At 40.8% G+C, this 72,089-nt stretch overlaps 2 protein-coding genes and 1 pseudogene across 2 annotated transcripts; 2 read left to right on the top strand and 1 right to left on the bottom strand.

The window, feature by feature from the left end:
• Positions 1 to 3,463: 3,463 nt before the first annotated feature.
• Positions 3,464 to 4,421, top strand: LOC129518592 (PDZ and LIM domain protein 1-like). The gene is made up of 2 exons (XM_055338766.1): positions 3,464 to 4,263; positions 4,322 to 4,421. Exons 1-2 carry the CDS (start codon positions 3,464 to 3,466, stop codon positions 4,419 to 4,421), a joined length of 900 nt encoding a protein of 299 aa, XP_055194741.1.
• A 25,636-nt stretch (positions 4,422 to 30,057) lies between these two features.
• LOC129518871 (cell death activator CIDE-B-like) lies at positions 30,058 to 37,037 on the bottom strand (annotated as a pseudogene).
• Positions 37,038 to 40,266: 3,229 nt separating this feature from the next.
• LOC129517948 (HCLS1-associated protein X-1-like) lies at positions 40,267 to 49,640 on the top strand. Its single transcript, XM_055338039.1, is given in 2 exon segments — positions 40,267 to 40,277; positions 48,877 to 49,640. Coding segments are annotated over 2 exon segments (687 nt in total). The 3' UTR covers positions 49,553 to 49,640.
• The last annotated feature ends 22,449 nt before the right edge of the window (positions 49,641 to 72,089 follow it).

Raw genomic sequence — 72,089 nt, 5'->3', positions numbered from 1 at the left:
GTGGTGTGCTTTCCGCTGGGACGCACTTCCTCTATTAGTGATTCTGGGAAACGAGGCTTCACTGCCACTCCTGTGATTCTGCCGGATTTCCCTGTTAAACACTTTTCCGTCCAGGAAGTATCTGGTGCGGATTTTTAAAGGTCCCGCTTCCCCAGGGCTGGGATTTCCAGTCCCAGGGGCTTTCACCCAGCTTTAGCCGGGCTCCTCGCGGTGCCCCTCCCCCACTTGATTCTTTTTTATTTTTTTCCACCTTCCTACCTTGCTAGAAGTGAAAACCCTTCTCTGTAGCGTAAAGAGGCTGTGGTCTCTAAATCTCAGGTCGAATTAGTAGGTGTTCAGGATGATTTGAAAGTTATCTAGGTAAGCTGATGGGTCCAGGTGAATTGAGGACCCCCACTCTTCCACCATCTTGCCCCGCCCCATTTTTTGTATTATTTTTTAATTATTTATTTAAATTTTACTTAACTACAGTGCATTATTGGTTTCTGGAGTAGAATTCATTGATTCATCACTTACATACAACACCTAGTGTTAATCAAATGGCATATATGTATATATATGTGTATATGTATGCATATACATGTATATATGTATATATATATAATATATATATGATAGAATATTACCAGATGTTAAAAAGAATGCAATATTGCCATTTGTAATGACATGGATGGAGCTGGAGTATATTATGCTATGTGAAATAAGTGAATCAGAGAGAGACAAATACCAAGTGATCTCACATGTGGAAATTAAGGGGGGAAAATGACCATATTGGAAGTTGGGGTGAGGAGAGAGGGAAATAAAGCATAAGAGAAGCTTAATGATAGAGAACACACTGAGGGTTGATGGAGGGAGGTGGTTGAGGAGAAGGACTAAATGGGCGAAGTGTTTTAACGAGGTACTGGTTGTGATTAACACTAGGTGTTGATGAGGATCCTTGCCAAAATCCGTTGTTTCTTTTGTTATTAATTTTATACATTCTGACAGGTGTGAAGTGATATCTCATCATGGTTTTATTTGTATTTCCTTGATGATAAGTGATGTTAAGCATCTTTCCATGTGTCTGTTAGCTATCTGATTGTCTTCTTCAGAAAAGTGTCTATTCAGGACATCTGGGTGGAGTGGTCAGGTGTCTGCCTTCAGCTCAAGTCATGAATCCTGGGACCAAGTCCCACATCAGACACCCAAAAGGGAACTTGCTTCTCCCTCTGCCTATTACTCTGCCTCTCCGTCTGGGTGTCTCTCATGAATAAATAAATAAAACCTTAAAACAAAACAAAACAAAAACAAAAAAGTGTCTATCCATGTATTCTTCCCATTTCTTAACTGGATTATTTGTTTTGGGGTATTGAATTTGATGAGCTATTTATAAAGTTTGGATTCTAACCCTTTATCCAATATGTCACTTGCAAATATCTTCTTCAACTCTGTAGGATGCCTTTTAGTTTTGATTGTTTCCTTCACTGTGCAGATTTTAGTCTTGATGAAATCCCACTAGTTCATTTCTGCTTTTGTTCCCATTGCCTCTGGCAGTGTATCTAGTTAGAAGTTGCTATGGCTGAGGTCAAAGAGACTTCTGTGTTCTCTAGGATTTTGATTGTTTCCTGTCTAATATTTAGGTCTTTCATCCATTTTGACTTTATTTTTGTGTATAGTGTAAGAAAGTACTCTAGTTTCATTCTTCTTCATATTGCTGTCCAGTTTTCCCAATGCCCTTTTTGGAAGAGACTTTTTTCCACTGGATATTCTTCCCTGCTTTGTCAAAGATTGGTTGACCATGGAATCGTGAGTCCTATTCTGGGTTCTCTATTTTGTTCCACTGATCTATGTGTCAATTTTTGTGCCAGTACCATACTATATTGATGACTACAGCTTTGTAATATAACTTGAAAATCAGGATGCATTCAAGTTCGTTTTTCTTCAGGATTCTTTTGGATATTTGGGGTCTCTTGTGGTTTCATTCTAATTTTAAGACTGTTCTAGCTCTGTGAAAAATGCTGTTGTTATTTTTATAGGAGTTGCATTAAATGTGTAAATTTCTTTGTGTACCATAGGCATTTTTAACAATCTTTGTTCTTTCAATCCATGAGCATGGAATGCTTTTTCATTTCTTTCTGTTCTCTTCAATTTTGTTCATAAGTGTTCCACAGTTTTCAGAGTACATATCTTTTAACTATTTAGTTAGATTTATTCCTAGTTATCTCTTTGTTTTTGGTGCAATTGCAAATCGGATCAATTCCTTGATTTCTTTTTCTGCTGCATCGCTACTCGTGTAAAGAAATGTGACAGATTTGTGCACATTTATTTAATATACTGCAACTTTGCTGAATAAATATATTAGTTCTTGCAAATTTTTTGTGAATTCTTTTGGGTTTCTCACAGACAGAATCATGTTGTCTGCAAATAGTGAAAGTTTTACTTCTTCCTTCCCAATTTGGATGCCTTTATTTCTTCTTGTTGTCTGATTACTGAGGCTAAGACTACCAGTACTATGTTGAATAATAATTGTGAGAGTAGCATCCCTGTCCCATTTCTGACCACAAAGAAAAGATTCTCGTTTTTTTGCCATTGGGGAAGATATTACCTATGGGTCTTTTTTATATGGCCTTTGTGATGCTGAGGTATATTCCATTCATACCTAATTTATTAAGAGTTTCCTTTTTGTCAAGAATGGATGTGTATTTTTTAAATGCTTTTTCTGCATATATTGAGAGAATCATATGGTTCTTATCTTTTCTTTTGATAATGTGGTATATCATGTTGATTGATTTGCAAGTTTTGAACTACCCCTGCAGCCCATGAATAAGTCCCAATGGAATGTGGTGAATACTTCTTTCAATGTACTGTTAAATTCAACTTTCTGCTATCTTGTTGAGAATTTTTTCATCAATTTTTCTCATATATATATATATATATATATTATTGGAGTTCGATTTTCCAGCGTATAGTATAACACCCAGTTCTCATCCCGTCAGATGCCCCCCTCAGTGCCTGTACCCCACCACCCCATCCCCCGGCCCACCTCCCCTTCCACTACCCCTTGTTCATTTCCCAAAGTTAGAAGTCTCTCATGTTCTGTCATCCACCTGGATATGTGTCACTCACTTTCTCTCCTTTCCCATTAATCCCTTTCACTATTTTTTATATTCTCCGAATGAGCAAAACCATATAATATTTGTCCTCTGATTAACTAAATTCACTCAGCATAATACCCTTCAGTTCTATCCACGTTGAAACAAATGGTGGGTATTCTTTGTTTCTAATGGCTGAGTAATACTCCATTGTATATATAGACCACATTTTCTTTATCAATTCATCTTTAGATGGACACTGAGGCTCCTTCCACAGTTTGGCTATTGTCGACATTGCTGGTATAAACATTGGGGTGGCTCTTTTACCAACAGCTGCCGGGGAGCCCAGCGCAACGCGTCCTGCCGCGTCGGTTCCCGTGGGTTGCCACACCATGTCCACCCAGCAGATCGTCCTCCAGGGGGGCTTCCGCCTCGTGGGGGGCAAAGACTTCGAACAACCCTTGGCCATTTCCCGGGTCACTCCTGGAAGCAAGGCTGCGGGAGCTAACTTATGCATCGGAGATGTAATCATAGCCATCGATGGGGAAAATAGCAGTGGTATGACACACCTGGAAGCTCAGAACAAAATCAAAGGCTGCATGGACAACATGACCCTCACAGTCACCAGATATGAACAAAAAAACTGGTCTTCCCTGGTGACAGAGGAAGGGAAACGTCATCCGTACAAGATGAATTTGGCCTCGGAACCCCAAGAGGTCCTGAACATAGGAAGCGCCCACAACCGGAGTGCCATGCCCTTTACCGCCTCGCTGGCCTCCAGCTCTGCCCCCAGGGTCATCACAAACCAGTACAACAACTCAGCTGGTCTCTATTCCTCTGAAAACATATCCAACTTCAACAACACCCTGGAGTCAAAGACAGCAGCCAGTGGGCAGGAGACAAATGGCAGAGCCTTAGACCATTCTCAGCCTCTAAGCGGACTTGTCAACGACAAAGAATCTGAAGTTTACAAGATGCTTCATGAGAAACAGGAGTTAAATGAGCCCCCCCCCAAGCAATCCACTTCATTCCTGGTATTGCAGGAAATCTTAGAGTCTGAGGAGAAAGGGGATCCCAACAAGCCATCAGGTTTCAGAAGTGTTAAGGCTCCAGTCACCAAAGTGGCTGCATCTATTGGAAATGCCCAGAAGTTGCCCATGTGTGACAAATGTGGCACCGGCATTGTCAGCGTGTTTGTGAAATGCCCAGAAGTTGCCCATGTGTGACAAATGTGGCACCGGCATTGTCAGCGTGTTTGTGAAGCTCCGGGACCGCCACCGTCACCCTGAGTGTTATGTGTGCACTGAATGTGGCCCCAATCTGAAACAGAAGAGCCATTTCTTCATGTAGGATCAGATCTACTGTGAAAAGTACGCTCAGGAGCGGGTCACACCCCCTGAGGGCTATAACGTGGTCACAGTGTTCCCCAAGTGAACCGGAGGTCCACACCTGTTGCAACTCGATCTCTAAATGCTCTGGCCCTCTCCTCTTTTGAAAGTTCTTGCTGAATCTGGTTTTATCCCTGCTCATTAAACACCACGTCTCCCTGCCTCTGCTAACTGACTCACTGGCTGTGTGACACCTGCTTTTACAATTAACAGAGGATTGTTTTGTTCAGTGGCCCCCTTGCCAGCATCCTTGGGTCTTCTCTTTACCTCAGTTCATTTCTGCTGCAGATGGACATCAGCCACATTTGAACCAAACCGAATTGAACATGTCTGACATTGTTTCGGTTTTACTCAATAAATTTATAGACTCCAGAAAAAAATTGTGGTGCAGGTGTCCTGCCGTTTCACTGCATCTGTTACTTTGGGGTAAATCCCCAGTGGTGCAATTGCTGAGTCATAGGGTAGCTCTATTTTTAACAATTTGAGAAACCTCCACACAATTCTACAGAGTGGCTGTACCAGCTCACATTCCCACCAAGAATGCAAGAGGGATCCCCTATCTCCACATCCTCTCCAATATTTATAGTTTTCTGTCGTGTTAATTTTCACCATTCTCACTGGTGTGACGTGGTATCTGAATGGCAGCCTTGCTGGATGTAGTATTATTGGCTGCATATTTCCCAATCAACATGTTGAATATATCTTGCCACCGTCTTATGGCCTGCTAATTTTCTGTGGCAGATCTGCTGTGGATGAGATCTGTCGTGTGTGTGTGTGTGTGTGTGTGTGTGTGTGTGTGTGTTCTGTCTTCCCTTATAAGTCTGAGACATTTTTTTTCCTTTGCTGCTTTCAGGATTCTCTCCTTGCCTGTGTATTTTGTGAATTTGGGTATGACATGCCTTGACCTCAGTCAACTTTTGTTGAATTTAATGGGAGTTGTCTGTGCTTCTTGGATATTGATGAATGTATCCTTCCCCAGATTAGGACAATTTTTGGCTATAATTTGCTCAAATAAACCTTCTTCCCCCTTTCCCTCTTCATTTTCTGGAACTACTATAATACAAAGGCTATCCATTGTAATACGTCACTGTGTTCCCTCAGTCTACCTTCATGATCCATTACCTTTGTTTCCCTTTTCTTTTCAGGTTCATTATTTCCCATAATTTATCTTTTGTATCATTGATTTTTTTTCCTGTTTCATCCATCCTCATTTTTATAGCCTCTATTTGGTTTGCATATCAGTTATAGCATTTTTTTTGAGGCTGACTAGATTTTAGTTCTTTTATCGCTGCAATAAGGAATTTTCTAGTATCTTCTATGCTTTTTTCAAATCCAGTTAGTATGCTTACAATTGTTTTAAATTCTCATTCAGACATCTTACTTATATCTGCATTGATTATATCTCTATTTATCATTTCTTCTTGTTCTTTCTTTTGGGGTGAGTTCCTTTGCCTTGTCATTTTGGAGTGAAAAAAAGACAAAAAGAACAAAATAAAATTGAATGCTAATTTTGTGAAATGCACAAAGGGTTGTGGAAGGGGAGGTGGGCAGGGGGTTGGGGTAACTGGGTGACAGACACTGAGGAGGGCATTTGGGATGAGCACTGGGTGTTATACTATATGTTGGCAAATCAAACTTCAATAAAAATAAATGAAAAAATAAAAATAAAAAACAAAATAAAATTGAAAATCAAAATTGAAAGAAAACAATAAATAAAGCTAGGTCTTAAGTGTGTTTTGGTGTGCTTGTTAAGAAAAGTTTACACAGGTTATTTTTCTGGTTTGCAGATGTATAGCTTTGTTCTCTAAGACTTCTGATTGATTTATTGGGTGTTCAGAATGATTTTATATTTATCTAGCTGTGTTTGAGTGAGGAAGCCAACATAGGGTCATCCTACTACTCTGCCATCTTACCTCCCTCCTCATTTGTTTTGTTTCTTAAATTCCAGTAAAAAAGGGGCAGAAGACATTAATGGACATTTTTCCAAAGAGATATGCAGATGATCAACAGACATATAAAGATACTCAACATCACTCATCATCATAGAAATACAAATCAAACTACAATGAGATATCACCTCATATCTGGCAGAATGGCTGAAACCAACAATACAATAAACAACAGGTGTTGGCAAGGATGCAGAGAAAAGGAACCCTCTTAGGTTTTTGGTGGGAATGCAAAGTGGTACAGCCACTCTGGGAAACACTATGGATGTTCCTCAAAAAGTTAAAAACAGAACTACCCTACAATCCAGCAGTTGCACCACTACATATTTACCCAAAGGATACAAAAATATCAATTCAAAGAGATGCACCCCAATGTTTACAGCATGATCTACAATAGCCAAATTATGGAGAAACCCTATCATCTAGCAATTGCACTGCTATGTATTTACATAAAGGATACAAAAAATCAATTCAAAGAGATGCACCCTAGTGTTTATAACATGATCTACCATAGCCAAATTATGGAAAAAGCCTAAACATCCTTCAACTGCTGAATGGATAAATATGTTATATATGTGTACAATAGAATATTAGTCCACCATAAATAGAATGAAGTCTTGCCATTTGCAATGATATGGATGGAGCTAGAGAGCATTATGCTTAGTGACATAAGTCAGTCAGTGAAAAACAAATACTTCATGATTTCACTGACATGTGGAATTTAAGAAACAACAAATGATTGTTGTTATGGTGGGCATTTTTATTATATATTAATTATACAAATATTTGACTATTATTTTAGAAGACTTTAAAGTAATTAAGAAGACTATTATTTTAGAAGATCTTATTTAAATATTTTGCTTTAGCAAGCAGCCATCCTGTTTATGTTTAGCATGTAAGTCCTGGCCTACTTTTTGACTGTGGTTTTGATGACAGCTTCATTTTCCAAGTCTTTGTGTTGTTGTTTTTGTGTTGGTCTGTATCTATATGGTCCTTATTGATGATTTCCAAGGTGATGGAATCAGCTTTCCCAGGCAGGGTTATTTGGTATCAATCTTTGGGAAAGGGGAGTCTCAAGATCAGGAAGTTTCAGGAACAAAAAGTTTCTAGCCCCTGAGCCCTTGTTTTATATGAAACTTGTGCCTGTGAGAGATGGATAGTATTTCCCAGGCAAGTTGCTCACTGAGCAAGGATCCTTCTTGCTATTTACCTCTGGCTTCTGTGGTAAAGATTGTGGAAATAAAAGACCTTCTGATCCAGGCTCTGCTTATGGTGGGGATGGGGCGGTAGAGGGCAGTGGTGAAGGGATTGTGTTAGTGCCCACCCCTCATCCCATTTCAGGAGACATTGACATTCAGTCTTGGTTAATAACCCCTGGGCTATGATTCCTGAGTCCCTCTTATCTGTGATTCTGTGAATGTTTGGGAGATGAATCCTGGCGCTCAAAAAGAGGCTCTGAGAAGTAAGAAGATTGATTTTGAAAAGGATTTCCTTTTCTCTCTCACTGTGTTTAGAAGCAAACAGGAGTACACAGGTTCACATGAGATGGAGGTTGTCACTCTGTCATCTGTACTGCAGACTGAGAAGGGACATATAAAAATCATGTGATATATAATGTTTATATTGTTTTGAAGGTTGTCATGAGGTTGAATTGACATCAAAGGATATGAAAGTGTTTTGGGAATGCTCAGAGGGGAAGAAGAAGGTAATTGTAAAACAAAAATATTAAGTTCTATATCAGAATGGTGATGAGGATAAAGTTGTGTCATACAAAATTGCTGCCCAGGAATAAGAAAAATATAGAATGTGAGCACATATCACACAATGGTGAATAATCAGTTTTTTACTAAGGATTTACATATAATGCTTCAAATTTGAGGATTCCTAAATGCCTCTGGGTATATTCTCTCAAAATGACTACACAGATGGTTACTGTGTAGTCATAAATTTGGTCACTGAATATGGAATCAGAACTGAAGAAGTTCTGTGAATTTATGAAACATTTCTGAAATAGTTATGGCACAAATTAAGATAGTTTTGCAAACTAAACCAAAATATGTGAAATTTGGGGGCCTGTGCATCCTTTCTCTATTTGGTTCCCATGCCAGCATTTGTGTCTCTTTGTTGTTATAATAGGCCCTTCCACACTCCAACCTGTATACCACTTTCTAATGGACATATTTTTAAAGGTAAATTTATACATTAAATTGCTCTCTTGTCCTTTAAGGCAGAAGATTTAGCCTGGAGTAAATGGTGAAATACACTTTTTTCCTGTCAATGTCTTTTTAGGGATCAGAAGCCTCAACTCTCAAAGGGTTCTGTAATCCATAAGGTTTAAAAACTACCAGTGTTGGGGCGCCTGGGTGGCTTAGTGGTTGAGCATCTGCCTTTGGCTCAGATCGTGATCCCAGAGTCCTGGGACTGAGTCCCACATCGGGCTCCCCTCAAGGAGGCTGCTTCCCCCTCTGCCTATATCTCTGCCTTTCTCTGTGTGTCTCATGAATAAAACAAAACAAACTAACAACAACAAAAAAAAAACCCACAAAACTACCAGTGTTAAGATGACTTAAAGTTTTTTTTAAGATTTTATTTTTCATTTGTTTGAGAGAAAGAGAGAGATCAAGAGAGCACAAGCAGGGGAAAGGGCAGAGAAACATACAGACTCCCCACAGAGCAAGGAGCCCAACATAGGACTAAATCCCAACCCCAGCATCATGACCTGAGCTGAAGTCAGATGCTTAACTGACTGAGCCTCCAGGTATCCTAAGATGACATCCAAGTTTTAAGGTAACAATTTTACTTGCTCCCATTTAGAGTTCTCAAAGGGCTTCTAACCAATGCCCAGGTCACATAGCTAGGAAATTAAGCTCCTGAGATTTGGATCTAAATTTAATAGTTATTTTTAATGGGTTTAAATAAAGGTCAGATACCATTCTGCGACAAAATTCCAGGTTACTTTCACAAAACACTGTTCTAGAATGATGTGGGGGCATATTGCCAACTACTGGCTCATCCTTGCCCCTCCTCATTTAGAGTTAGGCCTGAGAAGCCCCAGGTTTCCTGAAATTCTTATCAGATTCCTGTCCTCTCAAACTGAAATGTATTTGACAGCTTGAATTATAGATATATCAGCATTTTAAGGACATTATTAGATCTATCCCCCCTGACATCAGGATCATATAAAAGATTCACAGACTTGTTTGAATATCAGATACATTCACAATTTTTCAATGGAAGTGACCAAAAAACATCAGGTATCCTAATTTATATTGGTTTCCTATGAGTTCAGCTGTAATATTCTTAGAATGTCAGAGCCAAAGGTGTCCTAAGCCTAATACCCTTTTACAGGTAAAGATGAAAAAAACAAAGGCTTGTCCAGAATCATAGAATAAGTCAGTGGAATATTGGACTAGAAAACAGGATCCTTGACTCCCAGTCACATGTTCATCCCTAGTCAAAAGCTCATCAACAGATGAGTGGCACAGGTTCTCACAAATGCTCCCTCTTTCTTCTGCCCCATTACCCACCCCACCCCCCAAAACTTGTAACTTATGCCAGTTTCTGGTGAAGGAAGCAGCATGAAAAGGGGTATAGGGAGGAGTAATGAGTACACAAGAATGGGCCAAGGATGGAGTCATGCTCTGGGCAGCAGGCTTTCATGGGATGCTAGGCTCTTTTATGTCTCCCTTAAGCTCCAGGGATACTCTGACCTCACTGTAATCACACTGCCATCTTGTGGGAGTAGGAGAATGCAGTCACTCCACCCAGCTGGTTATGAAACTCATGGAGGCGTGTGAGCAGGGTACTGAAAAAGATTTTATAACAATTAGCATAGATATTCTCATTTATTAAACATCTACTATGTGTCATACCATGTGAGAAGTATTGTATATATATATAATTTATTTTTTCCTACACCCTAGGAAACTAACTACTGTTAATATCTCAATGAGAAAACTGAACTCCCAATTGATGAGCTGACTTGCTCATAGTTACACAGTCAGTAAATGCCAATGCTAAAACTAAAACCCAGAGGACTGACTGCAGTAAACATACACTTTTTTGATAATAATAGATATCATTGATTTAATTTTATACTATATGTCAGGCAGTGTACTAGGTTGTTGGATATAATATTAAAATCTTTACAATAAACATGTGGGTCAGATATTGTTACTCTTATTTTACATAGAAAGAAACAGAAGTTTAGAGAGTAAATGTGACTTGCCTAAGATTTATATAATTAGTCTGATCAGGATTTTAAGCCAGAACTATCTGACTTTAAAACCCATATTCTCCAACATGCTGCCTCTTTCAGAGATTTGAGAGCATGGCATGTAGAAAGCAAATGAAGCTTTCAAAGACAGCCTCCACTTGATGGCTTTGGGGGCAGCTTAAGTATCTTACACACTCAGTCTAAGACATTGTACTTCTGGGAGGCAAGAGAAACTCAAGAAATAAGATTGGATAGCTGTGATGTTTGGATCCCAGAGAACTGACCAGCCCTCAAACTTACACCAAATTCTAGAAACATTTGTATACAATGAAATTGGGACAAATTGGGAAACCGAAGGAATTCCCACTGAGATCAAAATGAGTTGGGACCTCTTAGGAGACTAAAGATTAACTCTTTCCCTGGAGAAATATGCCTCATTGTGCTTCTCAGGGTTACTACCTTAAAGTGACTTGTTACAAATAAGGAAACTTGGTGCTAATTTTCTGCTACTTCTATTCAACTGATTCTTTTCAGTCTGTAAATTGCTATCACTTTACAGCTTGTATACAATCAGTCCAAATAAGCTATATATCGCCTGTGTTCTACCTCTCTAGTACTTAAGTTGAAAAGAGAGAGCTAAAGTATTGGTGCTGGCTCATAGTTTTCCATCTTTCAATTTCTGCAGGAACCAGTATAATCCTCTCTAAAATTATGGGTGATTATTTTATGGTACTCTTTACTGAATTTGCACCTTTGTGCCTCAGTAGCTTAGCATAGCACCTTAACCCAACTAATGCTGATGAGATGTTAAATAAATGAAGAAAATCAACTTCACAAAGTACATCTATGTCTTTCATCCACTGGACAGGGAAGGAAAAACAGAGGCTTAAGACTTGATCAAATTTCCAAAATCAGCTCATCAAATCCCCATCCCGATTCTTTTTAAGCATCTCCACCCAACTGGTCTTTCAAGCCCTGCTTGCACATTTTCAGTTACAGGTACTCATGAGTAGGCCACTTACTTACTGAAGTCTTCCTTGTGTGGAATTAACTCTTACCCTTTGTGGCTTCTACCCATGGATTTTAGCTCCACACAGACTCTGTCCTTTCTGTCTGCCCTATCCAAGACGTGAGCTCCAGTTCATTCAATTATTTTACACAGCACCTGGGCTCTTGCCTCTTCTTTATTCTACTTACTTCTCCTCTGTACCCAATCTACTTTTTCTCTATCATTTTTGAAGAATAAGGACCAGAGCTGGAAACAGAACACCTGCTTGGCAGTATAGAGAGTAATGTCACCTCCTCTGTTCTGAAAAATAATAAAGTGAAATCTGTTTTTTGGAAATCATGTCACCTTACTGGGGGTATGCAAACTATGGCATGTGGGTCAAATATGGCCCACTCTACTTGTTTTTATAAATAAGGTTATGTTGGTACACAGCCATGGCCATTAATTTACATACTACCTTTGGCTGCTTTCATGCTGTAAGGGAAGAACTGAGTAGCTGCTACAAAAACCATATGCTTTGCAATACTTAAACTACTTACTATCTGTTCTTTAAAATTTTGCCACTCCCTATCCTTGATTCATTTTAAGCTCCCTGTTAAAAAACTGTTATCAATAGTAACCTCATGGGTTAAAACAAAAATTAAAATCCAAACTGAGACTCAGAGAACTGAAATGATTTGCCTAAATTCACACAACTTGGGCATGATCAAAGATGGATTTTGAACCCAGGTCTGTTGGTTCACAATCCAGTGTTCCTCATGGTCTCCTCAGTGCTCACTGCAAGCCACTTCAAGCTAGAACATGTTGTGGTAGTGGCTCCATGGTTTATAACAGCCTTAGTTGAGTTCCCACTCTCAGCCAATATTTGCCTCTCAGTTCCTCTTACTCGGGTCAGTTTTTCTCATCTACTCCTTTGTTCCGTTACTGGTCACCTTGCCACTGGAGTCATAGTCTCCTTGGTCAATGATCAGGATAGGCTTTCTAAAGAAAAAGCTATTCAGTAGCCTTTGCTTACAGGAGTAGGAGAACCAGGCTGGCTGAACCTCAAAAAGAAAGTCTCATCATCCCTCATGTCCTTGAATATGGAAACATTTCTAAGAGAAAAAACATGAGGTACTGAGTGATGGAGATTAAGAGAGAGAGAGACAAACAGAGACAGAGAGAATAGGAATGAACATATACTTGATTAACAAGGACAAACTACCTTTGATTTATTCCTTTTCAGATTAATCAATCCTGCTTTTTGTAGCTGGGCATTTACTTAGAACCTGGCTTCTGGATGGGTAAAGTTGCCCAGATATCCCTGCCCATACTTTGAGGGCAGTCCTAATCTAGTACACACAGGCTAGTGGGACAGTGGGTGGGTTGGGGGAGGTCAAAACAAGAAGTTTAGACTGCTATGAGGCTTTTCCTCAGCTCTGAGTCTCTCTCCTTGACCGTACATCCACCTACAAAAGGAAAACAAGGACTCCCAGGAATACTAGGAGCAAAACATTATAGGTACATATCTTTTTTTTTAATAAATTAATTTTTATTGGTGTTCAATTTACCAACATACAGAATAACACCCAGTGCTCATCCCGTCAAGTGTCCCCCTCCGTGCCCGTCACCCATTCACCCCCACCCCCCGCCCTCCTCCCCTTCCACCACCCCTAGTTCATTTCCCAGAGTTAGAAGTCTTTATGTTCTGTGTCCCTTTCTGATATCTCCCACACATTTCTTCTCCCTTCCCTTATATTCCCCTTCACTATTATTCATATTCCCCAAATAAGTGAGAACATACACTGTTTGTCCTTCTCCGATTGACTTACTTCACTCAGCATAATACCCTCCAGTTCCATCCACGTTGAAGCAAATGGTGGGTATTTGTTGTTTCTAATGGCTGAGTGATATTCCATTGTATACATAAACCACATCTTCTTTATCCATTCATCTTTCGATGGGCACCGAGGCTCCTTCCACAGTTTGGCTATTGTGGACATGGCTGCTAGAAACATCGGGGTGCAGGTGCCCCGGCGTTTCATTGCATCTGAATCTTCGGGGTAAATCCCCAACAGTGCAATTGCTGGGTCGTAGGGCAGGTCTATTTTTAATTCTTTGAGGAACCTCCACACAGTTTTCCAGAGTGGCTGCACCAGTTCACATTCCCACCAACAGTGTAAGAGGGTTCCCTTTTCTCCGCATCCTCTCCAACATTTCTTGTTTCCTGCCTTGTTAATTTTCCCCATTCTCACTGGTGTGAGGTGGTATCTCATTGTGGTTTTGATTTGTATTTCCCTGATGGCAAGTGATGCAGAGCATTTTCTCATGTGCATGTTGGCCATGTCTATATCTTCCTCTGTGAGATTTCTCTTCATGTCTTTTGCCCATTTCATGATTGGATTATTTGTTTCTTTGGTGTTGAGTTTAATAAGTTCTTTATAGATTTTGGAAACTAGCCCTTTATCTGATACGTCATTTGCAAATATCTTCTCCAATTCTGTAGGTTGTCTTTGAGTTTTGTTGACTGTATCCTTTGCTGTGCAAAAGCTTCTTATCTTGATGAAGTCCCAATAGTTCATTTTTGCTTTTGTTTCTTTTGTTTTCGTGGATGTATCTTGCAAGAAGTTACTGTGGCCAAGTTCAAAAAGGGTGTTGCCTGTGTTCTCCTCTAGGATTTTGATGGAGTCTTGTCTCACATTTAAATCTTTCATCCATTTTGAGTTTATCTTTGTGTATGGTGCAAGAGAGTGGTCTAGTTTCATTCTTCTGCATGTGGATGACCAATTTTCCCAGCACCATTTATTGAAGAGACTGTCTTTCTTCCAGTGGATCGTCTTTCCTCCTTTGTCGAATATTAGTTGACCATAAAGTTCAGGGTCCATTTCTGGATTCTCTATTCTGTTCCATTGGTCTATGTGTCTGTTTTTGTGCCAGTACCACACTGTCTTGATGACCACAGCTTTGTAGTACAACCTGAAATCTGGCATTGTGATGCCCCCAGCTATGGTTTTCTTTTTTAAAATTCCCCTGGCTATTCGGGGTCTTTTCTGATTCCACACAAATCTTAAAATAATTTGTTCTAAGTCTCTGAAAAAAGTCCATGGTATTTTGATAGGGATTGCATTGAACGTGTAAATTGCCCTGGGTAGCATTGACATTTTCACAATATTAATTCTGCCAATCCATGAGCATGGCATATTTTTCCATCTCTTTGTGTCTTCCTCAATTTCTTTCAGAAGTGTTCTATAGTTTTTAGGGTATAGATCCTTTACCTCTTTGGTTAGGTTTATTCCTAGGTATCTTATGCTTTTGGGTGCAATTGTAAATGGGATTGACTCCTTAATTTCTCTTTCTTCAGTCTCATTGTTAGTGTATAGGAATGCCATTGATTTCTGGGCATTGATTTTGTATCCTGCCACGCTACCAAATTGCTGTATGAGTTCTAGCAATCTTGGGGTGGAGGCTTTTGGGTTTTCTATGTAGAGTATCATGTCATCGGCGAAGAGGGAGAGTTTGACTTCTTCTTTGCCAATTTGAATGCCTTTAATGTCTTTTTGTTGTCTGATTGCTGAGGCTAGGACTTCCAATACTATGTTGAATAGCAGTGGTGAGAGTGGACATCCCTGTCTGGTTCCTGATCTTAGGGGAAAGGCTCCCAGTGCTTCCCCATTGAGAATGATATTTGCTGTGGGCTTTTCGTAGATGGCTTTTAAGATATCGAGGAAAGTTCCCTCTATCCCTACACTCTGAAGAGTTTTAATCAGGAATGGATGCTGTATTTTGTCAAATGCTTTCTCTGCATCTAATGAGAGGATCATATGGTTCTTGGTTTTTCTCTTGCTGATATGATGAATCACATTGTTTGTTTTACGAGTGTTGAACCAGCCTTGCATCCCGGGGATAAATCCTACTTGGTCATGGTGAATAATTTTCTTAATGTGTTGTTGGATCCTATTGGCTAGTATCTTGTTGAGAATTTTTGCATCCATGTTCATCAGGGATATTGGTCTGTAATTCTCCTTTTTGGTGGGGTCTTTGTCTGGTTTTGGAATTAAGGTGATGCTGGCCTCATAGAATGAGTTTGGAAGTACTCCATCTCTTTCTATCTTTCCAAACAGCTTTAGTAGAATAGGTATGATTTCTTCTTTAAACGTTTGATAGAATTCCCCTGGGAAGCCATCTGGCCCTGGACTCTTGTATCTTGGGAGGTTTTTGATGACTGCTTCAATTTCCTCCCTGGTTATTGGCCTGTTCAGGTTTTCTATTTCTTCCTGCTCCAGTTTTGGTAGTTTCTGGCTTTCCAGGAATGCGTCCATTTCTTCTAGATTGCCTAATTTATTGGCGTAGAGCTGTTCATAATATGTTTTTAAAATCATTTGTATTTCCTTGGTGTTGGTAGTGATCTCTCCTTTCTCATTCATGATTTTATTAATTTGAGTCTTCTCTCTCTTCTTTTTAATAAGGTTGGCTAATGGTTTATCTATCTTATTAATTCTTTCAAAGAACCAACTCCTGGTTCTATTGATCTGTTCCACAGTTCTTCTGGTCTCAATTTCGTTGAGTTCTGCTCGAATTTTAATTAACTCTCTTCTTCTGCTGGGCGTCGGGTCGATTTGCTGCTTCTTCTCTAGCTCCTTTATGTGTAAGGTTAGCTTTTGTATTTGAGTTCTTTCCAGTTTTTGAATGGATGCTTGTATTGCGATGTATTTCCCCCTCAGGACTGCTTTTGCTGCATCCCAAAGATTTTGAACAGTTGTATCTTCATTCTCATTAGTTTCCATGAATCTTTTTAATTCTTCCTTAATTTCCTGGTTGACCCTTTTATCTTTTAGCAGGATGGTCCTTAACCTCCACGTGTTTGAGGTCCTTCCAAACTTCTTCTTGTGATTGAGTTCTAATTTCAAGGCGTTATGGTCTGAGAATATGCAGGGGACGATCCCAATCTTTTGGTATCGGTTCAGACCCGATTTGTGACCCAGTATGAGGTCTATTCTGGAAAAAGTTCCATGTGCACTTGAGAAGAATGTGTATTCAGTTGAGTTTGGATGTAAAGTTCTGTAGATATCTGTGAAATCTATCTGGTCCAGTGTATCATTTAAAGCTCTCGTTTCTTTGGAGATGTTGTGTTTAGAAGACCTATCAAGGGTAGAGAGAGCTAGATTGAAGTCACCAAGTATAAGTGTATTATTATCTAAGTATTTCTTTACTTTGGTTAATAATTCGTTTAAGTATTTGGCAGCTCCCACATTCGGGGCATATATATTGAGGATTGTTAAGTCCTCTTGTTGGATAGATCCTTTAAGTATGATATAGTGTCCCTCTTCGTCTCTCACTACAGTCTTCGAGGTAAATTTTAGTTTATCTGATATAAGGATGGCTACCCCTGCTTTCTTTTGAGAACCATTTGAATGGTAAATGGTTCTCCAACCTTTTATTTTCAGGTTGTAGGTGTCCTTCTGTCTAAAATGAGTCTCTTGTAGACAGCAAATAGATGGGTCCTGCTTTTTTATCCAGTCTGAAACCCTGCGCCTTTTGATGGGGTCATTAAGCCCGTTCACGTTCAGAGTTACTATTGACAGATATGAGTTTAGTGTCATCATGATATCTATTTAGTCCTTGTTTTTGTGGATTGTTCCACTGAACTTCTTCTTAAAGGGGAATTTTAAGAGTCCCCCTTAAAATTTCTTGCAGAGCTGGTGTGGAGGTCACATATTCTTTCAGTTCCTGCCTGTCTTGGAAGCTCTTTATCTCTCCTTCCATTTTGAATGAGAGCCTTGCTGGATAAAGTATTCTTGGTTGCATGTTCTTCTCATTTAGGACCCTGAATATATCCTGCCAGCCCTTTCTGGCCTGCCAGGTCTCTGTGGAGAGGTCTGCTGTTACCCTAATATTCCTCCCCATGAAAGTCAGGGACTTCTTGTCTCTTGCTGCTTTAAGGATCTTCTCTTTATCTTTGGAATTTGCAAGCTTCACTATTAGATGTCGAGGTGTTGAACGGTTTTTATTGATTTTAGGGGGGGATCTCTCTATTTCCTGGATCTGAATGCCTGTTTCCCTTCCCAGATTGGGAAAGTTTTTCCCAATTTGTTCAAATTTGTTCAAATACATATTCTGGCCCTCTGTCCCTTTCGGCGCCCTCGGGAACCCCAATTAAGCGTAGATTTTTCTTCCTTAGAGTGTCATTTATTTCCCTTAATCTGTCTTCATGGTTCTTTAATTGTTTATCTCTTTTTTCCTCAGTTTCCCTCTTTGCCATTAACTTGTCTTCTATGTCACTCACTCGTTCTTCCACCTCGTTAACCCTCGTCGTTAGGACTTCTAGTTTGGATTGCATCTCATTCAGTTGATTTTTAATTTCTGCCTGATTGGATCTAAATTCTGCAGTCATGAAGTCTCGTGAGTCCTTAATGCTTTTTTCTAGAGCCACCAGTAGCTGTATAATAGTGCTTCTGAATTGGCTTTCTGACATTGAATTTTAATCCAGATTTTGTAGCTCTGTGGGAGAGAGGGCTGTTTCTGATTCTTTCTTTTGAGGTGAGGTTTTCCTTCTAGTCATTTTGTTCAGTGCGGAGTGGCCAAAAACAAGTTGTATTGGGAGAATGAGAGAAAGAGAGAGAAGGAAAGAAAAGAGAAAAAGAAAAAAGAAAAAGAAAAGAAAAAGGAAAGAAGAGAAGAAAAAGGGAAAGAAAAAGAAAGAAAGGTGAAAAAAAAAGGGGGTGGGGGAAGCAATCAGAAATCAAAAAGAAAAGAAAAAAGAAAAGAAAAAAAAAACACGGGGGAGTATTTCTGTAGAGTTTAAGTCCCTTGACTTCCCCTGGAACTGGTCCGTCCAGCTGGTCTTCTGGGGGAGGGGCCTGTTGCGCTGATTTTCAGGTGTTAGCACTTGGGGGAGCTGCTCTGCCCCTGCCTGCTGCAGGGCTCAGCGGGGGTTGTTTACCCCGTGAGGTCTCAGGAGGATCAGCGGCAGTTGCTATGGCAACTCTGGAAGCCTGGATTCAGTCTCTGCAGGAACTACGGGGCTCGGGGCTCTCGGCTCTCTGTCCGCAGGGCCTGGAGGCTCCGGGGCGGGGCCGCTGATCTGCTCAGCTCGGGGCAGGAGCGTCCTTGCTGTCCTGGGCCCTCCCGGCCTCTGCCTGTCCCGGGGGGAGGCCGGATCCTGGGCTGTGTCCCGGCGCCCTGTGCTCCCGGGCCTGTGTTGTTGGATTTGCGCTCCCGCCCCGCAGCTCCCTCCCTGGAGCCGCTCCCGAACCCCTCCGAACTGCTCCGGTGCGTGCTGCAGCCCTTAGGAGCTCGGAGCACTCTCCTGCGCTTGCAGGTGCCTGTTAGTGTCCCCGGGAGCCCGAGGGCATCCCCGCCCTCCTGGGTCCTGCTCCAACTCCCTGCGAGCCCCTTTCCGCCCGCCCGGGAAGGTTGGTGCAGCTCCTGCTCCTCCGGGACGGGGCTTTCCTGTCCTGGGGACACTTGCCCCGGCCTCAGCCCGGCTCCTCCGGGGCCCCTCCCCCTCGGAGGCCTTTTGTTTCTTTATTTCTTTTCCCCGTCTTCCTACCTTGATAGAAGCGTGAACTCCTCTCACTGTAGCATTCCAGCTGGTCTCTCTTTAAATCTCAGGCCGAATTCGTAGATTTTCAGGATGGTTTGAAGGTTATCTAGGTAATTTGTTGGGGACAGGTGATTTGGGGACCCTACTCCTCCGCCATCTTGCCCCTCCTCCTATAGGTACATATCTACCTTATGAACTTTATTACCAAAAAATATCAGAACTCAAGGGGTCCTTAGATGTCATATTGTCCAACCACCTAATTTTACAGGTAAGAAAACATCAGCTTGAAGAAGAAAAACCATCCATGTATGTTCACATAGCAGATTAGTTTACATGCAGAGTCAATTCACTCTTCAATTTGGGAAAGTCCCTTGCCTAAATCATTCATTTTGGAGATGGGAAAACTCAGGCTAAATCTGCAGGACAAAATTGTACCTCATTCAATTATATATCCCCACACCTAACAAAGTGTCTTGAATAGACCAAAAACTGAAGACATGTTTCTATTAATAAAGAGGTCTCCAAATTTAAGAACATGTTATCAGCAACTATGTTCCAACAAATTAGGCAATCTGGAAGAAATGGATGCATTCCTGCAAACTTTATAAGTTTGGTAATTTATAACTACCAAAAGTGAAACAAGAAGAAATAGAAAATCTGAACAGACCCATAACCAACAAAGAAATTAAAGCAATAATAAAAAACCTCCCCCCCAAAAAAAAAAAAAAAACAACAACAAGAGTCCAGGGCCAGGTGACTTCCCAGGGGAATTCTACCAAACATTTATTTTATTCTGTTTTTTTTATTTTATTTATTTATTCATGAGAGACACACAAAGAGAGGCAGAGACACAGGCAGAGAGAGAAGCAAACTCCATACAGGGAACTCGATGAGGGACTCAATCCCAGGACTCTCGGGATCACACCCTGGATGGAAGGCAGGCGCGCGCTCTCTCTCTCTCTATCTCATGAATAAATAAATAAATAAAATCTTTAAAAAAAAGAGATACCACCTTACACAACTCAGAATGCCTAAAATTAACAAGATAGGAAACAACAAATGTTGGTGAGGATGTGGAAAAGGGAAACTCTCTTCCACTGTTGGTGGGAATGCAAACTGGCATAGTCACTCTGGAAAATAGTATGGAGCTTCCTCAAGAAGTTAAAAATAGTGCTACCTTATGACTCAGCAATTGCACTAAGGCATATTTACCCCAAAGGTACAAATGTAGTTACCTGAAGAGGCACCTTCTCCCCAGTGTGTACAGAAGTAATGTCCACAATAGCCAAACTGTGGAAAGACTGAGATATCCATCGACAGAAAAATGGATAAGGAAGGTGTGGTATATATAATACAATGGAATATTACTTAGCCTTCAGAAAAGGATGAATACTTGCCATTTACAGTGATGTGGATGGAACTGGAGGGCATTATGTCAATCAGGAAAAGAGACTTATCACACAGTCTCACTAATATGTGGAATATAGGAAACAGCACAGAGGATCATATGGTAAGGGGAGGAAAAACTGATTGGGAAGTCATCAGAGAGGGAGAAAAACCATAAGAGACTCTGAACTATAGGAAACAAATTGAGGGGTGCTGGAGGGGAGGTGGGTGGAGGGGATGGGGTAACTGGGTGATGGGCATTAAGGGGGGCATGTGATGTGATGAGCACTTGGTGTTATATGCAACTAATGAGTTATTGAACACTAAATTGGAAACTAAGTATGTAGTATATGTTAGCTAATTGAATTTAAATTTAAAAAAATAAAAAAGAGAAAGAGTCCTCAAATCTTAAGAAAGGATCTTTGACATGATCTTGTTAGCAGACATTCCAATTTATAGGTGAATAAATAGAGATCCACTTAGGGAAATGTTTGATCCTACATCCAGTAAAAAATAGAGTTGAGACAAGAATCCTGTCATCATCTAGTTAAGCAATGTGCCCAAAGTACAACAGTTAGTATATGACATTGCAAAATGAGTCTATTTTTTCCTTGCTGAAATTTTACATTTATACCTCTTTCCTTCCTATTTTCCTTCCTTCTTTTTCTTTCTTCTTTTTTGAAACATTTCCTGAACATCTGATATGCATGGAGGAAGACAGAAATGCATAAGATCCAGTTCATGCAAACAAGGGACTCACATCCTTTGGAAGAGATAAAAATGCAAACATGCATTTACCAAATGCACGCAGTCAACAATTGGAAGTAGGAGTGCCAAATCAGAATGGAAGAGTCATGGAATGTTTCTCAGAGGGATTGACATTTCAGTTGGCTCCTGGTAAGATAGTAGGTCTTTACTGGGAATATAAAGTGGAAAAGATATATTTTAGAAAGAAAGAATAGCATTAGCAAAGATGTGGCATATTTAGAGAACATAGAATACTAAAGCATGGCTGGCACATAGCATAGCATGGTCAAGGGTGGAGGTAGCCTTTAAGGGGTAAGAAAATTGAGAAAGCAGATTGTAAAAGCTTTGAAAAACAGAATAAGGATCGCAGACTTTAGTCTGAAGGTCAACAGGAAAGGTTTTGAAGTAGGGTAATGACGTACTCAGTTTTCTGGCATAAATTGATTACTAGTAAGAGTACAGACAACTCTTACCTCTGTCATGAGATACCATTGACCCTACTTTTGTTTACTCTGTCCCAATTTGGGGTCCTCAAGGTCCTGCTGAATTTAATAGGCATTAAGAGCAAGATTCTCACTATGCTATTAAAGACTTCCCTAGCCACCAGGAAACAACTCTTCTTATAGTCTCTCCCTCTAATTTCTTCCTACCAGATTCAAGAGTCTGGGACAGTAAGTTCAACATAGGTACATTGACATGCACTGAAAATGTATGGAAGACCCAGTTTCTTTTTATTTTTTTTTACATCAAAAAGACATTTTATTTTAAATTTATTTTTTAATACCATCTTTTTTTGTATATTTTAATTGGAGTTCAAATTGCCAACATATAGTATAACACCCAGTGCTCATCCTGTCAAGTGCCCCCCTCAGTGCCCATCACCCAGTCACCTCAACCCCCCACCCACCTCCCGTTTCACTACCCCTTCTCATTTCCCAGAGTTAGGATTCTCTCATGTTCTGTCACCCTCTCTGATATTTCCCACTCATTTTTTCTCCTTTCCCCTTTATTTCCTTTCACTATTTTTTATATTCCCTGAATTAATGAAACCATATAATGTTTGTCCTTCTCCAATTGCCTTACTTCATTCAGCATAATACCCTCTAGTTCCATCCATGTTGAAGCAAATGGTGGGTATCTGTTGTTTCTAATGGCAGAGTAATATTCCATTGTATATATAGACAACATCTTCTTTAACCATTCATCTTTCAATGGACAACAAGGCTCTTTCCACAGTTTGGCTATTGTGGACATTGCTGCTATAAACATTGGGGTGCAGGTGTCCTGCCATTTCACTGCATCTATATCTTTGGGGTAAATCCCCAGCAGTGCAATTACTGGATCATAGGGCAGATCTATTTTTAACTCTTTGAGGAACCTCCACACAGTTTTCCAGAGTGGCTGTACCACTTCATATTCCCACCAACGGTGTAAGAGGGTTCCCCTTTCTCCACATCCTCTCCATGGTCTCCTGCCTTGTTAATTTTCACCATTCTCACTGGAGTGAGGTGGTATCTCATTGTGGTTTTGATTTGTATTTCCCTGATGGCCAGTGATGCGGAGCATTTTCTCATGTGCTTGTTGGCCATGTCTATGTCTTCTTTGGTGAAATTTCTGTTCATGTCTTTTGACCATTTCATGATTGGATTGTTTGTTTCTTTGCCGTTGAGTTTAATAAGTTCTTTATAGATCTTGGATACTAGCCCTTTATCTGATATATCATTTGCAAATGGAAGACCCAGTTTCTAATGCTGTTTCAATCATTTTGTTGTGGCCACGGAGGTTCAAAGGCAAAGAAAAACTTTGCAGAGGGCAAAGTCAGGGCCAAAGAAGAAAATAGTTTCTCTCAAAGAAGAGAATCTCTGTGTCCAACCAAGGAAGCAAATTTATTCTCAGAGATTTTGTAATTCCTGCCCAGCAAGATTGTTACAGACAAGAGTCTTTTGTGCATTTCTTATTTTTCTTTTTCTAAAGAAGGTATTTTGTTGTGATAATTTTATTTCTATTTAACCACTGTTTTTAGGGTGTGGGCAAGGGACAAGTAACTTATCATTTAGTTTGCAAGTTATTGTATTATGGGGAGCAATATCTGGAGTTGAAGGGGCTGTTTCTGGACTGTGAGTTGGATAGAGTAACTGTATGACACTTCAGATTGTCTTCCTTGGGGATGAATTAAATACATTCTATGTGAATGAAGAAGTGTATGTGAGTGGGAATGGGGTGGACTTTGGCAGTCTTCTAGTTGTCCAACAATCTCCACTTTCCTCTACCTCGTGTAAGAAAAGAAACCCTAAGTTTTAGATGGGCATATAGCCACATGCTGAGAGACTATATTTTCTAGTGTTCCTGGGAAATTATCATCTTTATATTGCAGAAGAAGAAACAAAGGCTCTGAGAAGTTAAGTGATTTAACAAAAATAATCTAGCTATTAAATGGCTAATTTGGGATCCAAGATGAAAACTCTCTTGGTGCTGCTCTTATCTCCATAGATTTTTATTCACAATCACAGGCTAGTTTGAAAAAGTCAGGGGATGAGGTATAGGAATTAATCCAAGAGTGAAAAGTGAACTTTAATTTGTGACATACACAATAGTTTTCCAAGTCTGAATTGCTTTTTGTGTCAAGGTTTTTTTAAGACCTCATTCATTTATTCAAGAGAGACACACAGAGAGAGTCAGAGACATGAGCAGAGAGAGAAGCATGCTCCACGCAGGAAGCCCGGTGAAGGACTTTATCCCAGGACCCCAGGATCATGCCCTAGGCCCAAGGCAGGCGCTCAACCACTGAGCAACCCCGGCGTCCCTTGTTCCAAGTTTTTAAACTTAAATTCCAGTTAGTTAACATACAGTGTATTATTAGTTTTGGTAGAATTTAGTGATTCATTACTCACAACACCCAATGCTAAAAACAAACAAACAAACAAACAAACAAAAAAAAAAAAAACACCCAATGCTCATCACAACAAGTGCACTCCAAATACCCATCACCTATTTAACCTACCCCACTCCCCTCCCCTCCAGTATCCCTGTTTGTTCTCTATGGTTAAAAGTCTGTTTTCTGGCTTGCTTCTCTCCCCCCAACCATGTTCATCTGTTTTGTTTCTTAAATTCCACATATGAGTGAAATCATATTTCTCTTTCTCTTAATCAAACCTATTTCACTTAGCATAATACTCTCTAACTCTATGCACATCTTCACAATCAGCAAGATTTAATTGTTTTTCATGGCTGAGTAATATTCATAAGGGACACACAAATGAAATCTACAATGGCATATCACCTCACACCTGGCAGAATGGCTAAAATTAACAATTGAAACAACAGATGTTGGTGAGAATGCAGAGAAAAAGGAGCTTTCTTACACTGTTGGTAGGAATGTAAACTGGTGCAACCACTCTGGAAAACAATATGGAGTCTCCTAAGAAAGTTAAGAATAGAATTACCCTACAACCCAGCAATTGCACTAATAGGTATTTACCCAAAGGATACAAAAATAATGATTTGAAGGGATACATGCACTCTGATGTTTATGGCAGCACTATCAAATAACCAAATTATGGAAAGAGCCAAAGCATTCAACAACTGATGAATGAATAAAGAATATGTGGCATCTAAATACAATGGAATATTGCTCATCAAGTCAAAATTGCTTAACTCCATTTTTTCCAGATAGCGATTTTCAGTTACATGCTATGAATTTCAGAATATAATGGCTTTCAAAATGCATTTAATTGTTCTTATATAGATGGAAACTCTGAGGACTAAAGAAGGAGAACGACTTGGCAAAGGCAGTTTTGGTAGAATAAGGAATATGGCAAAATTTGATGTTCATTATCCTCCAGTTTAGTTGCTGTTCTTGGAATTCGAAAAAGACCCTCAAACCATTGAGCTTAGCATTACCAAAACTATGTTATATACACTTGATAGATGTCAAGCAAAAACAATTATTTGCTTAGATAAGTTACTGAAATTCTAAATTAAACAAGCATCTAGACAAATTCAAATAGGTTTTATTTCCAATTCTGCTATGTTGCCATAGGGAAGTTACTTAAACTCCTATACACTGATTTCTCAATTCTAAAAGGGGGCTAATGTACATTATTGCATGCTATTCCCAACCTTACAGCCCTGACTGCCCTGGCATGCAGACCCCAAACTGCCACAGTGGTTCAGGGTACCTAGCATACGACTAGTGGCCCATCACAAATTTTGCTAACACCCTGGTGCCACTCCAAAGTTCCCTGGTGGGCACACTCCCTTAGAGATGGCCTCTGTGAGTCCCACTAACACCACAGAGAGCAATCATGAGCAACAACAGGCAGAGAGTCACTGCAGATGACTGCGCTGAAAGGACAAGTTACCCAGACACAACAGAAGGGTGTAAGGAACACACATAGAATACTCTAATGAAGTACCAGGTTCTGGTGAACAAGAGACACTACACAGCAGGACCTCTTCTTCATAAAGTCACTATTTCCAAGAGGAGAAGACGCAGCTGACTTTCTTTTTTTTTAATTTTTATTCATTTATGATAGAGAGAGAGAGAGAGAGAGAGAGAGAGAGGCAGAGAGAGAGAGAGAGAGGCAGAGACACAGGCAGAGGGAGAAGCAGGCTCCATGCACCGGGAGCCCAACGTGGAATTCGATCCTGGGTCTCCAGGATCGAGCCCTGGGCCAAAGGCGGGCGCTAAACTGCTGGGCCACCCAGGGATCCCCGCAGCTGACTTTCTTAAGCACAGAAACAGAACAAACAAGCAGAAAAAATGGAGAGATGGAAATTTATTCCAAATGAAAGAACAGGACGAGGTCACAGCCAAAGACTATGCAAAACCAGATAGAAGTAACATCAAAGATAGGGAATTTAAAGCAATTAACACAAGGATACTCACTGAATGTAAGAAAAGAGTGGAGGACATGAGGGTGACCTTTAACACAGAGATAAGGAATAACATAGAGATAAAGGATTCAATAAATGAAATGAGAAACATGCTTGATGGATGAAGAGCAAAAGGAAGAAGCAAAAGAAGAAATGAGTAATCTAGAAATCAGAGTAATGGAAAGTAATCAACCTAAATAGAAGAGAGAGAAAATAATTATGCAAAACGAGAAGATTTAGGGAAATCAGTGACTCTATCAAAAGTAATAACATTCATATTATGGGAGTCCAAGAAGAAGAAGAAGGAGAAGAAGAAGAGGAGGAGGAGGAGGAGGAGGAGGAGGAGGAGGAGAAAAGGGGGCAGAAATTTTATTTGAAGGAATTATAGCTGAAAACTTCCCTAATCTGGGGAAAAAAAAACCCAAATATCCAGATTCAGAAAGCACAGAGAACCCCACACACAAAATCGACAAAATCAGACCCACACCAAGACATATTATAATTAAATTGGAAAAATATGGTAATAAAGAAAAAAACTAAAAGCAGCAAGTCAAAAGAAGTCCTTAAATTACAAGGAAAAACCCATAAGGCTAGTTGGAGCTTTCTCAACAGACTTTCCAAGTCAGAAGAGAGTGGCATGATAAATTGAAAGTGTTGAAAGGGGAAAATATGCAGGCAAGAATAATTTATCCAGCAAGTCTATCATTAAGAATAAAAGGATGGTTGGGACACCGGGGTGGCTCCACGGTGGAACATCTGCCTTTGGCTCATAGGATCCAGGATCGAGTCCCACATCCGGCTCCCTGTGGGAAGCCTGCTTCTCCCTCTGCCTATGTCTCTGCCTCTCTCTCTCTCTCTCTCTCTATCTGTTATCTCTCATGAATAAATAAATAAACCTTTAAAAAAAGAATAAAAGGGGGGGCGCTTGGGTCGCTCAGTCATTTAAGACTCGGTGGAAAAATTAGAGAGGGAGACAAACCATGACAGATTTCTTACTCTGGGAAACAAACAATGGGTTGTGGAAGGGTGGGGGATGGGGTAACTGGGTGACTGGCACTGAGGAGGGCACTTGATGGGATAAGCACTGGATGTTATACTATATGTTGGCAAATTGAATTTAAATTAAAAAATATAAAAATAAACTCAATCATGTTAAATTCAAACAAAACAAAAGACTCTTCCTTCTGCTCAGGTCATGATCCCAGCATCCTGGGATTGAGCCCTGCATTAGACTCCCTGCTCAGTGGGGAGTCTGCTTCTCCCTCTCCCTCTGCCTGCTGCTCCATCTGCTTAGGCTCCCCTTCTCTGTCAAATAAATAAATAAACTCTTTTTAGAAAAGAATAAAAGGAGAGATAAAGAGTTTCCCAGAGAAACAAAAATTAAAGAGATTATGACCACTAAGCTAGCACTGCAAGAAATATTAAAGGGGACTATTTCAGTGGAAAGGAGAGATAAAAAATGATAGGATAGAGATAGGAAACACAAAAGCAGTAAAAATGAATATTTCTGTAAAAAGTCAAGGAACTCATTAAAAAGTATAAAATATGATAACATATACCTAAAACATGAGGAGAGGAGAAAAAAAAACAGTTTCAAATGTAAATGAAACTTACTAAAAGATTGATTTACTAACTACCAAAACAAAAATAGGAAGAAATAGAAAAGACCAATAACATGTAACGAAACTGAATCAGTAATAAAAAAATACCAACAAACAAAAAGTCCAAGACCAGGTGGGTTCACAGGAGAATTCTTCAAAACATGTAAAGAAGCATTAATACCCATTCTTCTCAAACTATTCTAAAATACAGAAAAGGAAGAAGAATTTCCAAATTCATACTAAAGCTCAGCATAACTCTGTACCAAAACTAGATAAAGATGCCACAAAAATATGTTAATATTCTTGATGAATATAAATGCAAAATTCTAAAAAAAATACCAGTAAACCAAATTCAACAATACATTTTAAAAAAATCATTCACCAGGATCAAGTGGGATTTATTCCTTGGTTGCAAGGATGGGTCAGTATTCACAAATCAATCAATGTGATACACATCAACAAGAAAAAGGATAAGAACCATATGATAATTTGTATAGACACGCAAAAAGTATTTGACAAAGTACCATATCCATTCATGATAAAATAACTTTCAACAAAGTAGCTTTAGAGGGACTATATCTCAACATAATAAAGGCCATATATAAAAAACCGACAACTAACATCATCCCCATTGGGGAAAAACAGAGCTTTTCCTTTAATGTCAGGGACAAGACAAAGATGTTCCCTTTTACCACTTTTATTCAACATGGTACTGGAAGTTCTATCCACAGCAATCAGACAAAAACAAACAAACAAACAAACAAACAAACAAACAAAAAGATAAATAAATAAATGACATTCAGGATCTTTTTTTTTTTTTAGGTCACTTAAAAGGCTTCAGAGATGGAAGCCGAAAGCGTTGGTGCCCTCAGCCAAGAGGGTTCAGCCTCACCAACCCTCAGGACTGACATGGTAGGACTAGTTGATACCCTCCCTCCCCCCGGGTGCTGCCCTCCAGGTGCGGCTGCCACTTCAAGACCCAGTTCAGGTGTTGGAGCGTGCCCTGCCTCCCCCAGGCAGCCCCAGGGCTCTGACGCTGGGCTCCCTCTGTTCTGGTTTTGAAGTTGTCTGCTCCCCCCTGGCCTGGGAGCCTCAGAAGCCAGAGCGAAGCCTGACAGCCACAGCACACGAGCCTTGCCCAGAGCCTTTTGGCAACTGCGTGCTGAAGGACCGAGTCCCGACCACAACCCTGAGGCCAGGCTCTGGGCCCCCAGGACAGGGGCAGCTGGAGGCACCTCGGATGGGCGATGGGCTGTGCACGCAGCAGCAAACGTGAACCCCTTGGTTTGCAAAGAGAACAATCCAGATGCTTCGGGACAGGAACGTCTGGCCATGGGGCACAGTAAAACCACCCCTTCCCGCCCCAGGCCCGGAACAGCTGAGAACTCACCGCGGAGCGGGCCTGGGCACACCAGCCATCCAACAGCATGTCTGGCCCCTCTAGCTCCTGGAAATGCACATAGTGGTAAGGAAGGGCCTGCATCTTCCCCAGGCAGCACACCTTGCTCCAGGGCTGACACCACAGCAACGGCATCTGATTGCAGCACTGAACAAAGTCACAAAAGGTGTCCAGTTTGCCCTCTATCTGTCTCATGTTGTTCTCCTGGAACCTACAAGAGGGGAGGGTCAGCCTGGTACATGTGTGTGTACACATGTTGGAGTCCCTATGAGGTAGAAGTAAAACTTTCACTATTTGCAAATGATATGATACTATAAACAGAAAACCTGAAAGACTCCACTAAAAATTGCTACAATTGATAAACTATTTCAGTAAGGTCATAGGATTCAATATAAATATACAGAAATCGGTTGCATTTCTATGCACCAAAAATGAAGCAGCAGAAAGAGAGATTTTTTTTACTTTTATATTTTTATTGGAAATGTTTTTGTTATTTTGGGGAGAAGTATATAAAGAAATCGAGATCTCAAGGTGAAGTCAAAGGCTGAATACAGTGCACTGGGAAGCTTAGGGACGGGAGGAATTGCAAGAAATCTAGATGTAGCAATGGTCAGAGTGGAATCAAGATGCTTGGGGATGGGCTTGTGGCCTTTTAGGGTAAGGGGGAAGCTGGAAAGATGGCTAGGAAGAGACAGTATTCTTCGGGAAAGGGTATAGGCTAGAGGTATAAAGACTTATGCCGATGGGACCTGTTGCAGTGGGGTCAGAAGACCATGGGGAAATTGGGTGAGTTCTTTCATCTGCACTATCCTCAGATCTCCAAAGCCGATGCTATCAGAGTCCTTACAGTGTGTCTTGGAACAAGTCTAGGGGCAGAGAGCAGCTCAGAGCCCCTTCTTAGTAGGGATGGAGGCGCCCCTGCCACTGCCAATGCCACTGCTCGGCCCCTTCTACTAGGTGGCGAAGGCTGGAGGAAATTCCCAGGAGCATGTGGCCTAGGCCTTGCAGCAGTGCAGATGTCCAAAGGAGGAGCTCCCTGAGTACTTTCTTTGGGCCAAGTCCTTGAAAATCACAACTCAAGGAGGGGCAAGATGACGGAAGAGTAGGGTCCCCAAATCACCTGTCGCCACCAAATTACTTAGATAACCTTCAAATCATCCTGAAAACCTAGGAATTCGGCCTGAGATTTAAAGAGAGACCAGCTGGAATGCTACAGTGAGAAGAGTTCGTGCTTCTATCAAGGTAGGAAGACGGGGAAAAAGAAATAAAGAAACAAAAGGCCTCCGAGGGGGAGGGGCCCTGCGAGGAGCCGGGCTGAGGCCACGGCGAGTGTCCCCAGGACAGGAGAGCCCCGTCCCGGAGAAGCAGGAGCTGCACCAACCTTCCCGGGAGGAAAAGGGCCCGCAGGGAGTTAGAGCGGGAGCCAGGAGGGCGGGGAGGCCCTAGGGCTCCCTGGGACGCTAACAGACACCTGCGCGCGCAGGAGAGTGCGCCGAGCTCCCTAAGGCCTGTAGCGCGCACGGCGGGACCCGGAGCAGCTCAGAGGGCCTCGGGAGGGGGCTCCGCGGAGGGGGCTGCGCGGCTCCGGGAGCAACTCGGTGGCGGCGGCTCCGGCAGAGGAAGAGGCTCCGTGTGGAGGGGGCTGCGCGGCCAGGAGCAGCTTGGAGGGGCTCGAGTGGCTCCGCAGAGCGACGGCTGCGCGACCGGGAGCGCGAATCCCACAGCGCAGGCCCCGGAGCACAGGGCGCCGGGACACAGCCCAGGATCCGGCCTCCCCCCGGGACAGGCAGGGACCGGGAGGGCCCAGGACAGCAAGGACGCTCCTGCCCCGAGCTGAGCAGATCAGCGGCCCAGCCCCGGAGCCTCCAGGCCCTGCGGACAGGACGGAGAGCCCCGTAATTCCTGCGGAGGCTGAATCCAGGATTCCAGAGCTGCCTAACAACTGCGGCTGTTCCTCCTGGGGCCTCCCGGGTAAACAAACCCCACTGAGCCCTGCAGCAGGCAGGGGCAGAGCAGCTCCCCCAAGTGCTAACACCTGAAAATCAGCACAGCAGGCCCCTCCCCCAGATGACCAGCTAGACGGACCAGTTCCAGGGGAAGTCAAGGGACTTAAAGTCTACAGAATCAGAAGATACTCCCCCGTGTTTTTTGTTTTTTGTTTTTCTTTTTTCTTTTCTTTTTGATTTCTGATTGCTTCCCCCACCCCCATTTTTTTCACCATTCTTTCTTTTTCTTTCTCTTTTTCTTCTTTTTTACTTTTTTTTCTTCTTTTTCTTTTTTCTTTTTCTCTTTTCTTTCCTTCTCTCTCTTTCTCTCCTTTTCCCAATACAACTTGTTTTTGGCCACTTTGCACTGAGCAAAATGACTAGAAGGAAAACCTCACCTCAAAAGAAAGAATCAGAAACAGCCCTCTCTCCCACAGAGTTACAAAATCTGGATTACAATTCAATGTCAGAAAGCCAATTCAGAAGCACTATTATACAGCTACTGGTGGATCTAGAAAAAAGCATTAAGGACTCACGAGACTTCATGACTGCAGAATTTAGATCCAATCAGGCAGAAATTAAAAATCTATTGAATGAGATGCAATCAAAACTAGAAGTCCTAACGACGAGGGTTAACAAGGTGGAAGAACGAGTGAGTGACATAGAAGACAAGTTAATGGCAAAGAGGGAAACTGAGGAAAAAAGAGACAGACAATTAAGGGACCATGAAGACAGATTAAGGGAAATAAATGACAGCCTAAGGAAGAAAAACCTACGTTTAATTGGGGTTCCCGAGGGCGCCAAAAGGGACAGAGGGCCAGAATATGAATTTGAACAAATCCTAGCTGAAAACTTTCCAAATCTGGGAAGGGAAACAGGCATTCAGATCCAGGAAATAGAGAGATCCCCCCCTAAAATCAATAGAAACCATTCAACACCTCGACATTTAATAGTGAAGCTTGCAAATTCCAAAGATAAAGAGAAGATCCTTAAAGCAGCAAGAGACAAGAAGTCCCTGACTTTCATGGGGAGGAATATTAGGGTAACAGCAGACCTCTCCACAGAGACGTGGCAGACCAGAAAGGGCTGGCAGGATATATTCAGGGTCCTAAATGAGAAGAACATGCAACCAAGAATACTTTATCCAGCAAGGCTCTCATTCAAAATGGAAGGAGAGATAAAGAGCTTCCAAGACAGGCAGGAACTGAAAGAGTATGTGACCTCCAAACCAGCTCTGCAAGAAATTTTAAGGGGGACTCTTAACATTCCCCTTTAAGAAGAAGTTCAGTGGAACAATCCACAAAAACAAGGACTAAATAGATATCATGAGGACACTAAACTCATATCTGTCAATAGTAACTCTGAACGTAAATGGGCTCAATGACCCCATCAAAAGGCGCAGGGTTTCAGACTGGATAAAAAAGCAGGACCCATCTATTTGCTGTCTACAGGAGACTCATTTTAGACAGAAGGACACCTACAACCTGAAAATCAAAGGTTGGAGAACCATTTACCATTCAAATGGTTCTCAAAAGAAAGCAGGGGTAGCCATCCTTATATCAGATAAACTAAAATTTACCTCGAAGACTGTAGTGAGAGACGAAGACGGACACGATATCATACTTAAAGGATCTATCCAGCAAGAGGAATTACCAATCCTCAATATATATGCCCCAAATGTGGGAGTTGCCAAATACTTAAACGAATTATTAACCAAAGTGAAGAAATACTTAGATAATAATACACTTATACTTGGTGACTTCAATCTAGCTCTTTCTACCCTCGATAGGTCTTCTAAGCACAACATCTCCAAAGAAACGAGAGCTTTAAAAGATACACTGGACCAGATGGATTTCACAGATATCTACAGAACTTTACATCCAAACTCAACTGAATACACATTCTTCTCAAGTGCACATGGAACTTTCTCCAGAATAGACCACCTACTGGGTCACAAATCGGGTCTGAACCGATACCAAAAGATTGGGATTGTCCCCTGCATATTCTCAGCCCATAACGCCTTGAAATTAGAACTCAATCACAAGAAGAAGTTTGGAAGGACCTCAAACACATGGAGGTTAAGGACCATCCTGCTAAAAGATAAAAGGGTCAACCAGAAAATTAAGGAAGAATTAAAAAGATTCATGGAAAGTAATGAGAATGAAGATACAACCATTCAAAATCTTTGGGATGCAGCAAAAGCAGTCCTGAGGGGGAAATACATCGCAATACAAGCATCCATTCAAAAACTGGAAAGAACTCAAATACAAAAGCTAACCTTACACATAAAGGAGCTAGAGAAAAAAACAGGAAATGGACCCGATGCCCAGCAGAAGAAGAGAGTTAATTAAAATTCGAGCAGAACTCAACTAAATTGAGACCAGAAGAACTGTGGAACAGATCAAGAGAACCAGGAGTTGGTTCTTTGTAAAAATTAATAAGATAGATAAACCATTATCCAACCTTATTAAAAGGAGGAGAGAGAAGACTCAAATTAATAAAATCATGAATGAGAAAGGAGAGATCACTACCAACACCAAGGAAATACAAATTTTTTTGAAAACATATTATGAACACCTCTACGCCAATAAATTATGCAATCTAGAAGAAATGGACCCATTCCTGGAAAGCCACAAACTACCAAAACTGGAACAGGAAGAAATAGAAAACCTGAACAGGCCAATAACCAGGGAGGAAATTGAAGCAGTCATCAAAAACCTCCCAAGACACAAGAGTCCAGGGCCAGATGGCTTCCCAGGGGAATTCTATCAAACGTTTAAAGAAGAAATCATACCTATTCTACTAAAGCTGTTTGGAAAGATAGAAAGAGATGGAGTACTTCCAAATTCATTCTATGAGGCCAGCATCACCTCAATTCCAAAACCAAAGACCCCACCAAAAAGGAGAATTACAGACCAATATCCCTGATGAACATGGATGCAAAAATTCTCAACAAGATACTAGCCAATAGGATCCAACAACACATTAAGAAAATTATTCACCATGACCAAGTAGGATTTATCCCCGGGATACAAGGCTGGTTCAACACTCGTAAAACAATCAATGTGATTCATCATATCAGCAAGAGAAAAACCACGAACCATATGATCCTCTCATTAGATGCAGAGAAAGCATTTGACAAATTACAGCATCCATTCCTGATCAAAACTCTTCAGAGTGTAGGGATAGAGGGAACCTTCCTCGACATCTTAAAAGCCATCTACGAAAAGCCCACAGCAAATATCATTCTCAATGGGGAAGCACTGGGAGCCTTTCCCCTAAGATCAGGAACAAGACAGGGATGTCTACTGTCACCACTGCTATTCAACATAGTATTGGAAGTCCTAGCCTCAGCAATCAGACAACAAAAAGACATTAAAGGCATTCAAATTGGCAAAGAAGAAGTCAAACTCTCCCTCTTCGCCGATGACATGATACTCTACATAGAAAACCCAAAAGCCTTCACCCCAAGATTGCTAGAACTCACACAGCAATTTGGTAACGTGGCAGGATACAAAATCAATGCCCAGATATCAATGGCATTCCTATACACTAACAATGAGACTAAAGAAAGAGAAATTAAGGAGTCTATCCCATTTACAATTGCACCCAAAAGCATAAGATACCTAGGAATAAACCTAACCAAAGAGGTAAAGGATCTATACCCTAAAAACTATAGAACACTTCTGAAAGAAATTGAGGAAGACACAAAGAGATGGAAAAATATTCCATGCTCATGGATTGGCAGAATTAATATTGTGAAAATGTCAATGTTACCCAGGGCATTTTACACGTTTAATGCAATCGCTATCAAAATACCATGGACTTTCTTCAGAGAGTTAGAACAAATTATTTTAAGATTTGTGTGGAATCAGAAAAGACCCCGAATAGCCAGGGGAATTTTAAAAAAGAAAACCATATCTGGGGGCATCACAATGCCAGTTTTCAGGTTGTACTACAAAGCTGTCGTCATCAAGACAGTGTGGTAGTGGCACAAAAACAGACACATAGATCAATGGAACAGAATAGAGAACCCAGAATGGACCCTGAACTTTATGGTCAACTAATATTCGACAAAGGAGGAAAGACGATCCACTGGAAGAAAGACAGTCTCTTCAATAAATGGTGCTGGGAAAATTGGTCATCCACATGCAGAAGAATGAAACTAGACCACTCTCTTGCACCATACACAAAGATAAACTCAAAATGGATGAAAGATCTAAATCTGAGACAAGATTCCATGAAAATCCTGGTGGAGAACACAGGCAACACCCTTTTTGAACTTGGCCACAGTAACTTCTTGCAAGATACATCCACGAAAGCAAAAGAAACAAAAGCAAAAATGAACTATTGGGACTTCATCAAGATAAGAAGCTTTTGCACAATAAAGGATACAATCAACAAAACTAAAAGACAACCTACAGAATGGGAGAAGATATTTGCAAATGACATATCAGATAAAGGGCTAGTTTCCAAAATCTATAAAGAACTTATTAAACTCAACAGCAAAGTAACAAACAATCCAATCATGAAATGGGCAAAAGACATGAAGAGAAATCTCACAGAGGTAGGCATAGACATTGGCCAACATCCACATGAGAAAATGCTCTGCATCACTTGCCATCAGGGAAATACAAATCAAAAGCACAATGAGATACCATCTCACACCAGTGAGAATGGGGAAAATTAACAAGGCAGGAAACAACAAATGTTGGAGAGGATGCGGAGAAAAGGGAACACTCTTACACTGTTGGTGGGAATGTGAACTGGTGCAGCCACTCTGGAAAACTGTGTGGAGGTTCCTCAAAGAGTTAAAAATAGACCTGCCCTACGACCCAGCAATTGCACTGTTAGGGAATTACCCCAAAGATTCAGATGCAATGAAACGCCGGGACACCTGCACCCCGATGTTTCTAGCAGCCATGTCCACAATAGCCAAACTGTGGAAGGAGCCTCGGTGTCCATCGAAAGATCAATGGATAAAGAAGATGTGGTTTATGTATACAATGCAATATTACTCAGCCATTAGAAACGACAAATACCCACCATTTGCTTCAACGTGGATGGAACTGGAGGGGATTATGCTGAGTGAAGTAAGTCAATCGGAGAAAGACAAACCGTGTATGTTCTCATTCATTTGGGGAATATAAATAATAGTGAAAGGGAATATAAGGGAAGGGAGAAGGAATGTGTGGGAAATATCAGAAAGGGACACAGAACATAAAGACTCCTAACTCTGGGAAACGAACTAGGTGTGGTGGAAGGGGAGGAATGCGGGGGGTGGGGGTGAATGGGTGACGGGCACTGAGGGGGACACTTGACGGGATGAGCACTGGGTGTTTTTCTGTATGTTGGTAAATTGAACACCAATAAAAATTAATTTATTAAAAAAAAAGAAAGAAAATCACAACTCATGGAGTAGAGCCCGTAGAACGTGGCTTTGACATTGAGGCTGCCAAAGAGGTCTCGAGGGTTTTGCTTGTAAAAGCACGTCGAAAGTGATGCGGGCGATGTCTTTGCTGTGCTTGGGCTTCTCCTGGCCCAGGCCATATGACAGTATCCCACTCCTGCTGGGGCTCCAGCTCTGCCCACACTCCAGCACCATCAGGCACGTGTCATTCTCCAAAAGCTAGAAGAATTCCTCACTCTCCACAGTGGTCCCATCCTCCTCCAGCACCAATGTTAGCATCCCATTCAGCAGGAGGGCCTCTGTTGCCTTGTCCAGCAGTTCCTGGCAGGTGGCAGCTGTCAGACCGTCCACTTGTGATCACAGACTCGGAAGGGTCGCTGGGGTGGTGGAGGTGAAGTCTAGACTTTCCGGCCAAACTCAGAGCTCATATTGGATACTGACCTGAGCAGGCCACTGGGGTTCAGGGCTGAGAGGTACTCCATGGTGGAGGGAAGGAGCAGGGGAGTTGCCTCTCCCGGTGAGTTCTAGGCTGGATGGTTACAGAAAGAGAGATTAAGAAAAGAATCCAGAGCGGTGGGGCAAGATGGCAGAAGAGTAGGGTCCCCAAGTCACCTGTCCCCACCAACTTAACCTAGATAACTTTCAAATCATCCTGAAAACCTATGAATTCCGTCTGAGATTTAAAGAGAACAGCTGGAATGCTACAGTGAGAAGAATTCACGCTTCTATCAAGGTAGGAAGACAAAAAAAAATAATGAAATAAAAAAGCATCCAAGGGGGAGGGGCCCCCGCGAGGAGCCAGGCTAAGGCCCCGTGGCGAGTGCCCCCAGGACAGGAAAGCCCGACCCAGAGAAGCAGGAGCTTTACTGATCTTCCCGGATGGAAGGGCGCAGGGAGTTCAGACAAGATCCCAGCAGGGGCAGGGATGCCCTCAGGCTCCCAGGGGCACTAACAAAGGAACTGCGCCCGCAGGGGAGAGCACACCACACCCCGTGGCTGAGCTCACTAAGGGGCTGCAGCATGCGACCAGCCAGGCCCCAGGACAGCTCTGCCCAGCTCAGGTGGCAGCTCCACACAGAGGGGGCTGTACGGACCCAGGCCCAGTAGCGTGATTCCAGCGGTGCAGGCCCTGGAGCCCAGGGTGCTGGGGGACACAGGCAAAGGTCCATCGCTAACCTCAGGACAGGCAGAGGCCGGGAGGGCCCAGGACAGCAAGGACGCTCCTGCCACTGGGCTGCCCCAAGCTGTGCAGATCGGCGCCCGCAGCCCATGGAGCATCCAGGCCCCTGCAGACTGGAAGCTGCGGTAGTTACTGAGGGAGCTGACTCCAGAGCTGGAGAGCTGGCAACCACCACTGTTGTTGCTCCTCCTGGTGTCACCTTGTACCTGGGACTGAGCAAGGGCCTCACAGAATAAACAATTCGCACTGAGCCAGGCACCTGGCAGGGGGCTGGGCAGCTCCCCCAGGTGCACACACCTGAGAATCAGCACAGCAGGCCCCTCCCCAAGAAGACCAGCTAGAAGGATAGGGGAAAAGCAAGTTATTGACCAAGCAGCACTGGAAAGTTCCAGGGGAAGTGAAAAGCTTTACAGTATATAGAATCAGAGGATACAATGCTTTGCTTTTTGTTTTTTGTTTGTCCCCCCCGCCTTTTTTTTCTTCTTCTTTCGTTTTTCTCCCTTTTTCTCCTTTTTCCATTACAACTTGTTTTTGGCCAATCTGCACTGAACAAAATGACTAGAAGGAAAAACTCACCTAAAAGCAAAGAATCAGAAACAGTCCTCTCTCCCACATTACAATATTTGGATTACTTTTCAGTGTCAGAAAGCCAATTCAGAAGCACAATTATAAAGCTACTGGTGGCTCTAAAAAAAGCATAAAGGATTCAAGAGATGTCATGACTGCAGAATTTAGATCTAATCAGGCTGAAATTAAAAATCAATTAAATGAGATGCAATCCAAACTGGAGGTCCTAACAAGGAGGGTTAACGAGGTAGAAGAACGAGTGAGTGACATAGAAAACAAGTTGATGGCACGGAGGAAAACTGAGGAAAAAAGAGAAAAACAATTACAAGATCATGAGGATAGGTTAAGGGAAATAAATGACAGCCTCAGAAGGAAAAATCTACCTTTAATTGGGGTTCCCGAGGGCGCCAAAAGAGACAGAGGATGACAAAGTGTATTTGAACAAATCATAGCTGAGAACGTCCCTAACGTGGGGAGGGAAACAGGCATTCATATCCAGGAGATAGAGAGATCCCCCTAAGATCAATAAAAACCACTCAACACCTCGACGTGTAATAGTGAAACTTGCAAATTCCAAAGATAAAGAGAAGATCCTTAAAGCAGAAAGATAAAAGAAATCTCTAACTTTTATGGGGAGAAGCATTAGGATAACAGCAGACCTCTCCACAGAGACCTGGCAGGCCAGAAAGGGCTGGCAGGATATATTCAGGGTCGTAAATGAGAAGAACATGCAGCCAAGAATACTTTATCCAGCAAGGCTCTCATTCAGAATAGGAGAGAGAAAGACCTTCCAAGATAGGCAGAAACTGAAAGAATATGTGACCAAAAACCCGGCTCTCCAAGAAATACTAAGGGGACTCTGAAATAGAAAGAGGAAGCCCTAGGAAACAATCCAAAAAAACAGGGACTAAATAGGTATTATGATGACACTAAATTCATATCTTTCAATAGCAACTCTGAACGTGAATGGGCTTAATGACCCCATCAAAAGGCGCAAGGATTCAGAATGGATAAAAAAGCAGGACCCATCGATTTGCTGTCTACAAGCGACTCATTTTAGACATAAGGACACCTATAGCCTGAAAATGAAAGGTTGGAGAACCATTTACCATTCAAATGGTCCTCAAAAGAAAGCAGGGGTAGTCATCCTCATATCAGATGAATTAAAGTTTATCCAGAAGATTGCAGTAAGAGATGAAGAGGGACAATATATCAGACTTAAAGGATCTATCCAACAAGAGGACTTAACAATCATCAATACATATGCCCCAAATGTGGGAGCTGCATAGTATATCAATCAATTAATAACCAAAGTTAAGACATATAATAATACACTTATACTTGGTGACTTCAATCTAGCGCTTTCTACAAATGACATATTTTCTAAGCACATCTCCAAAGAAACAAGAAATTTAAATGATACACTGGACCACATGAATTTCAGAGATATTTCCAAAACTTTACATTCAAACGCAACTGAATACACATTCTTCTCAAGTGCACATGGAACTTTCTCCAATATAGACCACATACTGGGTCACAAATCAGGTCTTAACCAATACCAAAAGATTGGGATAGTCCCCTGCATATTTTCAGACCATAATGCCTTGAAATTAGAACTAAATCATAAGAAGAAGTTTAGAAGTATTTCAAACACGTGGAGGTTAAGGATCATCCTGCTCAAAGATGAAAGGGTCAACCAGGAAATTAGGGAAGAATTAAAAAGATTCATGGAAACTAATGAGAATGAAGATGCAACCATTTAAAATCTATGGGAAACAGCAAACGCGGTTCTGAGGGGGAAATGTATCGCAATACAAGCATCCATCCAAAAACTGGAAAGAACTCAAACACAAAAGCTTATATTGCACCTAAAGGACCTGGAGAAAGAACAGCAAATAGATACTACACTGAACAGAAGAAGAGAGTTAATAAGGATTCGAGCAGAACGGAGGAGGGTCAGGATGGCGGAAGAGTAGGGTCCCCAAATCACCTGTGCCCACCAAATTACCTAGATAACCTTCAATCGTCCTGAAAATCTACGAATTCGGCCTGAGATTTAAAGAGAAAACAACTGGAACGCTACAGTGAGAAGAGTTCGTGCTTCTATCAAGGTAGGAAGACGGGGGGGGGGGAAGAAATAAAGAAACAAAAGGTGTCCAAGGGGGAGAGGCCCCGGGAGGAGCCGGGCTAAGGCCGGGGCGAGTGCCCCCAGGACAGGAGAGCCCCGTCCCGGAGAAGCAGGAGCTTCACCAATCTTCCCGGCCAGAAAGGCGCCCGCAAGGATTTAGAGCAGGACCCCAGGAGGGGCGGGGATGCCCTCAGGCTCCCTGGGACACTAACAGACACCTGAACGCCCAGGAGAGTGCATGGAGCTCCCTAAAGGGCTGCAGCGCGCACGCATTGACCCAGGAGCAGCTTGGAGGGGCTCGGGCGGCGGCTCCGTGGAGGGGGCTGCGCGGCTCCGAGAGCAGGTCGGAGGGGCTCAGTCGGAGACTCTGTGGAGGGGGCTGCACAGCCGGAGCGCGAATACAACAGCACAGGCCCTGGAGCACAGGGCGCAGGGACACAGCCCAGGATCCGACCTCCCCCCGGGACAGGCACAGGCTAGGAGGGCCCAGGACCACAAGGACGCTCCTGCAAGGAGCTGAGAAGATCAGCGGTCCCGCCCCAGAGCCTCCAGGCCCTGCAGACAGAGAGCTCTGGAGTTACTGCAGGAGCTGAATCCAGGGCTCCAGAGCTGGCCACCACCACTGTGGTTGTTCCTCCTGGGGCCTCACGGGGTAAACAACCCCCACTGAGCCCTGCACCAGGCAGGGGGCAGAGCAGCTCCCCAAAGTGCTAACACCTGAAAATCAGCACAACAGGCCCCTCCCCCAGAAGACCAACTAGACAGACCAGTTCCAGGGGAAGTCAAGGGACGTAAAGTATACAGAACCAAAAGATACTCCCCCGTGGTTTTTTTTTTTTTTTTTTTTTTTTTTTGCTTTTTGATTTCTGTTTGCTTCCCCCACCCTTTTATTTCCTTTTTTTTCTTTCCCTATTTCTTCTCTTTCTTCTTTTTTCTTCCTTCTTTTTCTCTTTTCTTTCCTTCTTTCTCTCCTCTATTTTTCTCCTTTCCCAACACAACTTGTTTTTGGCCACTCTGCACTCAGGAAAATGACTAGAAGGAAAACTTTACCACAAAAGAAAGAATCAGAAATAGTCCTCTCTCCCACAGAGTTACAAAATCTGGATTACAATTCAATGTCAGAAAGCCAATTCAGAAGCACTATTAAACAGCTACTGGTGGCTCTAGAAAAAAGCATAAAGGACTCAAGAGACTTCATGACTTCAGAATTTAGATCCAATCAGGCAGAAATTAAAAATCAATTGAATGAGATGCAATCCAAACTAGAAGTCCTAACGATGAGGGTTAAGGAGGTGGAAGAACGAGTGAGTGACATAGAAGACAAGTTGATGGCAAAGAGGGAAACTGAGGAAAAAAGAGACAAACAATTAAAAGACCATGAAGATAGATTAAGGGAAATAAGTGACAGACTGAGGAAGAAAAACCTACGTTTAATTGGGGATCCCAAGGGCGCCGAAAGGGACAGAGGACCAGCATATGTATTTGAACAAATCCTAGCTAAAACTTTCTTAATCTGGGAAGGGAAACAGGCATTCAGATCCAGGAAATAGAGAGATCCCCCCCTAAAATCAATAAAAACCATTCAACACCTGGACATTTAATAGTGAAGCTTGCAAATTGCAAAGATAAAGAGAAGATCCTTAAAGCAGCAAGAGACAAGAAATCCCTGACTTTTATGGGGAGGAGTATTAGGGTAACAGCAGACCTCTCCATAGAGACGTGGCAGGCCAGAAAGGGCTGGCAGGATATATTCAGGGTCCTAAATGAGAAGAACATGCAATCAAGAATACTTTATCCAGTAAGGCTCTCATTCAAAATGGAAGGAGAGATAAAGAGCTTCCAAGACAGGCAGGAACTGAAAGAATACGTGACCTCCAAACCGGCTCTGCAAGAAATTTTAAGGGGGACTCTTAACATTCCCCTTTAAGAAGAAGTTCAGTGGAACAATCCACAAAAACAAGGACTAAATAGATATCATGATGACACTAAACTCATATCTGTCAATAGTAACTCTGAGCGTGAACGGGCTTAATGACCCCATCAAATGGCGCAGGGTTTCAGACTGGATAAAAAAAGCGGGACCCACCTATTTGGTGTCTACAAGAGACTCATTTTAGACATAAGGACACCTACAACCTGAAAATAAAAGGTTGGAGAACCATTTCCCATTCAAATGGTCCTCAAAAGAAAGCAGGGGTAGCCATCCATGTATCAGATAAACTAAAATTTACCCCGAAATTTACCCCTAAAATCTACTACCAAAGACTGTAGTGAGAGATGAAGAGGGACACTATATCATACTTAAAGGATCTATCCAACAAGAGGACTTAACAATCCTCAATATATATGCCCCGAATGTGGGAGCTGCCAAATATTTAATTTTTTTTATTTATGATAGTCACAGAGAGAGAGAGAGAGGCAGAGACACAGGCAGAGGAAGAAACAGGCTCCATACACCGGGAGCCTGACGTAGGATTCGATCCCAGGTCTCCAGGATCGCGCCCTGGGCCAAAGGCAGGCGATAAACCGCTGCGCGACCCAGGGATCCTGGGAGCTGCCAAATATTTAAATCAATTAATAACCAAAGTGAAGAAATACTTAGATAATAATACACTTACACTTGGTGACTTCAATCTAGCTCTTTCTATACTCGATTGGTCTTCTAAGCACAACATCTCCAAAGAAACGAGAGCTTTAAATGATACACTGGAACAGAGGGATTTCACAGATATCTACAGAACTTTACATCCAAGCTCAACTGAATACACATTCTTCTCAAGGGCACATGGAACTTTCTCCAGAATAGACCACCTACTGGGTCACAAATCGGGTCTGAACTGATACCAAAAGATTGGGATCGTCCCCTGCATATTCTCAGCCCATAACGCCTTGAAATTAGAACTAAATCACAACAAGAAGTTTGGAAGGACTTCAAACACGTGTAGGTTAAGGACCATCCTGCTAAAAGATGAAAGGGTCAACCAGGAAATTAAGGAAGAATTAAAAAGATTCATGGAAACTAATGAGAATGAAGATACAACCGTTCAAAATCTTTGGGATGCAGCAAAAGCAGTCCAAAGGGGGAAATACATCGCAATACAAGCATCCATCCAAAAACTGGAAAGAACTCAAATACAAAAGCTAACCTTACACATAAAGGAGCTAGAGAAAAAACAGCAAATAGATCCTACACCCAGCAGAAGAACAGAGCTAATAAAGATTCGAGCAGAACCCAAAGAAATCGAGACCAGAAGTGTGGAACAGATAAACAAAACCAGGAGTTGGTTCTTTGAAAGAATTAATAAGATACATAAACTATTAGCCAGCCTTATTAAAAAGAAGAGTGAGAAGACTCAAATTAATAAACTCATGAATGAGAAAGGAGAGATCACCACCAACACCAAGGAAATACAAACGATTTTAAAAACATATTATGAACAGCTCTATGCCAATAAATTTGGCAATCTTGAAGAAATGGATGTATTTCTGGAAAACCACAAACTAGCAAAACTGGAACTGGAAGATATAGAAAACCTGAACAGGCCACTAACCAGGGAGGAAATTGAAGCAGTCATCAAAAACCTCCGAAGACAAAAAAGTCCAGGGCCAGATGGCTTCCCAGGGGAATTCTATCAAACGTTTAAAGAAGAAACCATACCTACTCTACTAAAGCTGTTCCAAAATATAGAAAGAGATGGAATACTTCCAAACTTGTTCCATGAGGCCAGCATCACCTTAACTCCAAAACCAGACAAAGACCCCACCAAAAAGGAGAATTATAGACCAATATCCCCGATGAACATGGATGCAAAAATCCTCGACAAGATACTAGCCATTAGGATACAACCGTACATTAAGATTATTCACCATAACCAAAGAGGATTTATCCCTGGGATGCAAGGCTGGTTCAACGCTTGTAAAACAATCAGTGTGATTCATCATATCATCAAGAGAAAAATCAAGAACTGTATGATCCTTTCAAAAGTTGCAGAGAAAGTATTTGACACAATACAGCATCAATTCCTGATCAAAACTCTTCAGAGTGTAGGGATAGAGGGAACATTCCTCAACATCTTAAAAGCCACTACAAAAAGCCCACAGCAAATATAATTCTCAGTGGGGAAGCACTGGGAGCCTTTCCCCTAAGATCAGGAACAAGACAGGTATGTCCACTCTCACCACTGCTATTCAACATAGTACTGGAAGTCCTAGCCTCAGCAATCAGACAACAAAAAGACATTAAAGGCATTCAAATTGGCAAAGAAGAAGTCAAACTCTCCTTCTTCGCCGATGACATGATACTCTACATAGAAAACCCAAAAGACTCCACCCCAAGATTGCTAGAACTCATACAGAAATTTGGCAGTGTGTCAGGATACAAAATCAATGCCCAGAAGTCAGTGGCATTTCTATAATGCCATTGTTATAACTAACAATGAGACTGAAGAAAGGGAAATGAAGGAGTCAATTCCATTTACAAATGCACCCAGAAGCATAAGATCCCTAGGAATAAACCTAACCAAAGAGGTAAAGGATCTATACCCTAAAAACTACACAACACTTCTGAAAGACATTGAGGAAGACACAAAGAGATGGGAAAATATTCCATGCTCATGGATTCGAAGAATTAATATTGTGAAAATGTCAATGTTACCCAGCGCAATTTACATGTTTAATGCAATCCCTATCAAAATACCATGGACTTTCTTCAGAGAGTTGGAACAAATTATTTTAAGAGTTGTGTTGAATCAGAAAAGACACTGAGTAGCCAGGGGAATTTTAAAAAAAACCATAGCTGGGGGCATCACAATGCCAGATTTCAGGTAGTACTTCAGAGCTTTGGTCATCAAAACACTGTGGTACTGGCACAAAAACAGACACATAGATCAATGGAACAGAACAGAGAATCCAGAAGCGGACCCTCATCTTTATGGTCAACTAATATTCGACAAAGGAGGAAAGACTATCCACTGGAAGAAAGACAGTCTCTTCAGTGCATGGTGCTAGGAAAATTGGACATCCACATGCAGAAGAATGAAACTAGACCACTTTCTTTCACCATACACAAAGATAAACTCAAAATGGATGAAAGATCTAAATATGAGACAAGATTCCATCAAAATCCTAGAGGATAACACAGGCAACACCCTTTTTGAACTTGGCCACAGTAACTTCTTGCAAGATACATCCACGAAGGCAAAAGAAACAAAAGCAAAAATGAACTATTGGGACTTCATCAAGATAAGAAGCTTCTGCACAGCAAAGGTACAGTCAACAAAACTAAAAGACAACCTACAGAACAGGAGAAGATATTTGCAAATGATGTATCAGATAAAGGGCTAGTTTCCAAGATCTATAAAGAACTTATTAAACTCAACAGCAAAGAGACAATCCAATCATGAAATGGGCAAAAGACATGTACAAAAATCTCACAGAGGAAGACATAGATATGGCCAACACGTACATGAGAAAATGCTCTGCATCACTTGCCATAAGGGAAATACAAATCAAAACCACAATGAGATACCACCTCACACCAGTGAGATTGGGGAACATTAACAAGGCAGGTAACAAACGATTTTGGAGAGGAATGGAGAAAGGGGAACCCTCTTGCACTGTTCGTGGGAATGTGAACTGGTGCAGCCACTCTGGAAAAGTGTGTGGAGATTCCTCAAAGAGTTAAAAATAGATCTGCCCTATGACCCAGCAATTGCACTGCTGGGGATCTACCCCAAAGATACAGATGAAATGAAACACCGGGACACGTGCACCCCGATGTTTCTAGCGGCAATGTCCACAATAGCCAAAATGTGGAAGGAGCCTTAGTGTCCATCGAAAGATGAATGGATAAAGAAGATGTGGTTTATGTATACAATGGAATATTACTCAGCCATTAGAAACGACAAATACCCACCATTTGCTTCGACATGGAATGGAACTGGAGGGTATTATGCCGAGTGAAATAAGTCAATCAGAGAAGGACAAAAAGTATATGGTCTCATTCATTGGAGAATATAAAAAATAGTGAAAGGGATTAAAGGGGAAAGGAGAAAAAAATAAGTGGGAAATATCAGAAAGGGAGACAGAACATGAAAGTCTCCTAACTCTGGGAAACGAACTAGGGATGGTGGAAGGGGAGGAGGGTGGGGGGTAGGGGTGACTGGGTGGCGGGCACTGAGTTGGGTACTTGTCAGGATGAGCACTCGGTGTTATTCTGTATGTTGACAAATTGAACACCAATAAAAATAAATTTATTAAAAAAATAAAAGCCTATATTGGACCAGGCATGACTTCACTAAATCTTTATAACAAACTAACAATGTAAGTATTTTATATATAAGGTAACGGAGGTTCAAAGAGCTAAAATGACATGTCAAACATCACATGGGTTGTAGGTAGAAAAGCCAGAATAGCTGAAGTCTGTGTGAGTTCATAGCTTTCCAGTTGCTTATCATAAAGCTTTAGGAGTCCAGCTAGAGGAGGGTTTAGGGCTCAGGTAGAGCTACTTGAAGTGGGTGCCATGGAATACATAAAAGTTCCCTGTACTATAAATTCTTATAGGAGGGCTTAGGGCTCAGGAGGAGCTACATAAAGTGGGCCTCATAGAATAAATAAGATTTTCCCACACTATATAGTATTGTAGGCATTATATAACATAATACTGAGAGCATAGCTATAGATTCTAATAATTGCCTTGGTTCATTTCTTAGTGCTGTCACTTTCTGATTACATGTGTAGAATAATTAACCTGCTTTTGTCTTGCCTGTTATCATAATGGCAATAATAATATCTTCTGTTCAGGGTTGTGATAAGCATTAAGTGATTTAATATTCATAACTAATTTAGAACAGTACCAAGTGTAGAAAATAACTATACAAGTTCTTGTAAAACAACTAAATTAGAAATATATACATTCCAAAGTCACCTCACACCTCACACTCTTGATGCTACTACTTGGAAAGACATGGTTCAGATTAGTATAAGTAGTGCAAAACAGAAGAAATGCCACTTAAAAACAACAACAAACACACACACACTATAAAATATAAGACTTGACAAGACAACCAAGAAAACAATGGCACTGAGCAGCTTCACACTTACCAAGTGGAAGTGAATAGGCAGAAAAGGTGGAAGAGGAGTTCTGCATGGGAGAGAGGGCATAAAGCAGAAACACTGAGCTTGTAAAGATCGAAGCCTGACTCTGTCACTGAGATTAAAGAATGAAATTACTAATATCATCTATTCCAAAGTCCTGGTTATCTAAGGGAAGTGAAGTGGAATTAAAGAATTAGAATCACAGATAAAAACTATTGGTGTTTATAACTAATGACATTTACAAAGAGCTTTATGACTCAAAATAATTACCCAGCATGTAGTGAAACCTCAGTAAATGAGAATTTTACTGTTGCTGCTGTCACAATTTTATTATATAATATATATAAGCTATATATAGTTTAATACATAAAGAGGTATATATATATTTGATATATATTATAAATTTAGGGCTATATTTATAAATAATATATAATATATAAATATCATATTATTTATATTATATGTATGTGTGTGGATAGATAGATGATAGATTGATAGATAGATAAATGATAGATAGATAGATATTTGTGTATATTTACAGATGGAAGGGAAATCTCAGAGATGTATAGGGATTTGTTCAAGGTGAATTAACTGGGCAACAAGAACTGGAAGCTAGTTCTTCTATCTAATTTCAAATCTCATTCTTTCCACCATAACCTTTTCTTATGATATTTTAAAAGCACTGAAACAGACCAAATATGTAACTAATATTCCTAAAATTGTAATATGTTACAGGATTTTCATAGATATTCTATGATAAACAAAATGTTTTCTTGGCCAGATAAGCTTGTAAGTACTGTTAAACATTAAACACATTTCTTCTTGAGAACACTCCTCAGAGCCATTAAAATGTGTTATTGGTTGTTCTGAATCTCCACAGAAGGAATAAACAATGGAGGCCTTTTCAGACATATTTGACTATGGAACACTTTTTGTGTTCATGGAACACTTTTTGATACTCTCCAGAGTTCTAGTGTTCTACTGAATGAACTTTGGGAAACACCTATACAACAAATGCTTTCAGATTTACTAAGGGAAATTCTTCTAGGCTTTTCTCAGCCCTCACTGGTGGGCACTAGGGAGGGAGGGCCAGAAACTTCGGGATTGGACTGGGTTCTTAAAAAGTAATGGTCAGTAATATAAAAAAGCCCAGGGTCACTCCAAAAGCTGGATCATTGGAGACAAGAAAAGGTGATCATGAAATAATTCCAAGTCCAAGCAAGTAAGGTATCCAACATCTAAGGCAGTCATGGTTAGCAGATCTTAGGAAAAGGAGCAGACCCAGAGGTGGGTTAAGAATGCTTCCAGATCCAACATAAACCATAGTTATCTAATTGTTTTAATTTAGCCTTACAGTCAAGCTTGTGACTTGTGACACCTTCACTCCAGGAGGGATGCGTTTACATGATAACTTCGGCTTTGATGACCTGATTCGTGATTTTAATAACATCTTCAGCGAGATGGAGGCCTGGACCTTGCCTTCCCGCCCTTCTGAACTTCCAGGTCCTGGTCCTGAATCAGAGACACCTGGTGAGAGATGACGGGAGGGACAGACACTTCGGGACTCAATGCTTAAGTATCCAGATAGTCACCAGCCCAGGATCTTTGGGGGGGTCTTGGAGAATGATACAAGAAGTGAATCCTCCAAACCAGCACCAGACTGGGGCTCCCAGAGACCTTTTGGTCTGTTTGATGATATGTGGCCTGTGACCCCCCGTTCTAGAGCCAGAGAAGACAATGATCTTGATTCGCAGGTTTCCCAGGAAGGCCTCGGCCCAGTTCTGCAGCCCCAGCCCAAATCCTATTTCAAGAGCGTCACGGTGACTAAGATCACTAAGCCAGATGGGACAGTAGAGGAGCGCCGGACTGTGGTGGATAGTGAGGGCCGGACAGAGACCACAGTAACCCATCAAGAAGCAGATGGCAGTCCTAGAGATGATCCAGAATCACCAACACCTCCAGCCCTGGATGATGCCTATTCCATCCTGGATTTATTTCTAGGACGTTGGTTCCAGTCCCGGTAGCCTTGTTAACCCTCAGAGACCTTCAGATTCTTTCCACCCTTCGCTCACTGTCAGTGGGCTTAGCTTCTCCTGCCACCGCAGGGTCTTGGGTGTATGGAACAGTGATTGGGGGTATGTCAGTATGTGACTCACCTAAACTGACCAATAAAACCTTTATTTATGCTAAAAAAAAATGATGGGAGCACAGGTGATTTGACTGAGAAGAGACATCTCAGATTAGGGAATTTTTGTTTGAGGTCTCTATTGATTCTAAAGATTCCAAGAAACTTTGGTAGGTGATATAAGAACACAAAATAAAATTGGTTGGATGGGATTATGAAATTTCCCTTTATAATTTCTATGATATCTGAAATTCAATGGACACAATAAAGTGTTTTGTCAACTTTGTGCTCATATAACCTGGCAGCTAAGTTTTTGGTTGTAGATACTGCAGGGAACTACTCCAACTACATCAGCTTCTCTGCTATGGCTTGGTTTAGGCTCACATTTTCTTACCTGGACTCTAACTAATCTCCTTGTTGTTTACTCATGTCTCACAAATGCGCATACTACACTTCTACCAGGATATGCTTGCCCATCATAGATTTTATTACCATATTCCTGTTTAAGCATCTCATCATTGCTCTCTGGATTTCTTGGTATGTGTTTCAAGTATCTTATTTATCTGGACCTTGCCTTCCTCCTGGTATATTTTTACTTCATCTTGTTGTGGCTTTTACTTTAGTATTTCTTTTTCAGAGAGAAAGGGGGAGGGGCGAAGGGAAAGGGAGCAAGAATCTTAGGTAGGCTCCATGGCCAGTGTGGAGCCTAATGGGGGGCTTGATCTCACAACACTGAAATCACAACCTGAGCCAAAATCAAGAGTCAGTAGCTTAATGGAATGAGCCATCCAGGTACCCCTTAACTTCAATATTTCTATTTTATTTGTGCCTTTGTTTAGATTCTCCAAATGCCCCTACCTCACCCTAGTCTGAATTGCCTATTGTTTTTGATAACTTCTGCTCATCTTTCAAGTGATTTCTGTGTCCTTTCTGAAGCCTTCACTCAAAACTCTTTTTCCTCCCACTCCATCTGTGCTGGGTTGTCCCAAATCTTCATCTTTGCATTTATCACCACAGGGTGATGAAGTATTTTTACCTGTTTTTTTCTTATTCATCACAATGCCTTCTTCATTAGACTGAGTGTAGGGACATAGATGGATGATTTGAGCCAGTAGGAAAACTTTATCCTCCTCATTCCCCTTGGTATCAGCATCTACCATCACCAAGCCTACTATAACTTTGTTTTAATTTAACCAGCACATTGTGCACCTTAAAGGCCATCAAATTTCTTCCTTTTGGAGGGAGACAGGATGATAAATTTTGTAGCAAGAAGCAGAACATTGTGTTCATCAGAATTCTAAGAAGGTTAGGGAAGGCAGATTGGCCTAGCAGGGCTACTGCCAGAGAGAGGAACAATCATAGTGAAAGTGATATATGTACGTTTCCTAGGAGGCTGTGTCTGGTAGAGAAGGTAAATGTTTCAGCTGTATAAACCAGCTGACGAAGAGCCAAACCACACAGAATGAATGGTACAGGAGGGGAGAGAGGAGTGAATTTCAGGGACACTTTTTTTCGTTTATATTTTAAGAATAAATACGGAATATTCAATATATTTCCACATATAAAATATGCTCTATATTTATATAAATATATATAAAATATTATATGTTTAATAAGTACATATTAAGGTATTCTTATATAAAATATGACTAAGAAGTATAATTCATATTTTTGGAAAATCCATATTTGATTTTGGTTTTCCTGGAAAATGACTGCCTATTTCTGAAGTGTCTCCAGGCAATACCAAAGAGAATTTCAAGCACACTATGAACCTATATTTTAAGGTGGACTATCCTGAATCTGTCCTCAAAATTTGATGAAAATCTGGCTCACATAATTTTTCCCAAATTTAGTTGCCAACAGAGATTAAAAGTTCTTCTGATTTATATAGATTCAATCCTCACAAAGGAACCATTGAAAATACATGTATCATCTGCTTTTTACACATGAAGGAACTCAGACTCAGAGAAGTGAAAGGACAGAATTTGAACCCTGGTATATTTGAATTCTGCATCCATGATCTTTCAATGGCAATTTGTTGTATCTTCAAGTATATTTATCAGTTTTTGCCTTGTGCTGCACAATATTTCCATGGAGTTTTTTCAAAGTTTAGCTGCTTGAAAATATTATGTAATCTTTTTCTGTGGTGTCTCCCATTTCCCTGTTGAATTAGATAAGACTCGTTCCATATAAACATCAATAGTTTGGTGTCTACTACTGTGAATCTAATCTTAGGTTTTCTAGACTTTTTTAAAAGTCTGGGATTGGGGATCCCTGGGTGGCGCAGCGGTTTGGCGCCTGCCTTTGGCCCAGGGCGCGATCCTGGAGACCCAGGATCGAATCCCACATCGGGCTCCCGGTGCATGGAGCCTGCTTCTCCCTCTGCCTGTGTCTCTGCCTCTCTCTCTCTCTCTCTGTGACTATCCTAAGTAAATAAAAATTTAAAAAAAAAATAAAAGTCTGGGATTGTTAGACCCTAAAAGGAAATTCTTCCCCTACCCTGCTTTTGGATGTAGAATTTGCCACTTTATGTATTCTGCGTTTTCAGAGACTATTATTTTCTTTCCTTTTTTTTTTCATGCTCTAATACCTGTCTCTATCCTACCCCAATACTTACCTTCATCCCCATTCCCACCCTCAAATTACTGTAGAAGTATCTCAGACACAAGAGTATTTAGTTTGCACTTCTTAACATCCAAAATCTTTCATAATTTGTTTCAAGTTTATCTGACTAGCCTCATTTTCCACCACTCTTTTCCTCCACACACCCTACCCCTCAGCCACACTGAGCTCATTTTTCTCAAAACATACCAATTCTTTTCATGCATCTGCTAGGAATGCTATTTTTTTCTTTATTGTGTGAACTACTACTCATCATTCAGAGTCCAACTCAAAGATTGATCTCTCAGTGCCTCTGGTCCCTCCTGCACTCCATCATGTATCATGGATCTATAATCCCTTGCCTGCAACAGCTGGGGCCAAATTTGTTTCAGAATTTAGTGTTTTAAATTTTAGAAATGTAACATGATGACTTCATTGTTTACTATGCAACCTTCAGAAAGCATTGGATATTCAAATAATTTAATATCTCACAAGCCAAATGTATAAAGTGTAACAATAACTAAAATAAATAAAATCTATAATCTTGAATCAGTTCAGATCAGGTTTTAACTGCCAGATGTGTGGATTTTGGGGATTTTGGGGCTTTGATTTTTTGTCTTTTCTGTTTTTCAAACTTTTCAACTTTGCAATTATGAATAAAATCTGTAGACTTTTATTGCTGGATTAATTATATTATGATAAAGTAAAGCAGTTCATTCCACAAAGGCAGTAGTGGTTTAATGGTAAGGAATACATTATATGATGTACTGTATTAATAGCCAGAGAGGAAAACTTGTGATATCGTATCAGTCGCATCAGTTTCCAAAAAGGCACTTGACAAATCTTAGGCATTACGGAAAAAAACATATATATGGATCTAGACCGTGTGTGTGTGTGTGTGTGTGTGTGTGTGTGTCTAGATCATCCTTAATGATAAAACATTAAAACTAACTCCATCAAATGGGACAAGGCTTGAATGCAACTTATCTACAATATTATTTAATATTTACAATATTATCTTTGTGTTCTGAAAGTATTAGCCAAACCAATTAGATAAAAGAAAGAAAGTTACAAACATTAGAAAATCACCTTAATTTCATTTGCAGATATTGCATACCCTGAGAAGATAAATTATTAAAAACTATTCAAAGTAGTAAGGTCATTCACTAAGATGGTTGGTTACAAATTTATTACATAACTTCTGTAGCTTCCCAGTAGTCAATTAGATAGAAAATATAATTGCACTATCTTATTTATAATAACAACCAAAAGGATAAAATTCTTAGGAATAAACACAAAATGGACATCACCTACACAAAGAATAAAAAGGTCTTAAAAGAAGACATAAGTAAATGGAAATATACTGATATATGCTGTTCAAGATTTTAATCAAATGTGAAATATTATTTGCAATAGAAATATTGCCAAAGATGTTGGAGGAAATTTGGAAAAAGTGCTAATAAATTTATAGGCAAAATGTCCAGAAAAATTCTGAACTAGAAGAGTAACATGATGATGGACATGAGCAGTGAGGGATAGAGAACAGTATGAGGTCAACTGTATCAGATATTTTAAAAAGAGAATATTATAAGGCTATATAGAGTAAAATAGTTTGGCACTGGGAAAAAAGTACAGAGAGAAATGGAACAAAATAGAGTTCTGAAATAGATCCAACTATTTCTTAAAATTTAGCATATTATAACAACTTTATTCCTGATCAGTGATTGAAAGAGTATAAATGGGGTGCCTGGGTGTCTCAGTCACTTAAGTGTTTGCCTTCAGCTCAGCGCATGATCCCAGGGTCCTGGGATCAAGCCCTGCATCTGGCTCCCTGCTCATCCCTACTTGTGCCCTCTGTCTTTCTCTTTCTTTCTGTCAAATAAATAAATAAATAAATAAATAAATAAATAAATAAATAAATAAATAAAATATTTTAAAAAGAGGAGAAGAGTGTTAATAACTGATCTTACAAGCAATGACTACTTGAAAAAGAAAAACTTTCATTATTTACACCAAAATAAATCCCAAATGTATTAAATATAAAAAACCCACAGAAATTATATAAGAAAATATTAGCAAATATGTTTACAACCTTCGCATGGTAAAGAATTTTGTAGCAAGAACAAAATCTAGGAGGAGGGGCAAGATGGCGGAAGAGTAGGGTCCCCAAATCACCTGTCCCCAACAAATTACCTAGATAACCTTCAAATCATCCTGAAAATCTACGAATTCGGCCTGAGATGTAAAGAGAGACCAGCTGGAACGCTACATTGAGAAGAGTTCGCGCTTCTATCAAGGTAGGAAGACGGAGAAAAAGAAATAAAGGAACAAAAGGCCTCCGAGGGGGAGGGGCCCCGCGAGGAGCCGGGCTGAGGCCGGGGCGAGTGTCCCCAGGACAGGAGAGCCCCGTCCCGGAGGAGCAGGAGCTGCACCAACCTTCCCGGGCGGAAAGGGGCTCGCAGGGAGTTAGAGCAGGACCCAGGAGGGCGGGGATGCCCTCGGGCTCCCTGGGACACTAACAGACACCTGCGAGCGCAGGGGAGTGCTCCGAGCTCCCTAAGGGCTGCAGCGCGCACCGGAGCAGTTCGGAGGGGATCGGAAGCGGCTCCAGGGAGGGAGCTGCGGGGCGGGAGCGCAAATCCAAAAGCGCAGGCCCCGGAGCACAGGGCGCCGGGACACAGCCCAGGATCCGGCCTCTCCCCGGGACAGGCAGAGGCCGGGAGGGTCCAGGACAGCAAGGACGCTCCTGCCCCGAGCTGAGCAGATCAGCGGCCCCGCCCCGGAGACTCCAGGACCTGCAGACGGAGAGCCGAGAGCCCCTAGCCCCATAGTTCCTGCGGAGGCTGAATCCAGGCTTCCAGAGTTGCCATAGCAACTGCGACTGTTCCTCCTGAGACCTCACAGGGTAAACAACCCCCGCTGAGCCCTGCAGTAGGCAGGGGCAGAGCAACTCCCCCAAGTGCTAACACCTGAAAATCAGCGCAACAGGCCCCTCCCCCAGAAGACCACCTGGACGGACCAGTTCCAGGGGAAGTCAAGGGACTTAAAGTCTACAGATTCAGAAAATACTCCCCCGTGTTTTTTGTTTGTTTTTTTTTCTTTTTTCTTTTCTTTTTGATTTCTGATTGCTTCCCCCACCCCCTTTTTTTCACCTTTCTTTCTTTTTCTTTCCCTTTTTCTTCTATTCTTTCCTTTTTCTTTTCTTTTTCTTTTTTCTTTTTCTCTTTTCTTTCCTTATCTCTCTTTCTCTCATTTTCCCAATACAACTTGTTTTTGGCCACTCTGCACTGAGCAAAATGACTAGAAGGAAAACCTCACCTCAAAAGAAAGAATCCGAAACAGCCCTCTCTCCCACAGAGTTACAAAATCTGGATTACAATTCAATGTCAGAAAGCCAATTCAGAAGCACTATTATACAGCTACTGGTGGCTCTAGAAAAAAGCATTAAGGACGCACGAGACTTCATGACTGCAGAGTTTAGATCCAATCAGGCAGAAATTAAAAATCAACTGAATGAGATGCAATCCAAACTAGAAGTCCTAACGACGAGGGTTAACGAGGTGGAAGAACGAGTGAGTGACATAGAAGACAAGTTAATGGCAAAGAGGGAAACTGAGGAAAAAAGAGACAAACAATTAAAGGACCATGAAGACAGATTAAGGGAATTAAATGACAGCCTAAGGAAGAAAAACCTACGTTTAATTGGGGTTCCCGAGGGCGCCGAAAGGGACAGAGGGCCAGAATATGTATTTGAACAAATCCTAGCTGAAAACTATCCCAATCTGGGAAGGGAAACAGGCATTCAGATCCAGGAAATAGAGAGATCCCCCCCTAAAATCAATAAAAACCGTTCAACACCTCGACATCTAATACTGAAGCTTGCAAATTCCAAAGATAAAGAGAAGATCCTTAAAGCAGCAAGAGACAAGAAGTCCCTGACTTTCATGGGGAGGAATATTAGGGTAACAGCAGACCTCTCCACAGAGACGTGGCAGGCCAGAAAGGGCTGGCAGGATATATTCAGGGTCCTAAATGAGAAGAACATGCAACCAAGAATACTTTATCCAGCAAGGCTCTCATTCAAAATGGAGGAGAGATAAAGAGCTTCCAAGACAGGCAGGAACTGAAAGAATATGTGACCTCCAAACCAGCTCTGCAAGAAATTTTAAGGGGGACTCTTAAAATTCCCCTTTAAGAAGAAGTTCAGTGGAACAATCCACAAAAACAAGGACTAAATAGATATCATGAGGACACTAAACTCATATCTGTCAATAGTAACTCTGAACGTGAATGGGCTTAATGAACCCATCAAAAGGCTCAGGGTTTCAGACTGGATAAAAAAGCAGGACCCATCTATTTGCTGTCTACAAGAGACTCATTTTAGACAGAAGGACACCTAAACCTGAAAATAAAAGGTTGGAGAACCATTTACCATTCAAATGGTTCTCAAAAGAAAGCAGGGGTAGCCATCCTTATATCAGATAAACTAAAATTTACCTCGAAGACTGTAGTGAGAGATGAAGAGGGACACTATATCATACTTAAAGGATCTATCCAATAAGAGGACTTAACAATCCTCAATATATATGCCCCGAATGTGGGAGCTGCCAAATACTTAAACGAATTATTAACCAAAGTGAAGAAATACTTAGATAATAATACACTTATACTTGGTGACTTCAATCTAGCTCTCTCTACCCTTGATAGGTCTTCTAAACACAACATCTCCAAAGAAACGAGAGCTTTCAATGATACACTGGACCAGATAGATTTCACCGATATCTACAGAACTTTACATCCAAACTCAACTGAATACACATTCTTCTCAAGTGCACATGGAACTTTTTCCAGAATAGACCACATACTGGGTCACAAATCGGGTCTGAACCGATACCAAAAGATTGGGATCGTCCCCTGCATATTCTCAGACCATAACGCCTTGAAATTAGAACTCAATCACAAGAAGAAGTTTGGAAGGACCTCAAACACGTGGAGGTTAAGGACCATCCTGCTAAAAGATAAAAGGGTCAACCAGGAAATTAAGGAAGAATTAAAAAGATTCATGGAAACTAATGAGAATGAAGATACAACTGTTCAAAATCTTTGGGATGCAGCAAAAGCAGTCCTGAGGGGGAAATACATCGCAATACAAGCATCCATTCAAAAACTGGAAAGAACTCAAATACAAAAGCTAACCTTACACATAAAGGAGCTAGAGAAGAAGCAGCAAATCGACCCAACGCCCAGCAGAAGAAGAGAGTTAATTAAAATTCGAGCAGAAATCAATGAAATTGAGACCAGAAAAACTGTGGAACAGATGAATAGAACCAGGAGTTGGTTCTTTGAAAGAATTAATAAGATAGATAAACCATTAGCCAACCTTATTAAAAAGAAGAGAGAGAAGACTCAAATTAATAAAATCATGAATGAGAAAGGAGAGATCACTACCAACACCAAGGAAATACAAACGATTTTAAAAACATATTATGAAAAGCTCTACACCAATAAATTAGGCAATCTAGAAGAAATGGACGCATTCCTGGAAAGCCACAAACTACCAAAACTGGAGCAGGAAGAAATAGAAAACCTGAACAGGCCAATAACCAGGGAGGAAATTGAAGAAGTCATCAAAAACCTCCCAAGACACAAGAGTCCAGGGCCGATGGCTTCCCAGGGGAATTCTATCAAATGTTTAAAGAAGAAATCATACCTATTCTACTAAAGCTGTTTGGAAAGATAGAAAGAGATGGAGTACTTCCAAATTCATTCTATGAGGCCAGCATCACCTTAATTCCAAAACCAGACAAAGACCCCACCAAAAAGGAGAATTACAGACCAATATCCCTGATGAACATGGATGCAAAAATTCTCAACAAGATACTAGCCAATAGGATCCAACAACACATTAAGAAAATTATTCACCATGACCAAGTAGGATTTATCCCCGGGAGACAAGGCTGGTTCAACACTCGTAAAACAATCAATGTGATTCATCATATCAGCAAGAGAAAAACCAAGAACCATATGATCCTCTCATTAGATGCAGAGAAAGCATTTGACAAATTACAGCATCCATTCCTGATCAAAACTCTTCAGAGTGTAGTGATAGAGGGAACTTTCCTCGATATCTTGAAAGCCATCTACGAAAAGCCCACAGCAAATATCATTCTCAATGGGGAAGCACTGGGAGCCTTTCCCCTAAGATCAGGAACCAGACAGGGATGTCCACTCTCACCACTGCTATTCAACATAGTATTGGAAGTCCTAGCCTCAGCAATCAGACAACAAAAAGACATTAAATGCATTCAAATTGGCAAAGAAGAAGTCAAACTCTCCCTCTTCGCCGATGACATGATACTCTACATAGAAAACCCAAAAGCCTCCACCCCAAGATTGCTAGAACTCATACAGCAATTTGGTAGCGTGGCAGGATACAAAATCAATGCCCAGAAATCAATGGCATTTCTATACACTAACAATGAGACTGAAGAAAGAGAAATTAAGGAGTCAATCCCATTTACAATTGCACCCAAAAGCATAAGATGCCTAGGAATAAACCTAACCAAAGAGGTAAAGGATCTATACCCTAAAAACTATAGAACACTTCTGAAAGAAATTGAGGAAGACACAAAGAGATGGAAAAATATGCCATGCTCATGGATTGGCAGAATTAATATTGTGAAAATGTCAATGTTACCCAGGGCAATTTACACGTTCAATGCAATCCCTATCAAAATACCATGGACTTTCTTCAGACAGTTAGAACAAAGTATTTTAAGATTTGTGTGGAATCAGAAAAGACCCCGAATAGCCAGGGGAATTTTAAAAAGTAAAACCATAGCTGGGGGCATCACAATGCCAGATTTCAGGTTGTACTACAAAGCTGTGGTCATCAAGACAGTGTGGTACTGGCACAAAAACAGACACATAGACCAATGGAACAGAATAGAGAATCCAGAAATGGACCCTGAACTTTATGGTCAACTAATATTCGATAAAGGAGGAAAGACGATCCACTGGAAGAAAGACAGTCTCTTCAATAAATGGTGCTGGGAAAATTGGTCATCCACATGCAGAAGAATGAAACTAGACCACTCTCTTGCACCATACACAAAGATAAACTCAAAATGGATGAAAGATTTAAATGTGAGACAAGACTCCATCAAAATCCTAGAGGAAAACACAGGCAACACCCTTTTTGAACTTGGCCACAGTAACTTCTTGCAAGATACATCCACGAAAGCAAAAGAAACAAAAGCAAAACTGAACTATTGGGACTTCATCAAGATAAGAAGCTTTTGCACAGCAAAGGATACAGTCAACAAAACTCAAAGACAACCTACAGAATGGGAGAAGATATTTGCAAATAACATATCAGATAAGGGGCTAGTTTCCAAAATCTATAAAGAACTTATTAAACTCAACACCAAAGAAACAAACAATCCAATCATGAAATGGGCAAAAGACATGAAGAGAAATCTCACAGAGGAAGACATAGACATGGCCAACATGCACATGAGAAAATGCTCTGCATCACTTGCCATCAGGGAAATACAAATCAAAACCACAATGAGATACCACCTCACACCAGTGAGAATGGGGAAAATTAACAAGGCAGGAAACAACAAATGTTGGAGAGGATGCGGAGAAAAGGGAACACTCTTACACTGTTGGTGGGAATGTGAACTGGTGCAGACACTCTGGAAAACTGTGTGGAGGTTCCTCAAAGAATTAAAAATAGACCTGCCCTACGACCCAGCAATTGCACTGTTAGGGATTTACCCCAAAGATTCAGATGCAATGAAACGCCGGGACACCTGCACCCCGATGTTTCTAGCAGCCATGTCCACAATAGCCAAACTGTGGAAGGATCCTCGGTGCCCATCGAAAGATGAATGGATAAAGAAGATGTGGTTTATGTATACAATGGAATATTACTCAGCCATTAGTAATGACAAATACCCACCATTTGCTTCAACGTGGATGGAACTGGAGGGTATTATGCTGAGTGAAGTAAGTCAATCGGAGAAGGACAAACAGTGTATGTTCTCATTCATTTGGGGAATATGAATAATAGGAAGGGGAATATAAGGGAAGGGAGAAGAAATGTGTGGGAGATATCAGAAAGGGGGACAGAACATAAAGACTTCTAACTCTGGGAAATGAACTAGGGGTGGCGGAAGGGGAGGAGGGCGGGGGGTGGGGGTGAATGGGTGACGGGCACGGAGGGGGACACTTGACGGGATGAGCACTGGGTGTTATTCTGTATGTTGGTAAATTGAACACCAATAAAAATTAATTTATTAAAAAAAATTTTAAAAAAGTGAGTAAAAAAAAGAACAAAATCTAGAACTCATAAGTAAAACAATTGATACATTAGACCATGTTAAAATAATAATTTATATCCTTTGTATGGCCAAAACAATAATCTAGAAACAAAGTTTAAAAGACAAATGATCAACTAGATAAATAGAAATAGTAAACTAGAAAGATTATTTGATAATATTCACAGTAGTTAAAGAGCTAAATTTCATAGTCTACAAATGTCATACATCAGTAAGAAAATGGTAATCATTCCAAAAACCAAAAATGGATAAAACGAATGAACAGGAGATTCATGACAAAGGAAAGCTAAATGGTCAATAAACATTGAAAATGGTGTTATAATTGTTATAATGAAAATCATTCAAATTGAAATGGGAAGATACCACTTTCACCTCTCAGACTGGCAAAAAAAATTATATTCAGTGGTTGCAATAGTCTGAAGATACAGATAACCTCTTGCCCTGGAGATCTTTAGACTTGGGTAATATCTTGCCAGGGAGAAACATAAGGGTTTTATTGTAGAATGAAATCCAACATTTATCTATAGGTTAATGGTTTCAAAGTGTGCCTTCATTTAATCATTATTATGATCCATCATATCAGTATTAGAAAACTGAGATCCATAAAAACTATTATGATTTATTCAACTTAATCTAGCTAGTGAGTGATAGAGTCATAATTTAAACTCAGGTTTTCTGATACTAAATCCAAGGTTTTTCTCATTGACCCAGACCAAAGGTTGAATTGGATTGAAACCTAAGGGTTTTTCAAATCTAAACCCCAGTCATTTAACAAGTATTTTCTGAGCATCTACTGTATGTCAGGCACCGTTTTAGTTACTGGGGATAGAATAGTGACCAAAAGAATGTCTTCACCCTCACAAAACCTATATTCTAGTGAAAGGAGAGAGAAATAAATAAGTGAATATAAAGTAGGTATGTTGGTGATAAATTTGATTAAGAAAAATGAAGCAGGAATAATAAGTGCTAGTAAGGGTGGGATGTTTCAATTTTAAGTAGAGTGGTCAACAATATCAACTAGAAAGAAGTACTTAAGCAAATATTGAAGGAAGTGAGGTAATGAGCCATGTGGATATTTGGGGAAGGAGCCTAGCACTGATGTGGGACCATAACTGGTGTGTTTGAGGAACAGGAAGAAAACCAGGTTGAAAGGAGTAAGAGGGAGAGTAGCAGAAGATAAAATCAGAGAAGTAAGGGGGTAGGAGATGCAGACAGTATAAGATCTTTGGCTTTTGCTCTGAGTGCAATGGTAGGTCATTATTTGTTATTTCTTTATAAGATAACTTGTAGGCAGGAAGAATCACCACGTTGGTGGCCCTTGAGGATCTATGCAGTCATGGAAACCAATGACAACCTACTTCTCACTTTCCAGTATGCCTCATTACTTCTCTTCCAGTGCTCGCTGGATGCTGCCACCCAAAAACAGTCAGTCTGGTCCTTTTACTCCCATGACCTAGAGCTCACCACCTGGTGACACTGGAAGGAATCCACTTAGCATTCAGGAAGTCACAAGCAGATGGCAGCAATTTGATAGCAGGAAATAGATTTTAGAGAAATGAACTGGTGAAAGGAAAGGATGACTGTCACACTCATAAAGTGGGGGACTTTATGTCACACTTTAAAGTGGGGGTAAAGGTGTTAATTTTCGTTGCAGCTGGTGTTCAATGATTGCATATGAAGATTTTACTTGTGCCATAGAGCTATCAGTGTAGAAGAGGCAACAAAGATGTACATTGCTGAGACAGTGGTATTCATCTGTAGGCACCCTGCTTTGTGGAGAGTTTTGCAGGGTCATAACAAAGAAATCCTTGGGATCTGTTGGCACAAGTATCACATTGGAGCTACTGACATATTTGCATCTAGTTTGCACCAATTCATTTAGTAAGTTTCAGAACTGGTGGTGATTATCTGCTCTGAGAGATGTAGAAATCTGAGCCCACTACCTGGCACAGTAAGACTTAGCTTATATCATTACCATTACTACCTTTGTTATTAGAGGTGAAAGTAACCAGTAAAAAAACCATGTAAGCCTATTGATTTTCTTTTTCTTTTTTTTAGTTTGCTTTGAGGATGGGAGTGGTTATAAAACCGCTGTGTTCCAAATAATTACTACATAGAATCCAAATATATACATGGAAATACATTTTTATTAGTACAAATGTACTCTGTAAATGTAAATTTATAATGCTTACTTATAAAATCTATCAATTGCAATTAGTTTCTTTGATGAGCCAACAGAGTGAGCATATAATAATTTGATTATGTGTTGCTTTTTTAATGGTTCACTTATTATCAATTTTATTCATGTATGTGTGTTGTTTTCTTTCTTTTAATTTAAATTCAATTAGCCAACATATAGTACATCATTAGTTTTAGATGTAGAGTTCAATAACTAATCAGTTGCATATAATACTCAGTGCTCATCACATCACGTGCCCTCCTTAATGCCCATCACCCAGTTACCTCATTCCACCACCCACCTCCCCTCCAGCAACCCTCAGTTTGTTTCCTACAATTAAGAGTCTCTCATGGATTCTCTCTCTCTCTCTCTCTCTGATTACTTCTCATTCAGTTTTCCTTCCCTTGACCTGTGATCTTCTGTGCTGTTTCTTTTTTAAAAATATTTTATTTATTTATTTATTCATGAGAGACAGAGAGGCAGAGACACAGGCAGAGGGAGAAACAGACTCCATGCAGGGATCCCAATATGGGCCTCAATCCCAGGACTCCAGGATCACTCCCTGGGCTAAAAGCAGGCACTAAACCACTGAGCCACCCAGACATCCCTTCTGTGCTGTTTCTTATGTCCCACATATGGGTGAAGCCATATGATAATTGTCTTTCTCTGATTGACATTTTTGCTCAGTATAATACCCTCCAGTTGCATCCATGTCACTGTAAATGATAAGTATCCATCCTTTCTGATGGCTGAGTAATATTCCATATATTATATATATATATATAATCATTTATCTGTCAAGTGTTATTTTCTCTTTTTTAAAAATTTTTTTTAATTTTTATTTACTTATGATAGTCACAGAGAGAGAGAGAGAGAGGCAGAGACACAGGCAGAGGGAGAAGCAGGCTCCATGCACCGGGAGCCCGATGTGGGATTCGATCCCGGGTCTCCAGGATCGCGCCCTAGGCCAAAATGCAGGCGCCAAACTGCTGCGCCACCCAGGGATCCCTCAAGTGTTATTTTCATTACAGCTTTTTAAATAGTCAAAACCATAAACGTACATATTTTAAAAATGAATTCTGAACCAAGTATTTGTAAATCTCTTGATTCAGTCCCAGCATGGCTGGCCCCTCTCCTAGAACACCAGCACAAACTCCTACCTGTACCACATCTCTTGGCCAGAGAGTTCTGCAGGGCCTCAGTTCCAGTGGAGGTGGCATCACATCTCATTTCACAAGCTGACCAGAGCACACCTACCTGGTTAAAACTCACTGCATTCAGGCCAGGGACCAAACACTTCTCACAGTAGCAGGGTGAAACTTCTGCCGATGACTGGTCTGAAGGATAGAGCAGCCAAAATACACAACAGTAGAGTACAACAAGCACACACAGGAGATACTTCCTGATGTGTTAGACCTTGGGCAATACATGACTTCTTCTTCATAAGGCTGTTATAGTCAGGAGCAGGAGATATAACCTTCTTTACTAACACACAGAAGAAGACAGAGACTTAGACAAAATGCAAAGATGGAGGAATTTATCCAAAATGAAAGAACAAGATAATGCCATGGCAAGAGATAAGAGCAAAACAGATATAAATAACATTCCTGATGGACAATTTAAAGCAACAGTCAGAAGGATACTCACTGCACTTGAGAAAAAAATAGAAGACATCAGTGAGACTCTTACCACAGAAATAAAAGAGTTAAGAAAGAATCAGAAATGAAGGATACAATAAATGAGATTAGAAATGCACCTGATGCAGTGAACAGGAGGCTGGAAGAGGCAGAGGAATGAATTAGTGACCTAAAAGACAAGGTAATGGAAAAATTACTGAAGCTGAAAAAAAAGAGAGAAAAAAAGAATTATACAACATGTGTATAGACAGGGCACTCAGTGACTCCATCATACATAATAAAAATTGTATTATGGAGATCCCAGAAGAAAAGAAAGGGAGGAGAAAAATTTTTTGAAGAAATAAAAGCTAAAATCTTTCCTTTTTTTTAAAGATTGATTTATTTATTCATGAGAGACACACAGAGAGAGAAGCAGAGACACAGGCAGAGGGAGGTGCAGGGTCCTCACAGGAATGCTGATGCGGGACTGGATCCTGGATCCTAGGATCACACCCTGAGCCAAAGGCAGATGCTCAACTGCTGAGCCACCCAGGCATCCCAGCTAAAATCTTTCCTAATCTGGGGAAGAAAATAGACATCTAATCCTAGGCACAGAGAACTTCCATTAAAATCAACAAAAGCAAGAAAAAAACACATATTGTAATTAAATTTGCAAATATAGTCATAAAGAAAAAATCTTAAAAGCAACAAGACAAAAGTCCTTACCTTAGAGTAAATCGGGGGCGGGGCAAGATGGCGGAAGAGTAGGGTTCCCAAGTCACCTGTCCCCACCAAATTACCTAGATAACATTCAAATCATCCTGAAAATCTATGAATTCGGCCTGAGATTTAAAGAGAGAACAGCTGGAATGCTACAGTGAGAAGAGTTCACGCTTCTATCAAGGTAGGAAGAGGGGGAGGAAAAAAGAAATAAAGAAACAAAAGGCATCCAGGGGGGAGGAGCCCTGCGAGGAGCCGGGCTAAGGCCGTGGCGAGTGTCCCCAGGACAGGAGAGCCCCGTCCCGGAGAAGCAGGAGCTTCACCAATCTTCCCGGGCAGAAAGGCCCTTGCAGGGAGTTAGAGCAGGATCCCAGGAGGGCGGGGATGCCCTCAGGCTCCCAGGGACACTGACAGCTCACCTGTGCCCTGGGGAGAGCATGCCACACTCTGCGGCCGAGCTCCCTAAGGGGCTGCAGCGCGAGCACTGCTGGATTCAGGAGCAGCTCCGGGACGGCTCCGGCGGAGGCTCTGCACCGAGGGGGCTGCGCGGCCCTGGGAGCAGCTCAGGGGTGGCTCCAGCAGAGGCTCCGCGCGGAACCGGCTGCGGAGCCAGGAGCGCTTAATCCAACAGCACACGCGCAGCAGTACGGGGCGCCGGGGACCCAGCCCAAGATCCGGCGCTCCCCCCGGGACAGGCAGAAGCCAGGAGGGCACAGGACAGCAAGGACACTCCTGCCCCAAGATGAGCAGATCAGCAACCCCATCCCTGGAACATCCAGGCCCCTGCAGACTGAGAGCTCTGTAGTTACTGCGGGAGCTTAATCCAGGGCTCCAGAGATGGCCGCTGCCACTGTTGGCTGTTTCTCCTGGGGCCTCACAGGATAAACAACCCCCACTGAGCCTCACAGTGGCCTCACCGGATAAAAAGCTTAAACATTTTTCACTGAGCCCTGCACCAGGCAGGGGGCTGAGCAGCTCCCCCAAGTGCTAACACCTGAAAATCAGCACAGCAGGTCCCTCCCCCAGAAGACCAGCTAGATGGGACAGGGGAAAAACAAATTATTGACCAACCAACACGGGAAAGTTCCTGGGGAAGCCGAGGGAATACAGTGTACAGAATCAGAGGATACTCCCCCTTTGTGGGGTTTTTTTTTTTTTTTTTGCGTTTTTTTTTTTTGCTTTTTTATTTCTGTTTGCTTCCTCCCCTATTTTTAATTTTTCTTCTCTTTTTTTTCTTTTTTCTCTTTCTTATTCCATTTTCTTTTTTCTTTTTGTCTTTTTCTTTCCTTATTTCTCTTTTCTCTTTTTCTCCTTTTCCTAATACAACTTGTTTTTGGCCACTCTGCACTGAGCAAAAGGACTAGAAGGAAAACCTCACCTCAAAAGAAAGAATCAGAAACAGTCCTCTCCCCAAAGAGTTACAAAATTTGGATTACAATTCAATGTCAGAAAGCCAATTCAGAAGCACTATTATAAAGGTATTGGTGGCTCTCGAAAAAAGCATACAGGACTCAAGAGACTTCATGACTGCAGAATTTAGATCTAATCAGGCAGATATTAAAAATCAATTGAATGAGATGAAATCCAAACTAGAGGTCCAAACGACGAGGGTTAATGAGGTAGAAGAACGAGTGAGTGACATACAAGACAAGTTGATGGCAAAGAGGGAAACTGAGGAAAAAAGAGACAAAAAACGAAAAGACCATGAGGATAGATTAAGGGAAATAAGTGACAGCCTCAGGAAGAAAAATCTACGTTTAATTGGGTTCCCGAGGGCGCCGAAGGGGACAGAGGTCCAGAATATGTATTTGAACAAATGATAGCTGAAAACTTTCCCAATCTGGGAAGGGAAACAAGCATTCAGATCCAGGAAATAGATTCTCCCCTAAAAATCAATAAAAACCATTCAACACCTGGACATTTAATAGGGAAGCTTGCAAATTGCAAAGATAAAGAGAAGATTCTTAAAGCAGCAAGAGAAAAGAAATCCCTGAGTTTTATGGGGCGGAGTATTAGGGTAACAGCAGACCTCTCCACAGAGACCTGGCAGGCCAGAAAGGGTTGGCAGGATATATTCAGGGTCCTAAATGAGAAAAACATGCAGCCAAGAATACTTTATCCAGCAAGGCTCTCATCCGGAATAGAAGGAGATTTAAAGAGCTTCCAAGACAGGCGGGAACTGAAAGAATATGTGACCTCCAAACCTCCTCTGCAAGAAATTTTAAGGGGGACTCTTAAAACTCCCCTTTAATAAGATGTACAATGGAACAATTCACAAAAACAGGGACTCAATTGGTATCACGATTAAACTAAACTCATATCTTTCAATAGTAACTCTGAACATGAATGGGCGTAATGACCCCATCAAAAGGTGCAGGGTGTCAGACTGGATAAAAAAGCAGGACTCATCTATTTACTGCCTACAAGAGACATATTTTAGACATAAGGACACCTACAACCTGAAAATGAAAGGTTGGAGAACCATTTACCATTCAAGTGGTCCTCAAAAGAAAGCAGGGGTAGCCATCCTTATATCAGATAAACTAAAATTTAACCCGACGACTGTAGTGAGAGATGAAGAGGGACACTATATCTTACTTAAAGGATCTATCCAACAAGAGGACTTAACATTCATCAATTATATGCCCTGAATGCGGGAGCTGCCAAATATATCAATCAATTAAAGATCAATTTCTGTGGAAGACACAAAGAGATGGAAAAATATTCCATGCTCATGGATTGGAAGAATTAATACTGTGAAAATGTCAATGTTACCCAGAGGAATTTACACATTTAATGCAATCCCTATCAAAATACCATGGACTTTCTTCAGAGAGTTGGAACAAATTATTTTAAGATTTGTGTGGAATCAGAAAAGACCCCGAATAGCCAGGGGAATTTTAAAAAAGAAAACCATATCTGGGGGCATCACAAAGCCAGATTTCAGGTTGTACTACAAAGCTGTGGTCATCAAGACAGTGTGGTACTGGCACAAAAACAGACACATAGAACAATAGAACAGAATAGAGAACCCAGAAGTGGACCCTGAACTTTATGGTTAACTAATATTCGATAAAGGAGGAAAGACTATCCACTGGAAGAAAGACAGTCTCTTCAATAAATGGTGCTGGGAAAATTGGACATCCACATGCAGAAGAATGAAACTAGACCACTCTCTTGCACCATACACAAAGATAAACTCAAAATGGATGAAAGATCTAAATGTGAGACAAGATTCCATCAAAAGCCTAGAGGAGAACACAGGCAACACCCGTTTTGACTCGGCCACAGTAACTTCTTGCAAGATACATCCACGAAAGCAAAAGAAACAAAAGCAAAAATGAACTATTGGGACTTCATCAAGATAAGAAGCTTTTGCACAGCAAAGGATACAGTCAACAAAACTAAAAGACAACCTACAGAATGGGAGAAGATATTTGCAAATGACGTATCAGATAAAGGGCTAGTTTCCAAGATCTATAAAGAACTTATTAAACTCAACACCAAAGAAACAAACAATCCAATCATGAAATGGGCAAAAGACATGAAGAGAAATCTCACAGAGGAAGACATAGACATGGCCAACATGCACATGAGGAAATGCTCTGCATCACTTGCCATCAGGGAAATAAAAATCAAAGCCACAATGAGATACCACCTCACACCAGTGAGAATGGGGAAAATTAACAAGGCAGGAAACCACAAATTTTGGAGAGGATGTGGAGAAAAGGGAACCCTCTTACACTGTTGGTGGGAATGTGAACTTGTGCAGCCACTCTGGAAAACTGTGTGGAGGTTCCTCAAAGAGTTAAAAATAAACCTGCCCTATGACCCAGCAATTGCACTGTTGGGGATTTACCCCAAAGATACAGATGCAATGAAACGCCGGGACACCTGCACCCCGATGTTTCTAGCAGTCATGTCCACAATAGCCAAACTGTGGAAGGAGCCTCGGTGTCCATCAAAAGATGAATGGATAAAGAGGATGTGTTTATGTATACAGTGGAATATTACTCAGCCATTTGAAATGACAACTACCCACCATTTGCTTCAACGTGGATGGAACTGGAGGGTATTATGCTGAGTGAAATAAGTCAATCAGAGAAGGACAAACTATTTTTCTCATTCATTTGGGGAATATAAAAAATAGTGAAAGAGAATAGAAGGGAAGGGAGAAGAAATCGGTAGGAAGCATCAGAAAGGGAGACAGAACATAAAGACTCCTAAGTCCAGGAAACGAACCAGGGGAGATGGAAGGGGAGGAGGGCGGGGGGTGGGGTTGAATAGGTGACTTGCACTGAGGGGGGCACTTGACGGGATGAGCACTGGGTGTTATTCTGTATGTTGGCAAATTGAACACCAATAAAAATAAATTTATTACTAAAAAAATAAAAGGAGAGAAAAAGTTTTCCAAAGAAGCAAAACTAAAGGCATTCATGACCACTAACCCATCCCTACAAGAAGTATAAAAGGAGACAGTTTGAATGGAAAGAAGAGACCAAAACTGACAAAACAAGAAAGGATCAGAGAAAATCTTCAGGAACAATGACAAAACAAGTAATAAAATGACATTAAATAAATATCTATCCATAATTTTCTAAATATAATTGTACTGAATGCTCAGAGCAAAAGACCTAGGGTGATAGAATGGGCAATTAAATAAGAACCACTATATGCTGCCTACAAGAGACATATATCAGATGTAAAGACACCTGCAGATTGAAAGTAAGTGGGAGGAGAAACATCTGTCATGCAAAGGGATTTCAAAAGAAAGCTGCAGTAGCATTACTTAGACAAACTGGATTATAAAACAAAGACTGTAACAGGAGACCAAGAAAGGCACTACATAATCATGAAGGGAAAATCCAATAAGAAGGTCTAACTACTGTAAATATTTAGGCACTCAAATATAAAAAATATTTAATAACAAATGTAAAAGAACTAACTGAAAATAATAGTAATAATAGTAGGGGACTTTAACACCCCACTTATATCAATGGATAGACTATCCAAACAGAAAATAAACAAGGAAACAATGGCTTTAAATTACACACTTGACCAGATGGACTTAGCAGATACAATGAAAACATTCTATCCGAAAAGAACATAATACACATTCATTACAAGTGCACATGGAACATTCTTCAGAATAGATCACATAACAGATCAAAGTAAATCAAATAGATCAAAATAGATCATAATAGATCAAAAAACATACCTCAACAGGTACAAAAGATTGAATTCATGCCATGCAACTTTTCTGACCACAGCAGTATGAAACTAGAAGTAAATTACAAAGAAAAAAATCTGGAAAAACCACAACTACATGGAGGTTAAACAACATGCTACTAAACAATGAATGGATCAACCAGAGAATCAAAATGAAATAAAATGTTACATGGAAACAAATGAAATGAAAAAAAAACCCAACAGTACAATACCTTTTAGAAGCAGCAAAAGTGGTCTTAAGAAGGAAGTATATAGTAATACTGGTCTAGCTCAAGCAGCAGGAAAATCTGAAGTAAATAAGTAAACTTTACACCTGAAGGAGCTAGAAAAAAAGTCAAAGCCAAAATCAGCAGAAAGAAGGAAATACTAAAGATTATATCAGATATAAATAATATAGAAACTAAAAACTAATAAAACAAATCAATGAAACCAGGATCTGGTTCTTTGAAAAAATTAACAAAATTTATAAACCTCTGGCCAGATGTATCGAAAAGAAAAAAGAAGAACCTAAGATTTTATTAAATCACAAGTGAGAGAGGAGAAACAACCAACATCACAGAAATACAAACAATTATAAGATAATATTCTGAAAATTTATATGCCAAAAAATGGGAAATCTGAAATAAATAAAAAATTCCTAGAAATATACAAATTACCAAATCTGAAACAGGAATAAATAGAAACTTTGAACAAACTGACAACCTTCAAATAAATTGAATCAGGAATTTAAACACTCCCAACAAACAAAACTCCAGTACCAGATGGATTCACAGGAGAATTCCACCAAATTTTTAATGAAGAATTAATACATATTCTTCCCAAACTATTTCAAAAAAATATAGAAAAGGACAGAAAACTTGCAAATTCATTCTATGAGGCCATAAATAATCTGATTCCAAAACCAAATAAAGATACCACTAAAAAAGAGAACTACAGTCCAATAACCCTCATGAACATAGATGCCAAAGTCCTTTTTTTAAAAAAAAATTTATTTATTTTATGATAGTGACACACAGAGAGAGAGAGAAGCAGAGACACAGGCAGAGGGAGAAGCAGGCTCCATGCACCGGGAGCCCGACGTGGGATTTGATCCGGGGTCTCCAGAATCGCGCCCTAGGCCAAAATGCAGGCGCCAAACCGCTGCGCCACCCAGGGATCCCTAGATGCCAATGTCCTTAATAAAATACTAGCAAAAAAAATCAAACAATTCATTAAAAGAGTCATTCACTACAACCACATGGGATATATTCCTGGGTTGCAGATGTGGTTCAGTATTCACAAATCAATCAATGTATTACATCATATTAATAAAAGAAAAGATGGGCACCATATGATCATTTCAATATGCAAAAAAATCATTTGACAGATTACAGTACATATTCATGGTAAAATCCCTCAACAAATTAGAATCAGAGGCAACATACCACAACACAGTAAACACTATGTGAAAAACTCACAACTAATATCATCTTCCATGGGGAGAAAACAAGATATTTTCCTCTACAGTCAGGAAAATGACAGAGATGTCCACTCTCACCAGAGTTATTTAACATAGCATTGGAAGTCCTAACCACAGCAATCAGATAACAAAAATAATAAAAGCCCAAAGTAACATAGACCAGAAAGGGACAAAGACAATATACATAGACAGTGACTTTAAAGGTAAAACAATGCACTAAATTCGTATATTTCCATAGTTACTGTGAATGTAAGTGTGCTAAATGTCCCAATCAAAAGACATAAGGA

Source organism: Nyctereutes procyonoides, unplaced genomic scaffold (assembly GCF_905146905.1).
Source record: "Nyctereutes procyonoides isolate TBG_1078 unplaced genomic scaffold, NYPRO_anot_genome, whole genome shotgun sequence".
NCBI classification, from domain to species: Eukaryota; Metazoa; Chordata; class Mammalia; order Carnivora; family Canidae; genus Nyctereutes; species Nyctereutes procyonoides.
This window is presented reverse-complemented; position numbering and strand designations above follow the sequence as displayed.

Excerpts from the sequence above, each read along its gene's own strand:
- LOC129518592 (XM_055338766.1), top strand. The coding sequence starts at position 3,464 with ATGTCCACCCAGCAGATCGTCCTCCAGGGGGGCTTCCGCCTCGTGGGG. Across the intron at positions 4,264-4,321 it reads GGCACCGGCATTGTCAGCGT|CGTGTTTGTGAAGCTCCGGG; the intron begins GTTTGTGAAATG and ends CGGCATTGTCAG.